The sequence below is a fragment of the Canis lupus genome, chromosome 29, assembly GCF_003254725.2.
Source record: "Canis lupus dingo isolate Sandy chromosome 29, ASM325472v2, whole genome shotgun sequence".
NCBI lineage: Eukaryota > Metazoa > Chordata > Mammalia > Carnivora > Canidae > Canis > Canis lupus.
Genome location: NC_064271.1, coordinates 25,409,529 through 25,481,617, shown reverse-complemented (window position 1 = coordinate 25,481,617; position 72,089 = coordinate 25,409,529). Strand labels below are relative to the sequence as shown.

At 33.7% G+C, this 72,089-nt stretch overlaps 2 long non-coding RNA genes and 1 pseudogene across 3 annotated transcripts; all 3 read left to right on the top strand.

The window, feature by feature from the left end:
• Window positions 1-22,188: 22,188 nt before the first annotated feature.
• Window positions 22,189-32,766, top strand: LOC118352833 (uncharacterized). Its single transcript, XR_004810636.2, has 3 exons — window positions 22,189-22,342; window positions 25,598-25,873; window positions 32,113-32,766. It is a non-coding gene; the product is annotated as an uncharacterized LOC118352833 (long non-coding RNA).
• Window positions 32,767-33,652: 886 nt separating this feature from the next.
• Window positions 33,653-35,354, top strand: LOC112678379 (calcineurin B homologous protein 3-like; annotated as a pseudogene).
• Window positions 35,355-65,651: 30,297 nt separating this feature from the next.
• LOC112678411 (uncharacterized) lies at window positions 65,652-68,393 on the top strand. Of its 2 annotated transcripts, none has more exons than XR_003147557.3 (3): window positions 65,652-65,914; window positions 66,014-66,110; window positions 68,219-68,393. It is a non-coding gene; the product is annotated as an uncharacterized LOC112678411 (long non-coding RNA). The 2 variants fall into 2 exon arrangements; XR_007407162.1 differs by having other exon boundaries at window positions 65,652-65,936.
• Window positions 68,394-72,089: the final 3,696 nt, after the last annotated feature.

Below are 72,089 nucleotides of genomic sequence, written 5' to 3'. Positions count from 1 at the left end.
CCACTTTTTGCTAAAGCAATTTGTATTATGGATTTATTTTAGCAGTCTACAGTGGCAGTTGCTGTTTTTACTATTTAAATGCTTTGATTATCTGACCTTGCTTACTTTATCTTTCTAAGTGCTATGCATGGGCTTTAAAATGATCAATAAGTGGGGATTCCTCTACAGGATTATGTTGAAATCAATCTCAATTCAGACTTTTTGTATTTTATGTTTATTACTTGATCTGTCTTAATTGCATTCCTTATTTTGGCAAAGAAGTTGAAAACACATACTTAATTATGCAAGTAAGAGTCTTCTAAGAGCCCCACATGTGATAAAAATAACCTGCATCCTTTATACATTATTTTATTCATTCTTTTAATGTGAAAAAGGAAAGAATTAATTCCTAGATATTTTCTTCAAATCCCTTTTCATTATAAATAAAGACCTATCCCATCAGAAGAAAAACAATTATGTATAGCAAGTAATTGAAAAATCTTGAAGCACATTAATGTGCCACATTAATCGTGGCACATTAACTATGGGACTTCAAGAAGCACTATTTTTACATATATATCGCACATCAATGTGTTTATAAAACTTGTTGCAGAAGAAATTAAAGCATCATAGAAGAAAAACCAAACAGAATTCTCAATAATTACATCTTTGAAAATCAATAGAAAAAAACTATAAACTTGTTGAATATAATTTAAAAATTTAATATTCAATGTAATAAGAAAAATTTGTCAGTTTCATACACTCAATACTAGTTTTATACAATTTTTAATTTTGGATTAAAACAGCAGTAAATTGGAAGCTTAAAATGCTTTGCATACTTTTAAAATCAAATCTATGAACCTTAGAACCAAGATTCCATAGCAATTATCAGTAATATTAAATGAAAAATAAACTCCTAAAATTAACTGTATAAGGCATCGGTGTCATGGAGTATGATTTATTACACACAACTATTAGCACTCGCTAAACTTTTGGTCTAATTTAATTACATCTTATATCTTCTGGGCTGATGTAGTCACATGAATCTCTTGAATTTTATATTTGGATCAACTTATTCTAACATGATTTTTCAAGATAACAAATAAAAGCAATGCAGATGTGAGCTAAAAAAGGAATTGATGTAAACTTCTTTTTAAAAATCCCATTTTTCAAATCAAATCTAATGTCTAACTATCTCTGTTACATATTTTACACATATGTAAAATAAAGTATAAAATCTGCAGTTTGCTCCAGTGACCAAAAATTCAAGCAGTCAAGAACCTGAGGTAAATAAATATATGATTATATACAGAGTATTTGTCATATGTTCACCTGTACAAATACAACATTTTTCTGCTTAAATGATTTTTAAAAACTCTCACAGGACTAGGGAAAATCATGCATATCCAATAGGTATATATACACATTTTCATACTCTGAAATTATCGGCCAAAATGACTTAATATTTAATAATTTTCATTTCAGACTAGAGAGTATTAGTACATTAATTTTTTTCTGCTGCTCACATTAAATAAGACAGAAAGTGTTAGTGAATAAAAAACAAAATCATCACGAGATAATCCATTTTAATCGTTATAGCATGATGTTAGGACAGGAAAAGTAAGATGCGTAAACATGAAAAGAATGAGGAAAGAAGTTTAATTACCCAGTAGTTGCTCTAATGATTTTCCCCCAAAACTCTTATAACCAGCTCCTTTCTACCGTTTTTGGTAGAATAGCACTTAAGAGAAATCATTTTCCAGAAAGTTTTGCATCTCTGTAGATCACAACCCTGGCAAGGCATGTCCATACGTTTTTCCTCAAGTGGGTAAATGTTAAGAGAGAAGAATCCAAGTTTCATGATGCAGCAACACAAAGCTGGGAAGTGAAAATTATGTTGCAGCGGAGTCTTGAAAATATGACTGTAAAAGTTAATCAATAAAATGTCTATTCCTGTCTATTCACCGGAGGCCCCAGCTGCATAGCTTCACTCAATCGATACTACAAATTATTACGATTTCCAGGTTCCCACTGGACATTCAGAACAAATCTTTCAAGTGTAACAGGCTTATACTGAGTATATGGTGTGTGTTCTTCACATTTAGTTCAAAAAGAGAGGAGAAAAATAAAATCTAAATCCTATATGTTCATTAAAACATTAAGCTTTATGGAACCAATAACTTACAAGGTATATTTTCAAGTTAAAAACAATCTTCCCTTTGATTGCCAAATGTTTTACTACTTTTTTTTAACTGTTTCACATTTAGTTAAGAAATTACTTAACTTAGTAATAGATCTTGGTATTGGAACCTGGCTAGCCCTGAATGACTATTCTAAAGTAAATGAATAGAGGAAATCATTATGAGATATTTACTTATCAAAAAGGCACTTGGATACATTATCACTATAAGGATGAATGTAGAAACCTGACATACATTTCAAATTGTAACAGGTTTCTAAAAATATACATTCTAGTTTTTTTTTTTTTTAAGATTTTATTTATTTACTCATGAGAGACACAGAGAGAGAGAGGCAGAAACACAGGCAGAGGAAGAAGCAGGCTCCATGCAAGGAGCCTGATGTGGGACTCGAACTGAGGAATCCGGGATCATGCCCTGGGCCAAAGGCAGACACTCAACCGCTGAGCCACTCAGGCATCCCTACATTCTAGTTTTTATGACTTAAATTAGCACATTAAAAAAATATGTTTCAGGTTTTTATTTTTTTCTATTTTTATGAGGTTAAAAAAATCATGATTTCAGAATTAAGTTTCCCCATTTGAAGAAGAGAAAAAAAAGGGTCCCAGAATGTTTTGCTCTGGTGAGATCTTCTGTTCTTTATAGCAAAATTCAACTGTAATTGAGAGCTCTAGAAACTATGCAAGTCTTTGAACTTAACTTTCTATACATTTCACCCTACATCACTTAGTCAAATCCAAAGACTTTCAAATAAAGGAATGACTGGGTAAGAGAACTCACTATAATGTTCCCATGCCATATGACACCTGATGTGACTTTTCTTTCTTCTTGCTGGTGAATACAATGGTGTCTGGAACTGCCCAATTCCAAATCAATTGGTAAATCTGATCAATTCATGCCACCTGTCGATTGAGTGGAGCCCCAAAATAAACTATAACATGGTTTTTTTTTTTTTTTTTTTTGGCTAGGCCAAAAAGGCTTTGATTTTATTTTATATTTAAATAGTAGCATGTTTTATTTTTTCATGTCAAGACACATGTCTAGCATGTAGGCATACCCCATGACTATGTATATTGAGTCTATATATATTTTTTAAAGATGAACTTGCTTCTCTTAAGAAATAATCATTGGTTTGATTATGATCATGTGTCAGTCTCTTTAAATTCAACATGTTCTTGTAACATGTCATAATAATATTTATAATTTTTTTGGATTTCTAAGATATTTAATTGCTAAAAAAATTCCAAATAGGCAAAAAAAAAAGTAGTTACAATCTTAAATACTCTCTTAGGTGATATTTGTACACCTTACCAACAATTTCATATTGAGAGAGAATAGTGTACTTAATTTCATGATCAAGCTATATTGGAAAATAAGATAGATAAATACAGATCAAGTATATAGAACTTAAGTTTAGTCTTTCATTGTTATTTAACTGGACGAATCACTGCTTGGTTTATTTACTTATTAAAATTCAAGATTGGAAGCAGATCTTAGCATGCCAGTTTTCTGATCAAAAATGGTATTTTCTATGAGTGCACTGAATAATATGCATTTATCTGGCATGTAACTGTAGAAAAAAATGTTGGCATTATTTTAATAACATTAAGTTCACATGGACCACTATCATTAGCTTTATATTAGTGTTCACAAACATTTTTATATATTTCTTGTTATCTAAATATATCTTAAGTATATTATTCCCCTAATACAATTCAGCTTTTTAAAAGACCATAATATTTACAACAATAGTACATTACTATAGCCATTCCCAAAGAAACTTTGCCCAATGTGCTTTTAATTCTTGGTACCAATTTCTACCTTTCAATATTTGTTAATGTGGCTTTTTTGTTGTCTGAGTTCTGGCAGCTGACTAAAGTTACGTTAATCGCAAACAGGATTTATCTGAGTGTTTAATTTTATTTAGAAGCCTGTAAAATGTCATCCTAGATTGTAAAATTATTTTTAGTATCTTCTGATATTAAACCATAGGACTAAAACACAGAAATAAATTCCTCATGAATAAATTTCAAAAATTTTACTTTTACATTTTAGCATTTTTGGTTAGCTTTATAAACCATAAATCAAAAAAAATGTTTCAGCATTCATCATATGCAATATTTTGAAGTCCTATTGATAGATATATCAAGATATGCAATGAGTAATGAAAGTTTAGAATTTAGCTTACAAAGATTAGTTAATATCAAATGCCTGTTTAGCTCTTGCCTCAGGATTGTGCTCATAGGTATAAGTTACATGAAAAGAAGAAAAAAAAGTTTAGCTATGTGTGCTTTATCTAACTGTGATTACTCAATTTAACCAGTGTTCGGTAAGTAAAGAACAATTTTTGAAAAATAGAGAGAGAGAGAGAGGGGGGGGAGGATAGGGGAGAGGAAAAGAGGGAGAGGGGATTCATCTGGGCTATGCTACTTTTAAAAATTATTCTTGAAAAATGCTAAGAAAATCAAGCAAAAGGCACAGAGGATAGAAAATCTAATTATCAGAACATTCAAAAAAGAAACCAACGTTTATTTGAAAAGTGAATGATAACATTTGAAAACATAGTATTAACCATAATAATTACATAAAGATTTAGATGATGAAAGCGGAAATTAACTACTGGAAGATGTTTCACTAAAACAATGTTCATGAATGTTTCAAAACAGCACAGATCTTTGTTACTTTTCTTCATAGTTCCTTACATGCCTCAATGGTCTGACCAAAAAATTCTAACTCTAAATGTCTCTCAATTTAACAGTGTCTTGCTTAGAGCTGCTACTTTAACAAAAAAGAAAGGCAACAAGAGCCATATGTAACCTTTGGACTCCAAAAGGAGAAAGATGAGAATGCCATTGGCAGATAGGTGCTACAGAAACACAGTGTATTCTTTCTCTTGCATCTTACCTTGCACATTTCTTGGTAGTTAACAAGAAAGTTGACCACCATATCATTATTTAGCACCGGAATAGGACAGTTACAATGCTCTGCATGTGCCATTTCGGTTAAGAAATGATGCAAATTTAAAGTTTATCTCTTTTGGAACCAACAATTTATTGAACAAGCTAGCACATTTACACAGAACCTTTTGCAAGACAGATAGAGTTAAATATTTAGCAACGAAAGTCAAAGGATTGACTGGATTTTAGTATGTAAAGTAAAACTTTCTGAAATACTAAAAAGCAACTCACTTGTAATCATTTTTTTCTTCTTCAGAAGCAATAATCCCTTCTGTCACTGTCTTCAGCTCTGCCTGGGGTTTTCTACTGTTCTGTTCTTGGCGAACTGTTTCTGCTATTTGCTCAGTTAGCTGCTCTTGAGTAGCTTTCAAGCTGGATTCCATTAGAAGAAGTTTTTCATCTTGACTGGCAAGTTCTTGGGCTGAAAGATAAAACAAGAACATTGCCTTTTAAAAAACCAAGTTAATGTGTTTTTTTTCTTTTGTTTTTGGTTTAAATTTTATGCAATGCAACTTTGAGGAAGATTTAAACAGATCCTTCTTGTCAAAATACAAGATCATGCATTCAATTTTCAGATTCCTTTATTTAAAAGCACAAGTAAACAAAGGTATGTATGAAGGAATACAAGATGCATGTCTTTAATCGCAAGTTTATAAAACATTTGAATTCAAAAATTCAATGTCTTAATCAGACAATAATTTGCTGCCTTTAATTGTGACAATTCTATTGCTACATAAGTGTATTATAACAGAATATTCATGCAAAATATTCCTTTTCTTTCTTTTACATAAACCTCAGGAATATTTTTATATATTCACATAGACAAAGACTGATATGTTCTAAATTATGCCAAAATGATAGCTCTTCACTGATTTATTTTCATGTATAATATTTATGAAATTTAAGCACTTTTTCAAGGTCATCCAATAGATGGCACTCTTTCATTAGACCAAAGCAGACTTAGGCAGTATGCTTCAAGCTCTCAAAAAATAAGTGATTTAAGACAAAGACATTTTTCCTTTGTTCTTTGTTGACCGTATTCCTAGAGATATAGATCTGTACACTGTATTAGAATATTCCCCCTTTGTAAAAATATTTATCTGGTTTTTTTTCCTACGTGCCTCAAATGCATGCCATCAAATGTAAATGTAGGATTTTTTACTTTAATTTCTTTAATCATATGTTTGGATATATGTGTATACATATTATGTTATAATGGGCATTTTTGGAGGTATTTTTAAATCTCACTGGATGTATAATCCATTGCATTAAAGATCATGATATTTTATGAAAATCAGTCCAAAATGAAGATAAAGAGAAATACTGTTAAGATCTCCAAATCAATATAAACAGAAATGGAGAAGGCCATATTTTTATAAAAAGAGCATCTTCTCTTTTAATGAGTCTCATTTTATGTCCAAAAAAGTGGTGTTTATACTAAGCTTCAATAAAGTTAGAAACCAAGGTATTACAGTCTTACATCAGAGGTATCTTTTACAGGCAACCTCATAAAGAAGATACTTTATATAAATATTCTGCATTTATCACTCATCTTTGAAGTTGAATGATGTCTCCCTTATAAATTAGATCTAAGAATATCTGATTCTCAGTTTCTCTTTATAGATTTTGAGCAATTAACTGCTTATATTTTAATAAATATGTGCATGCATGTTCACTTTGTTTTCTTGCAAGTGTTCAAAATGACCAGTTTTGCCCCAGAAGAAATTACAGCATCTACTATTTTTATAGCTTAAACCTGCTATATATTAACAGTTTAAATTTTTGCCTCAGGAAACCACAGAGCTAACGCAAACAGCTAAATATTTAACAAGGAAGAATGCATCACCCAGAGCTCATCTTTATTAAATTCCAAGTACATCGAAATCTCTCTGAACAAATGAGTTAAATGTTTAATAATTTCAACACATGTTAAAGTGTGGGGGGAAAATCCAATAACGGACTTACAATGAGTTTGCTTTCAAAATTAAAAAAAAAAATCCTTCAAGCTTAAAAAAATATGTATTGGCACTCTAGCCTTCCCTGCTCTTGACCAATAAAAAATGTAATCAAATGAAAACAATTGATACCTCTGTAATGATATGTTTTTAGCCTCATTCATATAGTTGCAAAACTAATTTGAGTGAAGTATTTCATTTTGCATGCTTTTTCACCTTTCAAAATATATATTTCTTATGAAAAAAGAAAACCACACCAAAACTTTTAAAATGAGTTTTCAGGAGAATTTTCAGACATTGAAATTGAGAGGTTAATAGTCTTGAAGTTAAAAGGACTTCGAGCGATCAAGCCACATACAAATTATGGATATGAGAACGCTTCAGGAAGTTTCTTTTTTGAAGAATCTACTTGTACCAATAGACTGACTTCAAGACTAGTTGAGTCACCTTGTGGCACATACACAGAAAAGACCTTTTGTCAACAATGCATGATGTGAATTTTCTATGAAGTTTGCCGATTTTGAAATGACTAAGAGATTTATGCCTCACGGTTCTCCTAAGAGTCTACTCTAATTCATTATGTGCTGGTTAAAGGGGGTAAATTATTTTAAGTTTACCTATGCCTTGGACTTGAGCCCGAGTTGATCCCAAGCCAGAGGCGCTCGCAGCTGCATGCTTTATTTACAATCCCTTTGTCAGACTTACAACTGCCCCAGGCTATAACATAGTGTACCTAATGTTCAAACTGGCAGGTAATCTTATGTCAAACATACTTCTTTGATTTAAAGTGATCAATAGATTCTTGTAAAGAGGTAATTTCTCTGATGTTTCCACCTTGCCTTTTTTACAGGTGATTCACACAAAAGCCTGCTTATATGATGTACGAACAATAAACAGAAAGCTATAATCATGTTTTTTCAGATGTTTCCGGTGCACAACGATTTTGGATCGATATACTGTGTAATACAATTATCTGCAATGATCTGGTTGTATTGAAAAAGAATTTGCAGGAGACCTCTAGGGGGTTTTATCCAGAAACACGTATCTGGCAATGTTGTGAATAGTGGAAGGAAAAATTAAGGGTTGACAAACACTGTCTATTATGTACCCAGTAACTTCATTAATATTTTATTTCATAAAAGTATTGCATTAAAAAGTTTATACAAACAAGCTCAAAAGTAATAATGAAAATAATGCTCACGGCTTCATATCATTTGTTTCTGTGGAAGAAGCACAAAAAACCTTAATGAACATACGGACGTTAGAGAGATTCAATGTTGTGTGAATATGCCACAGATTATAAGCAATATTGATTATGCTATGAAATAAATTCTTGTATTTCTATCTTATCTAAGTTATATAAATACTTGTGGATATGAAATACTTGGATGCCTCTTCAACTACTTTTTTTTTTTTTACTAGAATGGTAAAATTCTAGACTGAGAATCAACTAGAATTGTTCACGAGCACTGTATATTAAGCCTTTTATTTTAAGTCCTTCCCCTCCCCCCGCCCCAAACGAAGATTTGCAATGTCAGGGAAAGGGCTAAGATGTACAGTCTACATTCAACAGACATTACACATTTTCTGCAAAGATCTCTGTGTGTAGAAACAACTCAGTTTTGTTTTTATGGTTCTCTTGAAGATGCTGACTCTTTGCAGCATCTATCTCAAAGCCTGAAAAGATCCACATTTCCTATTGTGAGTTTCTAATCACATACCTGTAATGTGAAACTCTCTTTTATCAGCCTAGAACAGATTACATTCTGGCAAAGCTCACAATTTGGGGTACACTGGTCTCTCTCACAAAGCCCTGCGCTATGCAGATTCTGCAGGTCCCCATCTGGCTGCTGCAGACCTGATCTAATGACAAAGATTGCTCTTTCGGATGCTTTCCTCCCTGTGTATGTCCTGGATGCTCGCTTTCAGTCTCCTGACCACACTGTCGAGGCTCATCACCCTACCCACTTTGACTTTGATGGCTTCCTGCGCCTGCAGGAGACCAGCTTCTGACTTTCTTAGAAAGTCCTATCTTTTGCGTATTGCCTGTGAAGACAAAAAGCATTCCAATAGTGCCTCTTATGATGTACTTTTTATATTGCATCCTGCTATTTTGAGCTATAGGATACTGGAGATTATACAGCCCCTCATTAGCAACTGGGTCAAGTATCCGCATTTCTTTTAGGATCAAACCTTAAAGGGACTCTCTTAAAAAAAAAGTCAGTTGGAAGGAAGAGTCACTATTAGCTTAAATGCAGTGTTAATCAATACGTAAAGGTTCAAAAGCTAAAGAAAATATTTCCCATAATTCTTAGGGAATTAAAAAGGAGACTAGTTGGATCAAAATGAATTCTTTCTCTTTAAAATCTGAAGCAAAATTTAATGAATACAAAAAGTGTATTTGATCTCTTTGAGTTAATACCTATGTAGCTCTTTCATTTAGCTCTAAAGCAAACTAATGTGACACAGGGAAATCCCTTCACCATAAAGATAATTATGATACCCTCCTAATGACTTCTCCAAACCACTTAAACTAATTAGCTTTATAAGAATACAATGTTTGTCACTTTCTTTTTCAATTTTATTATCTTTTTAACATACCATGTCTCAGCTTTAAATCTGGGTGGGAAAAGACATTACATGTAATCAAAGAACAAAATGATAAACGAATATGCTTCTTAAAGTAAAATGCACTAAACTTTACTGGTGCTGATTTTGTATCCATCAATATGGTATTCCTGGCTGGGTTTTTTTATTGGCTCTCTGCCACACCTTGACTCTCTATCATGCTCCATCATGCTTCTTTTAATCTGAATATTTAGTGTTCTTTCATGTCTTAATTACAGCAAATTGCGGCACAGTTGGCACCATTTCTTGAAATTAATCCCAGAGTACTTTGTTTCTGTCAAGCAGTCAAAGCCTTGGAGAATAATAGTAAATGTTATTGCAGATCTAAATTTAAATGACTGTCTATGTATTTAACTTAAGCCTTTAATTATTCGTGCCGAACTGTTTTTGGTTCAAATGTTAAACATTATTCATTGAGAATGTTGAATTACTTTAGACAGCTTAAAACCTGCAGATATGTTTGGCTATAATTTGAACACAACAATTATTTATATTAACATATTTTCTCAGGTGTACAAAACTTAATAAATGGCATGTGATATCTTCTTATAGATATAGATTTCAACATTCCATCGTTTCTGTCACTATTAATAAAAGGTATGGATTTAGGCCCATTCAATTCTAAATGGCTTTTCCCCCAGTGAATTGTTCAATTGTAAACCGGACTCAAAAAACAACAACAACAAAAAACTCGGTATTATTATTGCTGATGTCTTTAATTCTAGATAATGAAGCACCTCAAAAGTTCTTACTAACTGAAGAGTTACATAGTTTTGTTTGTTTGCTTTCCAGTGGAAAACTTAAAGGTCCTAGAACTCTCAATGGCCTCAATTCTAAACAGGTTCTACAAATATCTGGATTCAAAAGAAAAACACTATTTTATAAAACAATAGGAGTTTAAAAAGTCTAAGGTAGTAGAATTCACTACTCATGTTTTATGAATGTATGTTGGAACAATTAGAAATTGAAAAATTCTGGGACATAAAGAATACATACTTGTTGATTCAATTTCAAATACTTGGCTTTCATGTGAATATTTTAAAAAAGAAAACAATGAATAATAAAAATTACATATTTTATAACAGGAATATACTTTTCAGTGAACCACATAGTAGGAGCCCATGTATCACAGTGGTTCACTCTGTGAGCACCCAGCAGGCTATGAGTTCCATGTAGATATTTATCCACCTATGTGTTGCCAGTATTTAGCACCAAGTCTTATATACCTCTCTATATAATAAGCACCTACTGAATTGAATTGGATAGATGGTGTTAATTTCACCTGTCAAACACATGATTCCTCACTGGGAAAAACGTGTCCTTTGCTTTGCCTCTGAAATACAACGTGAATATGGAAGGATTTACGCTTACAGTTTTGGCAGATTTATCTTCTAGCCATCTACAGGCATAAGTTAACAAATACTAGTTTTATTCAGTTTTAATCTCTACCTAAATGAAACTTGATGGCATTTCTATCACCAACACTTAAGGGATACACTGGATTTAGAGACAAACAATGAGAAAAAGATGGATTCCCAGAATTTAAGGTAAAATAGATATTTCTCAATAATTCACAAAAACATGTACGAAGTGGTATATTTCCAGTTCCCTCTCCTTATCAATAGCAATGAGATCGCTGAACAGATATCTATTTGCCTGTTTCTCACAATCTCAAGGGTGTAGCTGATCTTTCTAACTACAAAGTTTCCTGGCGGCTGCAAAGTCGCTTTCAAGCTGTGTTATCTGCTGTTCTAGCTGAGCAAGTTCCACTTTGTGTTTCTGTTGGGTAGCTATTACATCCAAATGCAATGACTGCAAGCTCTTTTCTAGCATTTCAATTGCAAGAACAGCTTTCTCCCCCACATATCAGTCAAATGTATTAGCTGTTGAGGCTTTTTCTTCCTCTGTGATCTACTCATATTCTTAAACTTCCATCGATGTTTGCATTGCATTTAAGATCATGGTTAAAGTGAGAAATTAATGTTCATGGTACCAGATATATTCTGTTCATTATATTCTCTGGGCATAATTATAGACCAGCTTAGAAAAAAATAAACAAGCATGTCTCTCTGGTAGTACAGCTAGTGTAACTGTAGAAACTGAGGAATAGCAAAGTGAAACCAATTATCTCAGCCCTGGGGTACTTTCACAAACACTGGTTACACATCTTAGGGAATCAAAAAGCTATAATGTTTTTCTAACAAGTCTAAAAGCAGGAATTCTACATACCTGTTTTATGTAATCATAGTATACTCATTCTGATATGCTTTGTCAATTTATATCTTATTTTTACAATTAATTACCAGGTACTTAATTACTTTAAAATTTTTATTGCATTTTACAAAAGAATTTAATATGAAAAAATATTTAAAAAAAGAATTTCATATGAATTTTCTCATTTCACCACTATTGTAAATGTAAAGTATTATCATTCCATTTTATAAATAAACTAAACTCCATATTCTTTGTGCTTTTTACTATACCATGCTATTATTTTTGAGTGATTTGAATTTTATGATCCACACTGATGAATTAATGAAATGACCCTTTTAGCAGATTGATTGATTGATTTTAGAGAAAGAGATCATGAGCTAGGAGGGGGAGAAAGAGACAATCTCAAGCAGACGCCTTGCTGAGCATGGAGCCGACACAGGGCTCAATCGCGTAACAGTGCTATCATGACCTGAGCCAAAATCAAGAGTTGGATGCTTAACCGACTGAGCCACACAGGTGCCCCGTTAACAAACTGACCTTTAAATTAAAAATATGTTTATATTACAATAATCATAATATACACCATGGTAATGATAATACTAATCTCAATGTAAATTGCAAATCAGTATAATGACCTATTGAAGTCATCTCTAAAGTTTTGGCATTGCAATTTGAACTCTTTACATTCCACTTATTTTGAGTAACAAATAATCCTTGCTTTGCAATGGAAAATAAATCTCTCTTTTTTTTTTAATGCAGCTGGATTTTCCCATTTGCATCAAGAGAAGGCAGTTGTGCATAGTGGAGGATTTCCTCAGAAGCACAAATGCAATCATGATTAAAAACCAGATAACACTATTAGCTCTTAGTGTTTAGTTTGCCCATATTGTGATTGTGTTCTTGGTCAGTCAGTAAGTAGGGATGGAAATATGCATAATAGCAGAGATTAATTCAAGGAGACCTGAAGAATTAGGAATACTAAACAATAAGCAGTCAGACCTGTGTGTCATAAAGTAGAATCAGAAAAACTGAACTATAGGCAGTTAGCAAAAAGATTGTAAGATGAAATCTTAGAATATTAGACTGTAGGCAGAAAACACCAAAAATTATAAGTTAAAATCAAGAGCTACTAGATGGTAGGCAGTGAATACCAAGGGTCATAAGTAAAAAGTGGCGCTTCCTCTAAATCTCATGTTGCAAAGGATTCTACTTGAAACTTACTGCTGCTTCATATGTAATAAAATCAGAAAATTATAAATTTAACCAGTCCTATTATCAGGAGTTTAGCTGATCATTATTGATTGTTGAGAGTCAAAAGAACCCCCGTCAATAACTGTTAGTCTACACAATGTAGACTAATTAAGCCATTACTTGATTGAGGCCAGAGACTATATTATTTATTTTTATTCAGTGGCCCTTGCTCTGCTCTAACATATAATACTTGCGCACAAATGCATGTTGGATTGAATTGATGTCTTCAGCAGCAATAATAATAGTGATAACAGCATGTTAAACACACACCAAATTCCTGTATTTGGAGAAATATCCATAAAGAGACTGTATTACAAAACCTGGTTCACAAATTTGGAATTTGTATAGTACAAATCAAATAATAAATTATTCATAGTTTCCAAAATCTGGAAAATAAGAAGGTTAATAATTATAGTTACAGCTATAATGTATAATATCTCTTAAACATGTAATGAATTTTATGGGAATAAATGACTACTTAATTCTGAAAAACAAACATGATGATTGATCATATTTATCTCCAAGAACCTATAAGTCTTTTAAAAACAAAATGAAAAAATTCATAGCCAGGCTTCTTTAGGAGTTTAAAAGTGTTTTCTATGTGTGTTTTCAAATAAAATTCAAGGTGTGTGACTGTAACCTTAAGCAGTACTAATTCTCATTGGAATTTCTGTGTCAGTGTTTTTTTTTTGTTTTTTTTTTTTATTGCTACATAAAATCGTCAGTGTAGTATATATGCCAAAAGCTAACATCTTACCATATTGAACTAGAACCCAGAACAGGGCTTCCAAGCCAACTTGTTTCCATCAAAGCTGCACCACTTATTAGTTATGTAAACTTAAACTACTTAAACCTTCCCAAGTCTTATTTTGCTCACTCTAAAATGAGCATATTATATATATCTCATAGAGATGCTTTTAAGATAAAAAGAAATAATACATTTGGTATATTTCTGACAGAGTGAACACTTAAAAAATCTATTAATATTTTTATACTGGGTGCTTATTTTTTATCTTAAAAGTATATTTAAATTTAGGGAATTATGAAAATTATTATAGTGCCACCATGTATAAAAATTATTATATTTTAAAATCTTATTATTTCTCTGAATTTTGTTTAAATGTCTCCTAAATGAATTTTTCTGATTTATTTATTCATGAGAGACAGAGAGAGAGAGACAGAGACATAGGCTGAGGGAAAAGCAGGCTCCCCACAGGTAGGGACTTGATCCCAGAACTCGCATCATGTCCTGAGCCAAAGGCAGATGCTCAACCTCTGAACCACCCAGGCATCCCCTAAATATATTTTGTAGAATGATGAAACAAATCTGGTAAGGGAAGTCTGTGGAATTTTTATAGAACAAGCTGTCAGATTATCAAGAAATAATCACAATTTAATAAAAAATTACCTTTGACAGAGTGGAAATGCCATCACTATTTTGTGCTTATTTTCAAATGGAAAGCACTGGGGCTTACTCTGGTTACTTGGGAGGTTTAACTCTGGGAAGTAGATGTTAACCCCACACTGATCTCCTTTAGAGTTCAGATATTAAGGAAGAGATAAAGCCCAATAAAACCGTCAGGTCAGAATTTGGTTTTTAAGTCAGATGTGGTAATACAGAGGACAGTATAGTATCTAGAAGGAAGAGAGATTGATTCTCTGTAAATATGTTACTCAGTTGTGATGGAGTCCTGAGAGGATAAGAATCTAGGCCAATGAGAATGATGTCAAGATACAAAAAGGGCAAAATTTCCACAAAAGAAATAAATGTCAACACCTAGGTACTCCTTAATTGTGACTAGTAAATTACACTTGAGTTATCTGTGTGACCTACTTTCTCTATGAAAGGCTCTAGGAAAACACTATCAATAAACAAACAAAATAAACATTCTGTTGTTTTATAGGTTGATTCACGGACTATGTTAATTGGTTTCTATTAAAGTTGAGTTTGCCCATCTGGCATATGGAACTATGTGACATATTCAGAATATAGCATTTTGATCATAATACTCTCCCATTTTAAGCACTGCTGCAGCTTCACATCGCTCATGGATAAAGTTTGATCCTTGAAATGGGTCACATGACTCTCAGGCTCCGTCAATCTCCAAAGTTTCATTTTCCCTATTAAACACCGAGTCCCAGTTGTGCTGGTTTTCTTTTAGTTCTTAGAACGCCCTAAACTTCTTCCTTCCCTTGTCAGGCTCAGGTACATGCTGTCCCTTGACCTTGAATGCTCTTCCTCTACTCTTCCTTGCTCCTGCCACCTACAGCCCTGTTATCACCTTCCTTTTTCAATACCATCTTAAATCACATGTTCTTAGAAAGCCCTCCCTGCTGGATCCAGTAGAAGAGGTAGGCTCCTTTGACATATATCCTCATGAGTCCTGTACCTTTTCATAGGATTTGAAATAATTGTAAATACACATACATTTGTCTCCTTACTTGCTCAATGTGAATTTTTCTCACCAAATTGTATATTCTCTGTACACATGGGCAATTTATCATGTTCAATACTGTATTCCACGTACTTACCTTAGTGCCTGGCGAAGCCTCATAATCATATACCTGGTATATGGTGGTAGGTAAGTGAATGAATGAATAAATACATAATGAACTCCCACAGAAAGAACGAACATTAGGATAGCATTAGGCTGATAAACCTGTAAGTGATTCAGCCATGAAGTACAGACAAAAGGTGAAAATTATTCTTTTCTTTTCTTTTTGGAGAATTTCCTTTAATCATTCTTTAAGGGTAGGTAGGTTGGGGACAAATTCTTAGTTTTCCCTGCATCTGAGACTGAATTCATCTCCAAACTACTATTGAGCTGGTCCGGTGAGAATTTTTTTCATTTTTTTATATTTACTTTTTTTCAAGTTCCCTAGTTTCTCTCTCTCTGTTTTTTAAATACATTACATTTTTTGGCTGAGATTTTCTATTTTTTCACTCATTATATGGGAGTTCATAATAGCTTATTGTCACAAATTTATTATTGCTCTGCTTTTGAAACTTTGCCAAATAATTCAAAAACCTGATTTTGATATCACTGCTGGCATCTACTGATTGTCTTTTCTCATTCAAGCTGTAATTATTTTGGTTCATGGAATGATTTTTGATTTTTGATTGCATTCTAGATATCTAGGATATGTTGTAAGATCCTAGGCTCATTTCATCTTCTTTTTCAGCCACAATTCACTGTGTTTAGCTGTAGCACACAGGTTTGGTGTAATGAAATCACGTCTGCATGTGCATGTTCCTACTGGGCCCCACTGACTCTACTCCTGAAAAAATAGAGCATGCATTGCATTAGCTTCTTCCTGTTGAGTGGGTATAGAAACTCAGCTCCCTTGTGGTCCCTAATACTTCCCTATCAGGAAAAGCAGAGTGCCCACTAGCACTACCTCATACCACCTCATATTGCCTAATTACTGACAGGGTGGAGGACAGTGGGGTAGAGGTTCATGCCTCCACTGGGCCCCACTGACAATGGGAAAGATGAAGCAGTAGAGTGCTGATTGGCACCAACTTGCACTGCCTGATTCTACCCTATTGCTGCCTTGTGGGTGAAAGTTTAACACTTTGCTTGGCCCAACTAAGGACAATCTGATGGGGTAATCAGAGCACTATCTGTTGCTGCCAACGGGTGGAAATTTGACTCTGTATTCAATCCCCCTGATACCAGGGGGGCAGAAGGAACAGTTTTTCCACTAGTATTTAAAAATATTGTCAAAAATTTTCCTGATCTACTGGCTACCCATTTCCTTCTCCTTTGGCTAGATGAAGTAGGCTTTCCTTAGGTCTTTTTTGTCCCTATCTTTTGGTGGCTCTAGGTTTTGAGTCCTGGTTCCTCATACTGCCACATAACAAGGCAAAACAAACATACAAACAAACAAACCAAGGAATTCACTGATTTTTGTTCTTCAAATTCCATGGTTCATGGTCAGTTCATCTTTTTCTTTCCATAATTCCATAATTCAGTCTTCCTGTGTTTACTGGTATTATGCTCAAGTTTTTAAGTGATGAGGAGTAAGACTAGAGAAGAGGCTATTTTGTTTCAGTCCAAACTGGAAGTCTCTTAAAGTTATTATTTTAATATATTCCTTTGTTATTATTATTATATATTTCCATTAGGAAATTTGGTGAAGTTGTAAGATTAAGAACCATGCAAAGTAGTTTTATTGTGACTTAGCTACAGATTTCTGATCATTGATAAAGCCTAGAGAAAAAAGTGATTTCTAAAAAGAAAATAAGTTTAGAAAACTTGCCTCATTTCTAACTTGATTGATTTCATATTCATAAGGTACTTTAGGTAATCATATATTTTTTACTCAACACATATTCAGTCTTACTTTCTGCATGTTATGAAGCACTGTGTTGTTCCAAAGCCTAAGAAGAGAAAGAATTAATAAAACAAAAAATTAAAAGATAAAAATAAAGTAATGTAATTAAACAATGAATTAATACATCAAAAGAACATTATTATGCTGGGGCACCTGGGTGGCTCAATTAGTTAAGTGTCCAACTCTTGATTTTGGTTCAGGTCATGATCTCAGGATTGCAAGATCTAGCCCTGCATCAGGCTCCAGGCTGAGTGTGAAACCTGCTTATGATTCTTTCTACCCTATCTCAAAAAAAAAAAAAAAAAAATTATGCTAGCTCAGTGGTTTAGCTCCGCCTTCAGCCTGGGGTGTGATCCTGGGAGTCTGGGATCGAGTCCCACATTGGGCTCCCTGCGTGGAGCCTACTTCTCCTTCTGCCTGTGTCTCTGCCTCTCTCTGTGTCTATCATGAATAAATAAATAAAATCTTAAAAAAATAAAAAATAAAAAAAATTATGCTAAAATCTTATGTTGTCTTCCAAAAATAAAATAAAATAAAAATAAAATAAAAATAAAAAATAGAATTTCATGCTAATAGATAGGAAAAATAGGTTGCTAAGTAGTTGAGACAAATTTTCAAACTGCTCAACTTTTGGTGACATATATTAGGAAACAATATAATTTTCCAGTCTTATATTTTTCAAGCTGTTTCTATTATAATAATTAACATTCTTTGTCAGAAAAGCATTGTGGAAAGCAGAGTTGCCATTTTCTCCACCATCATGCTGAGTGGGGGGATATATAACCCTATGTCATGTCTTTATCTTTTGAAAATTGCAAATTCTGTACCCTCTGACAAGAGAGAGGTAACTTCTTACCTCCTATCAAGAAGCAAAAGGCATTCCCTTTTTCATATTCCTAGAAAAGGACTTCACTCCTTATCTTTCTACTTATCTACATATATAGTTCTTTAAAAAGATGATTTATTTAACAATATGAGTGGATTCAGTGATAAGCAGGCAGGGAGCAGGACTTTCACTGTAGACATGAAAGATACTCTGAGACTTTTAGATCCAAAAGGAGTACACCAAGCAGCATTTGATGTCACTTCCAGTGTGGTATGATTTTTACAGCACCATCTTCCTGTATGGGTTTGTAACTGCTGAGCCAATAGGTAAAGGTAACTAGCTGAGAGCTCCAAAGAAATAGGGCTAATTATATGTCCCTAAATTTTATCTTCAAGGAAGAGCTATGTACTAATTGTATATGTCTACATATAGATATGCATGCATATATCTTTACATATATTTGCTTACATATAAAGCTACATATATCCATATTTTCTATACATCTTTATATCCATTTATCTTTCTAGAAAGATATAGATAGATCCCTAATATAAAATGCATATAATGGCATTATATAGATTTTATATAATCATATAGAAGGTGTCAGCATCTGTGAGTTATATCCATAAGCAGCTTTTTCTTTTATTCTTTAAAGAATGTGTGTTCTTGCCAAGCTTAAATTAGCAAACTATTAGCTGTTGATGTTTTACAAAATGGAAATAAACTGGAAATTTTATTTAGCAAATTAACTCTTTATTAGCAGAAGGATTCTATATTGCATAATAATGAAACTAAGTTTGTGCTAGGAATCAGCAATGTGAGTATTAATTCTTTCATTACCACTCATGACTGTAGGCAAGTTAGAAAATCTCCCAGAGTGTCACATTTCTCATTTGGAAATGGTTTTTGTGGGTATGTGATGGAATATATTATCTCCACAATCCTTTCTGGCGCTCAAGTTTTTCAAAATATAAACTTTAAAATTTGCATACTAATTCTTTAGAGACACTAGAAATGAAATAGTGCTCAAATCAGTCAAAAACAAGCAAATTATATGTTTAGAAGAGGAAGAAAGGGTGTTTAACACTATCTCACCTAGTACATTTTTATTTTCCTGGAATCACTACGATTTACAATAATTCTGCCTTGGTCCTAGCCTTCTATGACGGCCACAGCTGTGCCTTCTCTGAGCCCTCTCCACTGTGGTGGGTGGCCTGCTGTTTTGCTTTAGGAGGCCTCAGAGAGGCTCTCGCTAATACCTAAGACCTATCTCTCAAACTTGAGCCTTATCTCTCTAATGAATGCCTGTTCACCCTCAGAGCCAAATGCCCAGGGAGAACCAAACCTCTTGATCCTTGCTTTATGAACATCTACTTATTGGATCTCAGGGTCAGGAGCTCTGTGATGTAGTCACTCTGGTATTGTACTCCCTCCAGGAAATCTAGGGTTCAAACAGCCCCTGCAGACACTAACTGCTATGGTGATAGATGGCCTCAAGCTGGGTTGATGGTTCCAGACTTCAGGTATGTGAATTCCTCTAAGTCTGGACTTGCTACTTCACGGCTCTAAAGCCACAGTGCCCTTCTTTTTCTCTAGGCAACCTGTCTTTAATGAGGTGCTTTGCCAACACCTTGGCTTCCATGTGATCTAGGCTTCTTTTTGCTAGTCCAGGCAAGGCCCAGAGAGAACCCCCGTATTTTTAGTGCCCTTTCACAGCACCTATTCTGGTCGCATACTTTCTTTCAGTAAGAACAGAAAATGCATATAAAAACCATACATTATACTCTTTTTATTACACTGTGATATATTGGCATGATGTGGTGGTATTTTTTTCTCTCAAACAGGACAGGCATTTACCTCTATCCATAAGATGATCAAATGCTGTCCATTGACCTCAGAAAGGAATCTGATAGTATAGTTTAACCTGAAGGGTTAATGCAAAACTAACCCTTTATATCTGCTTGGTTAAATAAATTATATACAAAAATAAATACTTAGTATAGAACCAAAGGACCTAACAATTATTTCTGGTCTAGGAAAATATCTATTCTCTCTCACAAGCACAAAACAAAGCTTAGGTGAACTGTAATATAGAAATCATATTGGACGGTCCCAAGATTCTCAAAAGAATCAGAGAATCAGCCATTCACCATGAAGTCATTTACTGAAGACTAACAGTTATTCAAAAAAAATTTTTATTTATTTATGATAGTCACACAGAGAGAGGGAGAGGCAGAGACACAGGCAGAGGGAGAAGCAGGCCCCATGCACCAGGAGCCTGACGTGGGATTCAATCCCGGGTCTCCAGGATCGCGCCCTGGGCCAAAGGCAGGCGCCAAACCACTGCGCCACCCAGGGATCCCCTAACAGTTATTCAAGATGCCTGAGTCACCTGGGTATTTTAGGGTATTTTAAATAGTCTATGACTAGCAGTGAATAAACATCAGATATCAATAACTAGTATGTAAATGCTAGAATGTAGTGGATGTTGGTACTAGAGCCATCATGTTCATGGAGACAGCAGGACAGGTGCGTCTATGGAATAAAACCCAGTCTTGATTAATATGCTTCTGAATAATGTTTGCTAAATTCTATTTAATGTTTTTCTATATTGGTATCCATGGATGAGATTGGTCTGGATTTCACTTTATATTTATTTGTTTGTTTGGCTAGCAGGGAGCTATGTAGCAGATAGAGTGTATCCCTTATCACTGGTTGGTGTTAGTATTTTGTCACCTTCATAAAAACGTTGTAAGTTCTCTTCTTTTTTCTATGCTCTTGAGGATTTTAAATAGCTTTGAAATTAACTATTTCTTAATAAATTACTCTGGGAAACAGTCCATTTTTTGAGTATAGCTCTTTGATATATCTGTTTCTCTGAAGGCTTAGATTATCAACTCAGATTACCTAGCTGTTCTGTGATTGGTAGTGGCAGTTTATATTTTACTAAAAGAGAGCAAAAATTACATATCTTCCAGGTTTTCAAATGTGTTGGCATAGAATGGAGAAAATTAGTCTCACACAATTTAGTTAATATCCCTATATCCGTGATTATTTCTGTTATCAGTGTATATGTCATGTATTTGCATGTTATCAATTTTCACCTGTTTAGTTTAAAATATAATTAATACAATTTATTTTGTCTTGTTTTTTTCTTTCAAAATATATCATTTATTTATTAGGTCTACTAATTTATCTGTTATAACTTCATGTTTTGTTTCTTTTCAGTTTTTCTTATGTTAATTTTGTAATTTCTGATTTATTTAGTTGGATAATTACCTCACCTATTTTCTCTCTTTTCTTTCCATTATCTTAGACCATGAATTCTCTTCCTAAAAACATTTTGGGTTTATTCTATAAATTTAGATAGGGAGATTTTAATTGTTTTCCATTGTCATTTACACACACATATGTACATAATTGTTACACATCTTATTTGTATGTATAATATACTGTATAAGACATGTGATGTATTTTATAATGTATAATACCTAATATATAGGTATATTAGGTATATATAATACCTAATATATATAATATACCTAATATACCATATATATATGTATATATATATATATATATATAAAATCTCAAAATGAGCAAAACATATTCACAAACATACCAAGAAAGATATATTATTAGGTAATGTAATATTGTAATTTATAATAAGAAATATGTATTTTTCTTACTCCTTGTTCCTGGCACAGAGCTCCTAAAATCCTTGGAATTTCCTGAGAAGAGAGCAATAAAAGCATCTTTTGTTATGTTAATGAGGTGACTCTGGAAAGCCAGTAGGTAACCAAGGGATGGGTATTGGTTGCCAGGGGAACCAACCACGTGATTAGTGGGTTGGACTGGCAGGTTCATTCCCTCCAGAGAGGGAAAAGAGGGGCTGGAAATTGAGTTCAATCACCATTGTCAATGATTTAGTCAGCTATGCCTACGTAATGAAGCTATTATAAAAACCCAATAGAAAAGCATTTTCAGAGCTTCCAGGTGGGTGAACATGTAGAGATTAGAGATATGATTAGAGATATGATAGATATGATAGAGATATCTCTTCCAGAGAAGATGGAAGCCAGGGCACAAGGATACAAGAGCACGTGGTTCCAGGTGTACTAAACAGATCAGATTTGGCCACTCAAAACTGGTGAAATCCAAAGGTAGAGAAATGAGTGATGGTGACACAAGAAAGGAATTTATTTCGGTGAGGTCAACACCAGGAAGACAGTGGACTATCATCTCAAAAACCATCTCCCAATATGCTGAATATACCATCGGGTTTATATAGGAAAATGTGGGGCACAAGTGAGTGGGAATGTGCAGATAGGCAGTAAAAGTCAAGTTGACCACTGTCATGGAGTCAGTCAGGGGCAAATCTTGCCGGCTCAGGGCAGTCCTTATTGCTTGAGGGGGTAGTTTCAGTTCCCATCCAGGGATGCTTTGTCCTCAGGGACTTCTGCCTGAGCCAAGAGATCAGCTGAGAGGAGAAATCACCTAGAAAGTTTGACATTAAAATGGAGGCAACTGAAGTCCTCTTTCAACCCTTGTACTGTAACTTGCCCTATGCATCTCTTTCATTTAGCTATTCCTAAATTGTATCTTTCTACAAACTAGTAATCTAGTAAGCAAAGTGTTTCTCTGAGTTCTTTGAGCTTCTCTAGGAAATTAGAACCTGAGGAGGGTATCCTAGGAACCTCTTATTTATAGCAGGTTGGTCAGTGGCACAGGTGACAACATGGACTTGCATTTGGTCTCTGAAATGGGGGCAGAGATCAGACTAATAAGACTGAGCCATTAACTTCTGGCATCTGATGTTATCTCCAGGTAGATGATGTCAGGATGTCAGGATTAAATGCTTGGTAGTGTTGAACAAAAACACATATCAGAACTAATAAGTACATGACAAGATGATAAGCAGAGAAATGTAAATTAAAACTACACTGAGATACCATTTCTTTTTTAAATGTTTTTTAAATTTATTTATGATAGTCACAGAGAGAGAGAGAGAGGCAGAGACACAGGCAGAGGTAGAAGCAGGCTCCATGCACCGGGAGCCCGACATGGGATTCGATCCTGGGTCTCCAGGATCACGCCCTGGGCCAAAGGCAGGCGCTAAATCGCTGCGCCACCCAGGGATCCCTGAGATACCATTTCATACCAATTAGAGGAACTTTATGAAATTGGACTAATAATGACAAACACTGGTGACAATGTGGAGAGATAAAACATTTCATATAGTTCTGGAAGACTGTAAGATAGCTTGGCCACTTTGGAAACTGGCAGTTTCTCAAAAAGTTAAACATAAATAACCAAAGGACCCAGCGTTCCTAGGATATATGAAAATACAAGTCTACAAAAAGACCTGTGCACGAATGTCCACAGCAGCATTATTCATAATGGCTAAAAAGTGAAAACAACCTAAATGTCCATAAGTTGATAGACAAAATGTGGTATATCTGGATAATAGAATACCCACTGAGTATTAAAAAGGAAGGAATTACTAGCTATACTCATTATGGATTAACTTCAGAAAACATTATTCTAAGTGTAAGAAATTAGAGACAAGAGAAGCCCTGGGTGGCACAGTGATTGAGTGTCTGCCTTTGGCTCAGGGGGTGATCCTGGGGTCCAGGGATGGAGTCCTGCATCAGGCTCCCTGCAGGGAGTCTGTTTCTCCCTCTGCCTATGTCTCTGCCTCTCTCTGTGTCTCTCATGAATAAATAAATAAATAAATAATCTTAAAAAAAATTAGACACAAGAGACTATATATTGTATGGTCCCATTTATATAAAATATCCAACAAAATTTTATAGAGATAAAAAGTAGACTAGAAGATACAGAGGCTGGAGATAGGAATGGGGATGGGAATGAGGATGGATTATAAGTGGGCATGAATCTTTTGGGGAGATATAAAAATACTGTGAAAGTAATTCATGGAAGTTATTACATCAGTCTATATTAAGTACTAAAAAGCATAGAAATTGTATACTTGAAATGAGTTAGTTTTATGATATATATCTCAATAAGTTGCTAAATGTATATATAGTTTTTGGTTTGCACTCTCTTACTTTTTATATCTTCCTATATAATTTGTGTTTTCTTTTTTTTTTATTTTTTAATTTGTGTTTTCTTCAGTTAAATAAAAGGATATAGACTTTGTTAGTTTGACCTTTCAAAGCTGATTTAAGTTTTTGTAAAATTATGCAAGGCCAAATTTTGGCACTTTTTTAAAAGGGGTATTTTTTATTATCAGTGTACAAAAACTTAAAAAATATACTATATATTGATAATATTGTTTAGATTGTTTACATATTTATTTTCATTTTATCATTTAATTTAGTATAAAATAAAAATTTAACATTTCTGTTACAAATGTGTTTCTATTTCTCCCTGGGTTTCTTGATGATTTTGCTCTCTGTATTATTTTGTGAATGAATATTCTCTTGAATCTTCATTATAAATTTTATTATTATTATTATTTGTCTTTTAATTATTTTGGCCCTAAATTTAAGTTCTGCTGATTTAAAATTACTAACCCAACTTTCTGGGTTTTGTAATAATATTCCTAGAATAATTATATCTTTTTTATATTTGGCTCTTCCAGGTTATTTTGTGTATATTTTGTGTATGTTTGTATTTTGTGTATTTTGTGTATGTGTGTATTTTGTGTATTTGTGTATATTTTGTGTTTATTTTGTGTATGTGTGTATTCCATATACAATATATTACAATATATTATTAGGTTTTGTTCTTTCTTCTAATAGTATTTTATTTTATTAAAAATATTTTATTTATTTATTTGACAGAGAGCATAGAGCACAAGCAGGAGGGAGTGGCAGGCAGAGAGAAAGGGAGAAATGGGCTCCTCTTGGAGCAGGGAGCCCAATGCAGGGTGTGAGGGTCGATCCCAGGACCCAGGGATCATGCCCTGAGTCAAAGGCAGACATGTAACTGACAGAACCACCCAGATGCCCAAAGAGTCTTTTATTTTAAATGGTTGAATAAGCCCCCATAAACATTTATTTAAATCATATATATGCTTGGTTAATAATATCATTTATTTTTTCCCAGTGCTTCTTTTTAATCTTTCACAATATAAGCAATGCTTGTTTACTTTAAGGGAAGTTTGTGTTGTTTGCCTGATAATTTGGAATGTTAATACATTTTCTGGTGGCTTTGTTTATTACTTCTAGCCCTACACTTATTTAAATCTTCAGACAGGCTCAATAGATTTCTTCTTCTACTTAGGCCCCAACCACTGCTTCTTTTGTGTCAATCAGAAATCGCTAGATTATACAGCATTATTAAAGAACACAACCTTGCAGTGACTCATCACAACGAAGTTTATTTCTTGTTCAACGTGCCCTACAGTCTGGGCACCCCTCCAAAGCAGCTGTTCACTATGTGGCAGCTCAGAATCCCAGGCTGCTTCAGTCTTATGGCACCTACCTCTCAACACAATTCTCCACGGTCCACTCTGAAGGAAATGAAAGCGTGGAAGAGTCTGCATCAGGAATCCAACAGGTCAGCCCAGAAGTGACAGTAGTCATTTCTGTTGACATCCTTTGGCCATTAACTTAGTTTTAGGAAGGAGAGAGAATTACTTGTAGGTATCAAGAAGGAGAAGTGAGCAAAATACCTTTTTAAAGATTTCAACTCTATTATTTTATTTAGTGTCTACCTTTCTATCTTTAATCATTCTCATATATACACTTTTTTCACTCTGATAGTTGATCATAAACTGAGTACTGATTATAACCTACGAGAAACCTAGACTATTTTATCTTTCACTTTCTGTCCCCTTCCAGTCTTAACTTTATGATTTATATGATTTCTACATAATGCGAGATTATAAATTCCTGTCTTTTGAAATGCAAGGTCTAAGTTTAAATCCCACAACTTCTTCACAGATATATTTAATACTTATAATATATGACTTGGTATTACTATTTTGCTCTTCCAATATAGAAGTACAATTAAAACACAATGAAGCTGATTAGATTCTAATCCTTTTGGAATTAGTTTTTTGACTTTATTGTCACTCTCAGTTTTATTTCCATAATCATATTGTAAGCTCTTTGTGGTCAGAAGAAAAGTGACTTATTTTTCTATAACATCTAAGAGACAGTGTGGCACAAAAAATAATTTTTCAGATTTTTTTTTTTTAATTAGCAACATGTTCAGTTCTGAATCTCCTTTCAGAGGGAGTTCCTAAAGTTCTGGAGCAATACAGACTAAATAATAAGTGCAACTATTACGCAAATGTGGTAAATGAGGGAAAATATGATTTCAAATTTAATTAGATTTTATCTTACTATCACTATATAGAATTGGAATGGGAAATGGAATGTAAAATAATACATTTTGTTTTAAATCAATGCTCGCTAAATTTTATTTTCTTCATGCTTTGACTTTTCAAACATAATATTCAAATTGAAAACTTGTTGAAATAAATACATAGGATAAAATGATAGGAAAGTGTTAGATTAGATCAGACCAAGAGTACATAAGTTGCACAATAGCAAATTCTCCTAATAGAACAGAAAGAAAAAGGTTATCCATGGATTCCATTAGCTATTAACATTATAAATCTTCATTATATATATGTGTATATATGCACATGTATACATATATATATACACACACACATATATATATGCACAAATGTGAAGAGATCTTAAAAGTAAATGAGACATATCCACTGAAATTATTATTTTAGGGGATCCCTGGGTGGTTCAGTGGTTTGGCGCCTGCTTCGGCTCAGGGTATGATCCTGGAGTCCCAGGATGGAGTCCCACATTGGGCTCCTTGCATGGAGCCTGCTTCTCCCTCTGCCTGTGTCTCTGCCTCTCTCTCTCTGTGTCTCTCATGAAAGAATGAATAAAATCTTAAAAAAAAAACACAAATTATTATTTTAAAAATATGAAATGTTGCTTATCTAAATTATTAGACTTTCAAATTTAATACACAAAATAGTACTTTTCAATATTATACTATTAGATAACATTAAAATTTACTAAGAGTATTTTACATATCTAGTACCAAACATGCAAAACAGAATACAAAGAATACAAAGAGTATTATAATTTATTCAACAATGTCCAATGTAACATAATTTTGGAGGTTAAAAATACAACTTCTGACTATTGAAATAATGACAATGGAAAGCTTAGAAATGCTAGTGAATTACAGAAAAACTGTTTATATCATTACAACAAACTACCAGATTACCTATGAAAATATCATTTCAAAGCCTTATACTGCCATTTGAATGAATTTTTTTTTCTCATAAGGAAATGAGATATCATTATAGAGCTTATGTTTTAATAAGACTAAAACTTACGTAAAGTTTTAATAAATGTAAAACTTACATAAAGAGAACAGGATCTGTTTTGTCAGTGAGTAAAGAGATTTCAACAAATTTTTAGAAGCTGAAAAGTGCATCATAGTCAATTCCATAGATGGGCTTTAAAACATACTAGACACACTGAAGAAAATATTAGTGGACTAGAAAATAATAGGAGCACAGAGAGGCAAAATGATGGAAAGTAGGCCAATAAATAAATAAATAAATAAATAAATTGATTCATTAATAATCAAGGACCCAGTGAAAATGTCTGGCATGCATGTATTTGGAATCTATGAATGGAAAGAGATATAGAAAAGACAGAAACTTTATGGAAATAAATAATATCTAAAAATGTAGAATCTTAGAATGGAAAGAGATACAGAAAAGACAAACTTTATGGAAATAAATAGTGTCTAAAAATGTGCAACACTGTTTATGATGTCATCCTACATAGTCAAGAACCTCTAATAACAGTAAAACAAGATAAATAAATAGCATCATATTTAGCTTCAATATACCCAAAATTCTATAAATAAATGAAAATATTAAAAACAACTAAAAGGGAAAAAATAAAACATGAACTGTAAAGGAGAAAAATACGACTAAATGCTGATATCTTAACAAAATTAATGGAAGACCAAAGGTCTGTGAAATAACATCAGTAAAGTGCCCATTTTCCTCTCTCTGAATAGGCTTTCTACAATGTCTAAAATGTGAACTCATAAATGTGTCAGATTGGCCTTCTGAATTCATCACATTTTCTTCTTTAATTAAATTCAGGACCATGATTCAGGCATTCTCATTATAGCAATTTTTGAAACTATTTTTACTCTCTTTGATTTAGAAAATTTTGATCTTTGGTTTATAGAACTATTATATTTCTATTTCTCATGTTCGAGAGTATAAACCCACATAATTAAACTAACTTTTAAGTTGGTATTTTAAATTATAGACTGTATTGTGTCTTCCCTGTACTATTTTTCTGAGCTCTTCTTCTCCAGGACAGAATTAAATGTTCTCTCATTTAAGTATCCATCTAGTACAGTATTTATGTTTTAATGTTGATTTTATTATTCTGAAACTTTTTAATCATGAGGTTTTGGATAAATTGCAATTTCTCCGAGAGTACAAATATTTCTTCTTCTATTCATCATCTACTAAAATGCCCAGCACAGAGTAAGTGCTCAATAAATGTATGATTTATAAATAAGTGAATAATGGAGTGTTACTCTAATCTCTATTTATTTTACACTTTTTAAAGATTCAAATGACTGATTAATTCCCAATCCATATGTAGTGAGAGATTCAGTCTTCCCAATATATCACAGGATTCCATGGAAGGGGATGCTACTGAATACCTAGCAGATTAAAGTTAATCTACTAAAATAATACATGAAGAATGTCACTAGATGTTGGCAAACTAAATTTAAATTTAAAAAAGAATGTCATGTGAAATAAGTAAATAAAAAGATGGGTAAATTCTGAAATTCTGTCATCTTTCCATCATAAATTGCTGCTGATATAACATTGTGAACATCAATGCCATATATCAATTTAGAAGGAAAAGAGATTAGTAGTAGAGTTGGTCTCACTTTTGGCCAAAACACTTTCAAACAGACTTCTCAATTTGCTGATCTGTGCTCCCCCCATTTTTCTATTTATCCAGAATGCCTCCATCCCCTACATACAGCCTCATGGAGAAAAAGTTACTCAAATGAGAATACAATGAAAGCAAAATTTATTAAAACTAAAATCAGATCCTTGATATTAGATGTTTGAAAACAGGAGACTAAGGGAATCAGCAGCAGCACCATACTAGCTTCCACTTACCTACATGACAGTTTTATTTTTGGCCTTTATGCCTTGCTGTCATTGACTCCCAGAGGCCTTCTGCAGCAACCATTAGGGCTGGTGTCAAGGGTAATGGCCTCTTGTAGCAATAGCTTTCTTAGCAGCAGCACCTAGCAAAGGATCCCCAGTGTCTCCTGTTTTTCCAGCAGTTCTTGGATGTCTGATACACAAGAAGGCTCAGGATCAGACACAAACATCCATGTTAACAGAGCACTCATAGGAGATTCTCTGAGGAGAGCTCAAGTGCAGTTTTATGCAGCTGGACAGCTCTTAGAGTCCCGTGAGAAAATTGAACTCTAAGGTACTACCATGGCAAATTCTACCTCTCTCCTCTGCCATATGTAAATAGTGTGATTTCTGTTTTACAACCTTGTGACCTGAGGAGCACTTGGATGGCACCTGGGTGGCTCAGTGGTTGAGCATCTGCCTATGGTTCTCCCTCTGCCTATGTCTCTGCCTCTCTCTCTGTCTCTCATGACTAAATAAAATCTAAAGTAAAACAAAACAAAACCAACAAACCCCAAATGTGTGACCTGGAACCTCCCAAGTAAGAGGAGCTAATGATATTTTACCTAAAAAAAATTACCATGAAAATAAAACAACCCATTCAAGAGATGAAAACATTTCCAACAAATGTCAAGCCATCCATAAAGATCACCTATTATATATAAAAACACAAACAATCAATAGATATTCATAAGTAAATGAAAGAAGTTTTCTATCGATGTATTTTTTTCTATTAGAGAAAATGTACAAAAAATACTATACAAAACTATGGTCTTAAACTTTTAAAAATATATAGAAAATGATGAGTATATCAAGATTACTTGAAAATATATGGCATTCTAAACTTAATAAATGTATAAACAAAGTAATTTTGTCATCAGGTGATCATAGATCCCAAAATATGTCACCTGACACACAAAGACTAAGAGTTAAATAGTTGATTTTTAAGCACTAAATAAATAAAGTTTCTCTTTTTTGTTTTTTGGTTTTGTTTTTTAAAATGCAGCCACAAAGGGGCAGCCCAGGTGGCTCAGCGGTTTAGCACCTGCCTTCAGCCCAGGATGTGATCCTGGAGACCCGGAATCGAGTCCCACTTCAGGCTCCCTGCATGGAGCCTGCTTCTTCCTCTGCCTGTGTTTCTCCCTCACTGTGTCTCTCATGAGTAAATAAATAAAATCTTAAAAAAAAAAAAAAGTGCGGCCACAAAGGAACAAAAAGAGAGGTTAACTAGGAGTCAGCCCCGGCACAAAGCTCTGAAGGACCCACTTCTCCATCTCTGGCATAGGCAGTATACTGACAGACCAGACAAATAGTGGCCCCTCTCAGGGAGGGCACTAAGCAGCCCGTGTGGCTAATGGTTTCCTATTTGGGGGCCCCAGCTCCTAGGCATGGCCAGTGGTCACCAATTCAGTCCTTGTCCCCAACCAGTGCTAGGATGCCATCTTCAGGCAAAACTCAGGAAGCTGGCAGAGGGTCCCCATACTTCTACTGGTCCCAAGAGGCTTAGGAATGCAAGAAATTCCCTCTTATAATTTCTCAAACCACTGTCCCCTAAAATCAACCTCTAGACTGTGATTGTGTGGGTTTGCTTGAAGTTTTTATAAGGTTACCCATTCTTTCATGAACACATACAAAAAGAAACATCTCCTACCTCCAGCTCGCCCCTCTAAGAGTTGTTCAGTACCAATCAGCTGGTCTGAGAATGACTGATAACGGACTGCATGGGTAGGGTAGGTATTCCATTCCAATCCATGGAGACACTAATTAACACATCTAAGTTTGCAAAGATAGGAAATCTTAGAACCTAGACGTGAAAGAGACTGATGGCATGGAGAAGTCGGTGCTTTTAGGTTTTTTTTTTTACTGTTTTGCTTCTCTCAGGAGATGAGGCCTAACCATGTTGCCATAAAATATGAAAGGGAGGTAGAAGCAAAATGATTTATAAACAAAAAGCTATAGAGGTCTCCATTCTTAGGGAAACGAGTATCCATAAATAAAAATTTATAAAAGTCTAATTCCAAAATAGCGTTTTTAAGATCTTCCTTTTAAGGGTGAACTATTTCTACGTTTCAACACAGAAATACCTTTGTACTCCATTTGCAATCTGCTTCTATTTCTCATATTTATTTAAAATGTATTATCACTTATAGAAAATTATCAAATAACTTTCTGTGCAGTATTTGTGATTATGAGCTGTTTATCTCTTCATCTTAAAATATGTTATCTATATCATGTCATATAAATTCGGGATCTTGTTTTAGTTTATCAGCTGACAATTGTCAACTGAATATTGTCAACCTGACAAATGTTGTCATCATTGAGACTGGTTCAGTATGTCACATCATCCAGGTTAAATAATCTGAAGGAAATGGTGAATTTACCTATATTGAACAGCGATCATATACCTGGATCTCTACTTTCACATAATTTACCTCTGATTTCTGAGATACTTTGCAGAAGTAATGACCTACCACGATCTAAAAAAGGAAACCTACATGTCCTCATGCTTCAGTATTATGAATGCAAAGCTTTTTGGGTTTTTGTTTTGTTGTTCCAGAGTGACCTCAGAGATCATGTGTTGAGAATGGCAGCCCCACGAGATTAAATGAACCTGGATCTACAAGTCTCTGTTCCTGGAGGAAAGCCGTAGGCCACCTGTATTGGACTTTGTATGAGAGAAAAAAAAAACTTATATGATGCTAAGCTATATAGCTTTGGGATTTTTTGGGATTTGTTTATTGCCCCACTTCACAATCTCAAATATTCTTTACTGAAATATACTTGACATATATTAGTTTCACATGTATGACACAATGATTTGATATTTGTACATATTGTAAAATAACCACAATGACTCCTGTTAAAATTCATCATCACACAAAGTTATAATTTTTTTTCTTAGGATGAGAACTTTTAAGATCTGTTTCTCTTAGTAACTTTCAAGTATACAGTACAGTATTAACTACAGTCACCATGCTGTACATTATATCCGCAGGACTTAGTGATTTTATAACTGGAAAGTTGTACCTTTTGGCCACCTTCTCTCATTTTGCCCACCTGCCACCCTCTGGCTCTGGCAACCACCAATCTGTTCTTTATGTCTGTAATTTTGGATGTTTTTCCAATTTGTTTGTTTTAGATTGCACATATGTGTAAGATCATATGGTATTTGTCTTTCTCTGTCTTAGTTATGCCTTTGGCATAATGCCCTCAAGTGTCATCTGTCTTGTCCCAAATGACAAACTCTCCTTTTTTTATGCTAAATAATATTCCATTATATATATATAATATATATATAATATATATATATTTATATATAATTTTCTTTATCCAGTCATCCATCAATAGACATTTAGGTTGCTTCCAGATCTTGGATGTTGTACAGGATGCTGAAATGAACATGGGGTGCATATATCTTTTTGAGTTAGTGTTTTCATTTATTTTGGATTAAAAAAAACAGAAGCAAAATTCCTGGGTCATATGATAGTTCTAATTTTTTCAGGAACCTCCATACTGTTTTCCATGGTGGCTGCATCAATTTACATTCTTACCTACAATGCACAAGGATTCCCTTTTCTCCACATTCTCAGTTCTTGTTGTTTCTTGTCTTTTTGACAATAGCCTCCTAAGAGGTGTGAAATGGCATCTCACTGTGCTTTTGATTTACATTTCCCTGATGATTAGTGAGGTTGGGTACTTTTTCCTTTATCTGTCAGCTCCCAGCTGACCAGGGAGCCAGACATGGGACTTGATCCCAGGACACTGGGATCATGACTTGAGCCAAAGGCAGATGCTTAACCAACGGCCATCCAGGCACCCCTCTCTGCACATTTTTTAATCAGATTGTTTGGGGCTCTTCCTTTATTCTATTGAGTTGTATGGGTTCTTCATATGTTTTAAATATTAATCCCTTATAAGAGAGATGATTTGTAAATATTTTTTCCCATTCATTAGATTGCCTTCTATTTTGTTGATTTCCTTTGTCATGCACAGACTTTGGTGTGGTCCCACTTGTTTATTTTTGCTTTTGTTGTCTTGCTTTTGATAATAAATCCAAAATATCATTGCCAAGACTGATTTCAAAGAGCTTACCATCTATGTCTTCTTGTAGAAGTTCTATGGTTTTAGGTCTTATGTTCAAGTTTTTAATGCATTTCCAGGTAATTTTTAGTATGGCAAAAGATGGTAAATCTATTTCATGGTTTTGTATATGGCTGTCCAGTTTTCCTAACACCATTTGTTGAAGTGACTTTCCTTTCCCCATTGTGTGTTCTTGGCTCCTTTACTGTAAATTAACTGACCTTACATGAGTGGGTTTATCTCCTGGCTTTCTACTTTTTTTTTCCATTGCTCTTCATGTTTGTTTTTATTCTTATACTGTTTTGATCACTATATCATTTTAGTATAGTTTGAAATTAAGAAGTGTGATGCCTTCAGCTTTGTTCTTGCTCAAGATTGTTTTGACCTTACAAGGTTTTTTGTGGTTTCATACAATTTTTAAGATTGTTTGTTCTATTTCTATAAAAGAAATGTCCTTGGAATTTTGGGACAGATTGCACTGAATCTGTAGATCACTTTGGGTAGTATAGATATTTTAATAATATTAATTTCTCTAATCTATGAGCAAAGGATATTTTTTCCATTGATCTGTGTCTTCTAGAATGTCATCTACCAGTGTCTCAGAGTTTGTGTATAGGTCTTTTGCCTCCTTGATTAAGTTTGTTCCTAGGTCTTTTATACTTTTTGATACAATTGTAAACCAAACTGTTTTTTTTTTAATTTTTCTTTCTGATAGTTCATTATTAGTATTACAGAAATATGACATATTTTATATTAATCTTTCATCTTACAGCTTTACTACATTTGTTTATTAGTTCTAATAGTTTTATTAGTTTTATGGTGGAATCTTCAGGCAATTCATGACATGAAAATGCCATGTCATCAGCAAATAGATAGTTTTACTTTTTCTTTTCTGATTTGGATAACATATTTATTTTTCTTGCCTAAACTGCTTGACCTGCAGCTCAGACCAAGCCCTGGTGTCTGCACATGTTGGGTTCAAGTTCTGACCAGCTTCTGCAGAACCAACGCCATTCCAGGCCCTTTCAAGGGTTTTGTTCCTCAAGGTCCACTCCATAGGGTACCATATTTGCTGCCCACTCAGTCTGAGGAAGTGAGTGGGCTTGTGGGCAATGCAGAATTCTCATTGGACCAGATCCAGTGGCTCAAGTGGAGACTTATGCAGCTAAATGGACTAGCCCTCTATTTCTGAGGAATTCAACAAAGTCCCTGACCTGGAGCTCAATCAGATGTGATCCAAAATTCACCATGACTTCTTTGACAACAGGAACTTTGGCAGAGGGTCCATCTGTCTGGCTCACAAAATCAACTTTGAGCAATTCCTGACCCATCATGTCATACTTCTGACCTACCCAGACCACTATGGAAGAAGAATAGGTACAGCTATGCTAGAAAAAAAAGCTGAGATTTCTGTTCCACATGTATGAGTTAGTCAATAATGCCCAAATAACCCTGGAAGAATATGAAAATGTGGTCAAAGAGGTCTTGAGGATTTTGCCTACAGCATTGCAGATGGGGCCATGATGGAGGTAGCCAGCATCTGCATGGGGCAGATGGAGCATGGTCAAGTGTAAGAGACAGTCACTTTCAATGACTTCCTAAGAATCTTGCAGGGAATAGACATTAAGAGCAAGATGCACATCTGCTTCATTGCCATGGAAACCATTGCTCTTTGTCACTGACCCACCACCCCCCTAACAGAGAAAATGCACTTTGCACCAGGACAACCTTCCTAGATACATGGAGCAGCTGAGGCCCATTAGGCGTCTTTTTGCTACAGCTCTGAAAGTTTTCTTATTGGTATGTTCACGTTCTATTACATACTGGGTTTGTGTGTTGGAGGTGGGTGGGGGAGGGAGAGAGGAAGACATAATTTTTTCTTTTAGTTTAGAGGTTCCTGGCCGCATGATAAATGAAATTCAGACCTAACAGGTTGGACTGCATATTTTCCAGAAATTCTAGACTTTCAGTAGGTTACAGTAACTGGATAGGACATGGAGGTTGATTCCCTGTGGGAGATGCAAGTATTTTCAGTGAATGAGAAAAAGTTGGCAAATGGATGTTTAAGAGAGTAAAGTGTAGGCTGTAGCACGTCTACTAATTGCCCTTAATATCTATGCTTTTTATTCTATACTAATAGAAAAAAAAAATTTTGTTGAGCACATGGCTCTCCAGAAAAGCTATATTTCTCAAGATTACCTGCAGCTAAATGTGGTTATGCATCTAATTTCTATTCATAGTATATGAACAGAGGTTTTATGTACAGCTTCTAGTCAGTGCCCTTAATACAAATTTACCATGTCTTTCAATTTCTTCTCTCTGTAGTTGGAATGGGGATAAAATGACAAAAACTGGAATAAGCATTTCAGACCAGAAGACAAAAACTAGATATTGAGGGTGATTAATAACAAGCTAGATTAAGTCTGGGGCCCCGATGACTTCATGGAGACAAACCTTAATAACAGAGGAATAAATAAAATAAATAAAATAAAATAAATAAAATAAAAAATAAAATAGCAGTAAACTTTTAGAGTGTTTATAAGCTCTTGTGAACTATGGCTATTTGTTTCAATAGCAAAGCCATCATCCTAACTGATGCCATCAGATTTTGGAGATTAAATTGCTTTACTATTTGGGAGGTAATTTATTTAAAAAATAATATCTATGATAAGGAAAAAATTCTTCAAATATATAAGCAAGAAAAAAAAAATATCCACAAAGTGATAGTCAGTTTAGCTTCAAAACCAGATCATTGCGGGAATATCTTCCTAACGTTTTCTTGTCCAAAGGATGATTCAAAAATTTTATAACCAGAAAAATTGTTTTTTGTATATGAAAGAACTAAAAATCATTCTCATCTGGAAAAAGACTAGAAAGGACATATTACCCATACTACTCCACCAATAGTTTTTTTTAATTAAAAATATACTTACCATATGTGAATATGAATTGCATCACCCTCAAAATTTATATGTTGAAATCCTAACCTCCAGTACCTGAGAATGTGATCTTATTTGGAAGTGGGATCATCACAGATGTAGTTAGTTATGACGAGATCATACAGAAGGAGTGCAGACCCCTAATTCGATATGACTGGTGTCCTTATGAAAGAGGAAATTGGGACACAAAACACACATACAGGGAGATACCATGTGAAGATGAGGGCAGAGATTGGAGCAATACATCAGAAACCAAAGAATACCAGAGGGCCAGCAGATAACCAGAAGTTGGGAGAGAGACAAAAAAACAAAAACAAAAAACAACAAAAAAAAAACCCCGAACCTTTCAGCTCTCAGAAGAAACAGACCATGCCAACACCTTGATCTCAAACTCTTAGCCTCCAGAGCTATAAAGCAATACATTTCTGTAAAGACACACAGTTTGTGGTACTTTGTTACAGCCATCATAGCAAACTAATACACTTATTCAATTGACATAGTAAAAAAATAAAGAACTAATGAATGGAAAATCCATCATATTAAAGGATTAATTATGGATATTGAAACTGGTTAAACTTGGAAATAATCTCTAAAATGATTATTGGAAATGTGTTTACAGAACAGAATGCAAATGTCAAAATGATATCTCGAAAGAGAAATAATAATGTGTTGATAAAATATGCATGCCTGCATAGGAATGATAACTTAAATACCTTTATTCACTCCAATTGCCTTTGAAATGTTTGTCTTTAACTCAGAAATCTTCCTTCCATAAATACATAAACAGAGAAATGTAAATATTTCTTTCATGAGACATAAGTGTATCAGTACACAAAACTGAAAAAGGATTTATTCAGTAATAAAGCTCATGGGCACTGGAAGTGCACCTTGATTTTTAAAAAACTGAGAAATTATTTTTTTTAAAGATTTATTTATTTATTCATGATAGAGAGAAAGAGAGAGAGAGGCAGAGATACAGGAGGAGGGAGAAGCAGGCTCCATGCACCGGGAGCCTGATGTGGGATTCGATTCCGGGTCTCCAGGATCGCGCCCTGGGCCAAAGGCAGGCGCCAAACCGCTGCGCCACCCAGGGATCCCAAAAAACTGAGAAATTATAAGTTGGACATGTGACCTTTATGATCTTTGGTTCTACTTCAGAATTTTAAATGTAAAGCCTTAAAATTTAAATGTTGTGCTTTGAAATTATTTGTAAAGGGTAATGTATAACTGAATGTACAAACATTTTATTCATTCTTGATTTATACAGAGGTTTAACATTTATTCAACAAAGCTTTGCATCTAATAATGAGTACACTTGATGCTTTTAAAAGCTTACTAAATACCACCTAATTTTTTTTTCCACCTAATTTTTTTTAAAAGGTGTTGGAATTCAACTCCAGTATTTAGTTCATTCCATACTATGTGTTTCTCTGCTTAAAATAGGCTTTATTTGAACTGAAAAAAACAAAAACATTTTGTGAACTTTATACAAATATTTCATTTCATGTATGTATTTATTATAAAAACATGGTAGCTAAATTATTTCCTCTCACCTATTTATTTCTTTTTCTTGAAGCAACTTATTTATTTATTTTTTTTTTTTATTCAGTTGGTGCTTCAACTCTGGGTTTTGTTTCTTTGATATTCTTTCAAATGTAAGTAGATTCTCCTAGTGGTCCCAAGTGACAGAGTAACTTATTTCTGCAGTAGCAATATTTTGTTATTCTACTAAGCTCATGCAGTAACCTGAAACTGTTCAACTGAGTCTGCTCTAAATATGTCCTACATAACTTTCAACTTTTTATAAGACTAAAAGGTTTAGATTTTTTTTTCCTTTTGTAGTCCCTCAGGAATTCTAAAAACGAAAACTTACAATCACTTTATACTTTAAACAAAAAGCTTGGCAGGTTTTTCACAATGTTGGTTAAACAAAATTTTAAAGTATAGTTTTTGCAAGTTTGGCTCAAGACCAGATGACACCATAAAATAAATTAAAACAAAAGATTTTTAACTAATGAATCATCATTGTCACTTCCAAAAGGATTGTATGACTTCAGTTCATAAAAGATTGAGTTGTGCTCATGTGAATGTTCATTTTCTAAAGATTTGTTACTATACAAGGTAACATTTATTCGGGAACTATGATGAAGTAACCAGGTCACACCTTTGTTCCTATGGTGATTATTCTTATTTAATGAACATAATAATAAGCAATGTTGTCAGGAATATTAAATTTTAAGTGTGAAAGCAATGACGTTACTCTCTGCATGGAGGGAAGATTTTATTATTAAATGAAGACATCTTTTTCAAAGTGACTTTTTTCTTTTCTAAAAGAAATAGTTTTATTTCATATAAACATACAATAGAAAAAGTGGAGTTTTCTGAAAAAAGCATCACCCCCGTTATGAATTTTATTACTCATTCTGTAGTTCCAAGGGTATTTGTTTGAATTGTAAGGTTATTACCCTAATTTATAACTTTTTACGTAATGAGTATGATGTTGACTGGGTCAATGATCAAGGTTAGTATCCCCCTTTGACTGAAAGAAAATTGACAGACAGGATATTCATATTTTGGATGTTAATTAGAATTATATGATATTTTTCATATTTACATCACTCATCCTTCCATTTGTATTATTTTAGTTAAAGTCAATTTGTTAATAGCTTTAATTCCATTTACTCACTAAAGGATAGACTTATGTTTTCCAGTATGAAAAATCATTTGGATCTATTCAAAGACTTTAGGATCATTAATTACTTGACCTGAGATTTAAAAAATAATTATTTAATTTAAAACTCATATTTCTATTCTTTTGTGCCTGTAGAAACTGTCAAAGTAAATTCCCCAAATACGAATGATTCTCAAAGCTTTATTTGAATACATTTATTTTAAATACACACAAAAATGTATGTATTATGCGGAAATAGAAACTATTGATGAGTAAAAGAAAAAAAAAACCTATATGAGTGAATATACATTTTAATTTTTTTTCTGATAAGACAAAACCACTGGCAATATTTTGATATATAAGCTTCATTTTTTTTTTTGCTTCCTGCAAATGAAGAAACCTCTCAAAACTCCCTATATTAGTTGACTGTGTAGTTCATTGTATTAAAGGTAATTTTACATGTTCATGGCTAATAATCCATTAAAAATTAAAGTTCAGTTGATTTTGAATGCTTATTTTAAATCTTATTTCTAATATTAAGAGATACATATGTATATTCATATGTAAATGAGCAAGTGTTTGATTCTTCCTTATTGCAATGCATTTTTTAGATTCTTGGGCATTCCCATACAAATGCACAGGCTCAGATGAATTTAAATTAATGGAATTTCAGAAAAATCAAACATTTTAAGATGAGTTTTCTCCGGCATATTTTCACATCCTCAGCAATTATTTACTCATATTGTTTTATAATCATGAACGTTTTGCGAGAGGACTGCTATTAAGAATTCATCTGTTCTTAATTTACTCCTTACCTAAAGCTACAGCACAATGTTCTATTTGTAATATCAAGGCAATCGGTGTATGTAAAAAAGGACTGATATTAATTACAGAAAATTGTCATCAAATGGAAAAGAAAAATGAAGAGTCTATGGAGGCTTAATCCTGATTACAGCTTAAAATTGCTCTCTCCATTAACACAATCGACACTCCCAACTAGCAAATTTTCTAGAGGAACAAGTAACCAGATATTTTTCATGGAAGATATTTTTCATTTTATGCTTTTCTATTTCTTTTATTTCTGCCTATTGAATAGCAATTACTAACTTTTAAAGTCTGGTGTAAAATTTCATTTCAAAAGTATTAAGAGATAAAACTTAGCTAATTATTAACATTTTTCATGTTTTACTATGCATACGTTCAGTGGTTGTAAAACAGCAGCTACCAAAATGCACTAACACAAATATTTTAAATATAAATTTAACATGAAAAGATGGTATTATCCAATGTAAATAGTCACTAGTTATACAGATTTTAACCATGTGAATTGGATTAACTTCAAAGGATCGGAATGACGTTTGGTAAATAATCACTTCCAGTACATTAGTGCACTGGAACCTTTGCATTTCAGAAAGAGATAATTCACCCCACTTTGGTGAGCAATTTTCTCACTATGGAATTGAATTATTATACAGTCAGATCCAGTACTCTAGATTTATGGGACACCTGGTTTGAGAAATTAAAAGTGTTTAAAAAACATTATCTTAGCTACCTTCTTCACAACTTCATATGCTGCATTGGTCACTGACTAGTCCATTCCATCATCTGTTCACCAATTCAGTAAGTTTATACCAACTTACCTCCCTGAGCAAACTAGGATATGAATTTTCACAAACTAAGTAGTAGAATGCAATCTTTGTCCAATATCATGCACTATCAGCATCTCTCTTTACCCTTATATCCTGAGCTTTCTGCAGGCAACAGATAAAAAAACACAACTATCATACTGATGCTGAGGACAACGAAATTTTTAAAGCTTTTTTCATCAATAAAAAAAGAGAGAAAAGTACAATAATTTAAAAATAGTTTTGTACTTTCTAAGAACACCAGGTAGTTAACTTTTTGTATTAAATATTGGGTTTCACCTTAAAACCTTTGAGATTCAATCTTTTTACTCAATAGCTTCAAGGTGTTCACCTATAATTTCAATGTCACCATTTCCAGCTGAGAATATGATCAAGCATGAATCATGGAGAAGGCCTAAGGTTAGAGAAAATGATATTTAAGTCCTAGTCTTTTTGGCTAGTGCCTTTGTTTTAGAGCTTGGGGGTGGAGGATGAGCAGAGTATGGTATGTCTTTTATTGAGATATAATTAATCAATTATGACTGATCCACTTTAAATGTATAGTTCAATGAATTTTCATATATTTATATAATTGTACAACCATACCATGGTTTAATTTTAGAAACATATCCATCACCCTAAAAAGAAAGTTTATGTCACATCCTATTACCACCCTCAGCACAGGGCAACCAATAATTTGTATCGTCTCTATAGCTTTGCCTTTTCTGGACATTTCACATAAATGAAATCATACAATATGTGTTTCTACATGGCTGACTTCCTTCACTCAGCATAATGTTTATTAGTTTCACACATGTTAACATGTATCAGTGCTTTATTCTTTTTTTTATTTTTTCCTATGGTTTTTACACAATTTAAGTACATTTGTTTCTAACAAAAATAGCTCTGTGTAGAGATATGTGTAATTTTTACCTCTTGGGCTATTTTTTAATGGAACTCTTGACCTAAGACAGATAAAACTTACATTTCTCTTAATTTTAAAAAATAAACATACAAACTATCTTGATGAAGACAATGAAAGGAAAATGTAAACCAAGAAAAAGAAAGTTACAAAGCAGAGTAGTAGTTGCTTGCTTTAAATTTCATTTTAAATAAATATTTTTATGAATGCCTTCTGAGGTTAATTGTAGTATAGTAGTTGTTGATTGTGTATAAGCAGAATTATCTTTTATGAACAGGTTACTATTTATATCTTCAGTAGCAAGATCCATCATCCTCCTCTTAATTTAAAAGTTGACTGTATCCTTTGCTGTGCAAAAGCTTCTTATCTTGATGAAGTCCCAATAGTTCATTTTTGCTTTTGTTTCTTTTGCCTTTGTGGATGTATCTTGCAAGAAGTTACTATGGCCGAGTTCAAAAAGGGTGTTGCCTGTGTTCTTCTCTAGGATTTTGATGGAATCTTGTCTCACATTTAGATCTTTCATCCATTTTGAGTTTATCTTTGTGTATGGTGAAAGAGAGTGGTCTAGTTTCATTCTTCTGCATGTGGATGTCCAATTTTCCCAGCACCATTTATTGAAGAGACTGTCTTTCTTCCAATGGATAGTCTTTCCTCCTTTATCGAATATTAGTTGCCCATAAAGTTCAGGGTCCACTTCTGGATTCTCTATTCTGTTCCACTGATCTATGTGTCTGTTTTTGTGCCAGTACCACACTGTCTTGATGACCACAGCTTTGTAGTACAACCTGAAATCTGGCATTGTGATGCCCCCAGATATGGTTTTCTTTTTTAAAATTCCCCTGGCTATTCGGGGTCTTTTCTGATTCCACACAAATCTTAAAATAATTTGTTCTAACTCTCTGAAGAAAGTCCATGGTATTTTGATAGGGATTGCATTAAACGTGTATATTGCCCTGGGTAACATTGACATTTTCACAATATTAATTCTGCCAATCCATGAGCATGGAATATTTTTCCATCTCTTTGTGTCTTCCTCAATTTCTTTCAGAAGTGTTCTATAGTTTTGAGGGTATAGATCCTTTACATCTTTGGTGAGGTTTATTCCTAGGTATCTTATGCTTTTGGGTGCAATTGTAAATGGGATTGACTCCTTAATTTCTCTTTCTTCAGTCTCATTGTTTGTGTATAGAAATGCCACTGACTTCTGGGCATTGATTTTGTATCCTGCCACGCTACCGAATTGCTGTATGAGTTCTAGCAATCTTGGGGTGGAGACTTTTGGGTTTTCTATGTAGAGTATCATGTCATCGGCATGCAGCAAAGGATACAGTCAACAAAACTCAAAGACAACCTACAGAATGGGAGAAGATATTTGCAAATGACATATCAGATAAAGGGCTAGTTTCCAAGATCTATAAAGAACTTATTAAACTCAACAGCAAAGAAACAAACAATCCAATCATGAAATGGGCAAAAGACATGAACAGAAATCTCACAGAGGAAGACATAGACATGGCCAACATGCATATGAGAAAATGCTCTGCATCACTTGCCATCAGGGAAATACAAATCAAAACCACAATGAGATACCACCTCACACCAGTGAGAATGGGGAAAATTAACAAGGCAGGAAACAACAAATGTTGGAGAGGATGCGGAGAAAAGGGAACCCTCTTACACTGTTGGTGGGAATGTGAACTGGTGCAGCCACTCTGGAAAACTGTGTGGAGGTTCCTCAAACAGTTAAAAATATACCTGCCCTACGACCCAGCAATTGCACTGTTGGGGATTTACCCCAAAGATACAAATGCAATGAAACGCCGGGACACCTGCACCCCGATGTTTCTAGCAGCAATGGCCACTATAGCCAAACTGTGGAAGGAGCCTCGGTGTCCAACGAAAGATGAATGGATAAAGAAGATGTGGTTTATGTATACAATGGAATATTACTCAGCTATTAGAAATGACAAATACCCACCATTTGCTTCAACGTGGATGGAACTGGAGGGTATTATGCTGAGTGAAGTAAGTCAGTCGGAGAAGGACAAACATTATATGTTCTCATTCATTTGGGGAATATAAATAATAGTGAAAGGGAAAATAAGGGAAGGGAGAAGAAATGTGTGGGAAATATCAGAAAGGGAGACAGAACGTAAAGACTGCTAACTCTGGGAAACGAACTAGGGGTGGAAGAAGGGGAGGAGGGCGGGGGGTGGGAGTGAATGGGTGACGGGCACTGGGTATTATTCTGTATGTTAGTAAATTGAACACCAATTAAAAAAAAAAACATAAAAAAATAAAAAATAAAATAAAATAAAATAAAAATACCTGTATGTAAAAAAATAAAAAAATAAAAAATAAAAAAAAAAAAAAAAAAAAGTTGAGTGTTGGGATGCCTGGGTGGCTCAGTGATTGAGCGTCTGCCCTTGGCTCAGGGCGTGATCCTGGAGTCCCGGGACCAAGTCCTGCATCAGGCTCCCTGAGTAGAGCCTGCTTCTCACTCTGCCTGTGTCTCTGCCTCTCTTTCTCTGTGTCTCTCATGAATAAATAAATAAAATTTAAAAAAAATAAAAATTGAGTGTCTGTAGCCTCTCATATAAAATAATTGTGTGATCTAAAAATATATATGGTGCTACCAGGACAAATATTTGAAATATGCACAAATCTGGAGCAAATTTGCACACCTCAAAAAGGATATATTTACTTTACAAATATATAAATATTTATATATTCAAAAAGTAAATTTTATGAATGCTGTACTTGAAGGTTTATGATGATTAAAGACTGGTGTCTCAGGTCCTGGAAAAAATTGGGGTCAGAGTAAATAATTGTCTGTTAGTTCAAACATCTTTGTAGGCATATCTCTTTTTTCTTTTCTTTCCTTTTTAAAGATTTTAAAATTTATTTATTCATGAGAGACAGAGAGATAGGCAGAGGCATAAGCAGAGGGAGAAGCAAGCTCCCTGCAGGGATCCTGATGTGGGATTCAATCCCAGGGCCCCGGGATCGTGACCTGAGCCCAAGGCAGACACTTAATCACTGAGCCACCCAGGTATCCCTACAGTAGCCAAGGTATTGACGCAACCATAGATGAATGATAAAGGCATGGTATATATACACAATGGCATATTGCCCAGCCATAAAAAAGAATCAGATCTTGCCATTTTAAACAAAGATAATAGATAGAAGATAGGTAGGATAGGTAGAAGATAATAGATAGAAGATAGGATAATAGGTAGAAGATAATGTTAAGTAAAATAACTCAGAGAAAAACAAATACTATAATGATTTCACTCATATTTGGATTTTAAGAAAAATTAACATACACACAAAGAAAAAAGAGACAGACAAAAAGAAATTATTAAATACAGAGAACTGGTGGTTGCCAGAGGGAGTGGGTGTGAGAGTGAGTGAAATAGACAAAGGGGATTCTGAGTACATTTATCCTGATGATCACTGAGTAATGTATAGAATTATTGAATCATCATATTGTATACCTGAAACTAATACAGCAATGTGTCAATTACTTTCAGAAATTTTTTTAGTTGGAAAAAAATACATACTAGAAAAATAGACATCTGGTAGCAGAATTTCCCACCTTGGAGGACACACACACACACACACAAAACCTTTGAAAACCACTTACAGGATGAAAGATTTCTATTATTTTCCCCTATAATAGCAATATATATTTTTAAAAATATATTTCATATATTTAAACTTGATATCACATAATCCATCTAGATAGCATTAGACTAAAACATTTCATAATAATAAATCCATTCCATTTTACCTTTCAATTAGGTGAATCTTATACATCTATAAGATGCTATAAAGAATATCTGAAGTTATTCGTACAGAAATTCCACATCATTCCTACTATGAAAAATGAGTTTGTATTCCTGGTATTTGCTATTATAACAGACTTCACCTTAGATTAAGCATCTTGTTCCAACAAATTATTTGAACACCTTATCTGTGTCAGATAGTATGATAGGGTCTATATTTACTTTGGAAAATAATATAAAGTATCTTCCCTGAGGGAGGAAACATAGTGTAATAAGTTAAAGCATCACTTCTAAAGAGAGATTCCCTGGGTTCAAATCCTGTCTGCTACCTATTAATCTATAACCAAATATTGTTTTTTTAACAACTCTAAGCCTCAGTTTCCACAGCCATGAAGAGTGATTTTCTTCTTCTTATGGATGTTGTATGAATTTATTTTTATTTATTTTTGTTGTATGAATTTAAAGAAGCAATTTATGCAAAATAATTAGCACATTGTCTGACATAAACAAAAACCACAGAAATATGTTTAAAAAAATAAAAACAGCTTCCACTTATTTACTAATGGTTTCTCTGAGTCTAACCAAATCTGATATAATGTTTATTCCAGAAGAAACTTTAAACAGTGAGAATGATATCCATAGTTTTCATAAAGACTCGATGGACAACTTCTAATATAAATCTTCTTCATAGTAAGTAGGCTGAGTTTATTTGAATACAGTAATTCAAATGTAGAGACTACAATCAATAGAAACTAAATCAGTGAAGATTTAATCAGAATATAATCTGCTGAATATCACTAAAAGCCAGATTATGTCTTTGACAATGTGAAGACTAAAAGCCTCAAAAGGAGGCCTGAGACATCATTTTTTTCAAAATTTGAATCATCCACATATTTATGAATCTTATTCATGTTTATATATTGCCTATTATGCAATAGGTATTTTCTCAGGCATTGGTATACAAAGGTGAATGTATAGAAAATAAGAAAGCACACCATTTTTAGTAATATTAAGTGTAGCTAGAGATCACTTGGCAAAATAATTTTTTTTTCCTCCAGAATTTACTTTATACTTCTTTGAAAGACCTGATTCTTTTCAATGAAGTATGAGTCAAATGAAATATACAAAAAGGATGTTATTAAAATGATTTTGTTTATAATTATGTATTAGATAACATGTAAATTGTTTGTTTTCCATGTATTGTAAATATTTTGTAAACACACTTAAATATTCTATGCAAATGCTTAGTGTACTTTGTTATTACTACCGAGTCTAGTCTTATTTCCATCAACAACTCTAAACATTTCATAAGGAATAGGGTGATAAAATCTTAGATTTGAGCATCATGGATTGTAAACATCTCCCTGAATATAAACTAAGCGTAGCCAGAGACTTCATATCAGTGATGATTGAGGTAGCTTGGAAAGATAATATACTTTGAGGAGTATATCATTTGTACTTTTATGTAAGTAACTTATTTAAGAAGCTCTGGTCCAAAAGCTTTGTAACATACCAACATTTAGAGGGATTCAGGAAAATATGCACAAAAGCACAAAGGCAAAATAAGAGCAGCAGATCCTATATCCATAGCAATGTATTTGACTGCTCAGAAAGGGAAAAAGGGGAAGAAAGAAGAAAGCTAACCATTGCCACTTCATGGGTGGAAAGAGAAAAAGAATAAAGTCTGAAAAGGTAGAATAACATAAGCCATGAAGGGTCGTATATGTCATGCTAAGAATTTTAGACATTCTATTCAATATGTTGATATTTGTAGACATTCTTCAGAAGGAGAGTTACAGTACATGTGATCTTGAGTTTTAAAATATGTACTTTGTTAATAGTGAGGAAGAAGAATCCACAGAGTACAATACTAAAGATGAGAAAACATTGAAAAGACTTGTAAAATAAAATGATCCATATACAAAACAAAAGTAGTCAGAACTTTATCAAAAGTATTGTGTCATTGGCTATTAATTTTGAGTTATGTGGATAAGATGAAAAATGTACCTGTGGAATACTTATGTGTAAGGTCATTTGTACTTGGAAAAGAAGTAAGTAACAAATTTTGTTTATTTCTAGCAGAATTTCCCTGAGCTTTTAAAAAGTAGTGATGAACAAGTGGAATTTGAAATTAATAACACAATACTTTTTACATCTGTACCCCCCAAAATGAAATACTTAGATATAAATCTAAAAACCTGTATAAGATCTATATGAGGAAAAGTACAAAACTATTGTTAAAGAATTCAAAGAACTAAAGAAATGAGATATATTCCATGTTCTTAGATAGGAAGTTTCAATATTTTCAAAATGTCAGTTTTTTCCAACTTTATCTAAAGATTCAGAGCAATCTCAACCAACATCCCAGCAAGTTAGTTTGTAGACATAAATGACTAGATTCTAGAGTTTATACAGAGAAGCAAAAGACTCAGAATAGTCAGCACAATAAGGGTGGGGGGTGACAAAAATGGAGTATCAACACAACCTGACTTCAAGACTTACAATAAAGCTACAATAATCAAGACAGCCTGGTATTGGTAAAACATAGACAAATAGATCAATGGAACAGAAAAGAGAGCCAAGAAATAGATCCCCATAAATAGAATAAACTGATCTTTGATAAAGGAGCACAGGCAATACAATGGATTCAAGACAGTTTTTTCAAAAGATGGTGTTGAAACAACTGGACACATACATCAAAAATAGGAATCTAGACACAGACCTTACACTTGTCACAAAAATTAACTTAAGATGGATCAAAGACCTAATGCAAAACAAAAATATAAAATCCCTGGAAGATAATATTGGAGAAAGCCTAGATGATCTCAGGAAAGGTGATGTCTTTTTAGATACAATACCAAAAAGCATTATACCTATGGCAAATGCCAAATGCATAACCTATGAAAGAAATAATGGATAAGCTGGACTTCATTAAAATTAAAAACTTCCAAAAACCATAAAATAAAAATGTTTTTTGAAAAGCAATGTCTAGAGAATAAGAAGAGAAGCCACAGATTGGGAGAAATATTTACAAAAGACATTTCATAGAAGACTGTTATCAAAAACATACCAAAAACTCTTAAAATTCAATAGCAAGAAAACAATCCTTTAGAAAATGGGCTCAAATCTTAACAGACTCTCACCAGAGAAGATACACAGATCACAAATCACCATGTGAATAGATGCTGCATATCATATGTCATCAGGGAAAGGCAAGTTAAAACAACCAGATACTACTATACCTATTAAAATGGCCAATATCTGGAACACTGACAATACCAAATGTTGCCAAGGACATGGAGCAACAGTGAGCAACATTCATTATTGGTGAGAATGCAAAATGATACTGCTTATTTGGAAGACACTTTGACAGTTTCTTGTAAAACTAAACATACTCTTACCATATGATCCAGTAATCACTCTCCTTGCTATTTACCCAAACTAGTTGAAAACTTATGTCCACACAAAACCTACACACAGATGTTTTTAACAGCTTGATTTATAACTGCCATTACTTAGAAGTAACCAAGGTATCTTTCAGGAGGTGAATGGTTAAATAAACTGATAATTTAGACAAAGGAATATTATCCAGCCCTAAAATGAAATGAGCTATCAAGCCACAAAAAGACATGGAGGAGACTTAAATGCATATCATCAAGGGAAAAAAGTCAATCTGAAAAGGCTGCATACCATATGATTTCAATTAAATGATATTCTGGGAAAAGCAAAACTATAAAGACAATTAAAAAAATCAGAGTTTGGGAGCTAAAAGAGGGAAGGATGAATAGAAAGATCCCAGAGAATTTTCAGAGAAGTGAAAATATTCTGTAAAACACTATAATGATGGATACATGTCATTATACGTTTGTCTAAACCCACAGAATTTATAAAACCAAGTGAGCTCTAATGTAAACTGTTGACTTTGGGTGATTATAATGCATCAGTGTAGCTTCATCAATTATATCGAATACATCACTCTGGTGGGGGAATATTGATAAAGGAGAAGGATTTTCATGTGTGGAGGCAAGGGGTATATGGGAAATCTCTGTACTTTCCTCTCACATTTTTTGTGAATCTAAAACTGTTCTAAAAGTATAAATTATTAAGAAGTGTAGTCAGGCATATTGGCTTGTGTTATACTTAGCCAGAACTTCAATCATCCAGCTACATGGAAACAAATTCCATTAACAACCTGAATAAATTGAAACTCAGATTCTTCCCCTGTCAAGTCTCCAGACAGGAACACAGCCCAGCTGATCATTTGTTTGTAGCCTTTTGAGAACATGAGGAGAGAACCCGGCTAAGATTTGCCTGGACTCTTGATTCACAGAAACTGATATAAGTGTGTGTTGCAGGAGCTATGTGTGTAGTAATTTGTTAGTAGCAATTAACTACACATACACACACATATGCACATATATTTGTATATATACATATGAAATGTTCTTTTTTTCTTCCAGAGACTGAAAAATAGAACTAACTTTTTGGAAGAGTTAAGGTGTCATTGATTAAGCTCTTTGTTCATTTCCTTAAAATGCTAACCTAATATAATTTTAAAAAATAAAATAAAATATCAAAATGTAATTGTCAACATTAAAAATATAATATATTAACCCTAGAGTGATTGGTGCTATATTTATTATTTATTATTGAGCTATGTCTCTTGGATGTACTATAGAAATGGAATTTCCTAACAATATCAGTGTCATAAATAAATGTTTATATGCTATCCATTTTACACAGTAGCATGTGGATTTTCTATAAGATGCATATTTCAGAATGGAAAAGCAAAATCTTGAACTTTCTGGAAGCTAAAAAATATTCTCTTACTAGCTGTGACTGGAATTTCATCCATATCTAATTCATTGACTTTACTATTTCTTTTAACGTTAAAAAGCTCCATTGGTACTTTCCAAATGTTCTGTGTGGAGGATAATTTAAAGATTTCATTGGGACAGATGTTTTCAGTGATTGCCACTTCATTGAACTGATTCAAGTGCCTTTCCCACTCTGCATCATGACTCCAAAGTTAAACGCAAGTATTAATAATTATTCACACTTCTACTGAAATTAAAAAACAAAACAAAACAGAAAACCACAAAAATCTCTTAGACTAAGGCTTTTCAGTCGAAAAAGGACAAAATGTCATTCTCTCACATACTACATTTTTCTCCCAGATATTTTGGCAAATTGCCAAGAGAGGTTAGTCTTCACATGAGTAGAGTCACAACCTTTGGGTGGATCTGTCACTCCCTCCACTCCATAGGCAGTTCTTTTCTGCTTTCTGTGCCACTGGTGTTGTGCATTGCACAACAATGTTACTTGGGAAGGATTTTGCCAATAACCAGAGAATATTGGTCATGTTTGCCATCCACTTGACACTAGCTTTATGAGCTCCTCTGAATTACTATATGTCTTTTTTGCTCCAAGGAATGCAACTTTAAATGATGTTGCTATTGTTTTATTCTCTTCTTTACCTTTTGGACAACATCCATTTCATGAAAAAAAAAAAAAGCATTATTTTGAAAGTATTCTGGGCTGCCTCAGACCTCTAGGAAATATACTTTGAAGGTGAAGATGCAACTAATTAATATTTTATGACAAAAAAACACCCTGAACCTTGAGGGTAGACAGATTATTAGTTTGATTTAAAAAAACGGCATTTTGATACTAATTTTGTATTTGTTATTTGTGTTTCTAGGGTCTTTCAGCTGCTTGTGAAAGATAAAATTACAGTTTATATATGTTAATTGTACAATCCTTACAAAAATTCACAATCCATAGTTTTACTGGAGTCTGTTCTTATTTGAGCTCACAATACTGTTTGATGTTTATATTAGTATTTTCATCATTAGTATTATGTTTCAATCAAAGATATTAGAGTCATTAACCCATTATGGTTAATAAGAACTATACATTAGCACAACAACCACATAAAAAAACACATTTAAGAAACATAAACAATAGCATGCAAATGATGTGAGAATAGTTAACTGAGAATAATTGTGTCTCCAAAATTGTCTGTTAAAATCAGGAAACTGAATAATACAAGTCTTTTATTCCCCAATATTTGTTTATTTATTTTAATGAGAGAAAGAGTTCACGAGCAGAGGGAAGGATAGAGAGAGAGGGAGAAAGAGAATCTCAAGCAGACTCCCTGTTGAGTGTGAAGCACAACGTGGGCTCGATCCTATGACCATGGGATCATGACCTGAGCGGAGATCAAGAGTGAGAGGCTTAACCAACTAAGTCATCCAAGCTCCCTTGAATAATACAACCCTTACAGCACAATCAAAACTCAGAAAACTGCCTATACTATTGTGCTATTTCTGACAATAGCTGCTTCTAAAAGCCCTCCACATATTATTTAACTCTTACAATATTATGTATAAAATAAAATTATAATCCTCATTTTGTAATTGGAGGAATGAAGGCAAATAGAGATTGCATAACTATTCTAAAATCACATTGTTTAAGGGGTAAAACCAGATTTTAATCCAGACAGTGTGACTGCAGAGTTAGATCCTTAACCAATACACAACCTGTCTCTCAGGTTCTATTCAGCTACACAGAAATGTTAACTGGATGCAATTATTTTCTTCATATCACCTTACATTAATTTCATGCTGGATACATAGGGGTAGTAATGAGATAATAGTTTTATGAATTATATCAGTGATTTCATTACAATGATTTATAGGCAATGATCTTTATGATTTGGAGATGAAACTAGAGTTTTCCCTTAATGAGAAAAAAGAAACAAAGCTTCTATCACCTTCTCATTGTTGCCTGCCAGTGGAACTACTCCTCATTATACCATTAAATGTGGTTCCTCTACCAATGTATATATATATGAATACTTTGAAATGAGTATAGCAGTCTGCTTAGGCGAAATAAGTGGTTCAAAGAAAGCTCGGTTTTACATTTTCTTCCTGATTGAAGAGGAGGTAAAGATGATGCCCTGAGGATAGAAGAATTCAACACAGTGAAATCTTCTTTTAAACAGGCAAATGATAGATCTCTTGGTAAAAGAAAATTTGGTATTTGTTAACAGGAGAACCCCTATCTATGAATCCTTGTCTATAAATCAGAACATACCTGCTTGGCTAGGATTGCTAATGGTAAGTCAACCCAAAATCTGCAAATCCATGGGGCATACTTTTGCATGGATCCCTAAAGAATATCATATAAGCCATGTAACTAAGTATAAAATGGAGAGATTTCATGGCCAAGATGCCTCTGAGTAAATGATGTGACTGTAGGCATTAGTAAAGATCTCACAAGTTAATATGGGTTAAGTGCCTTCTAATGCAGCAGGATAGAACCTGGGGACAGGCATTGGAAATCTCAGTGCCCTGTGATTTTTATCCTTGAATTTGTTAGGAAAGTTTGATACTGTATAAGATTTCTGATTCACATGAGTCTGAGTTGGCAATAGAATATTTTCTATTTTGGGCAGCCCCAGTGGCTCAGGGGTTTAGCACCTGCCTTCGGCCCAGGGTGTGATCCTGGAGTCCCGGGATCAAATCCCATGTCAGGCTCCCTGAATGGAGCCTGCTCCTCCCTCTGCCTGTGTCTCTACCTCTCTGTCTCTGTCTCTGTCTCTCTCTCTCTCTCATTAATGGATAAATAAAAAAATCTTAAAAAAAAAAGAAACTAAGTATACTCTAAGTGGAACCCATCACAACTTATCCTACAGTAAACTTATTTTCAAAACTATTTTTAACCTTTTAAGAATATCAACCATCATCAATCATTTTTTTACTTTTATTTTTGCTTTGTCAATTCTCTTTGGGTTGTCTTTAGTTCTCTGTGTCTGTTTACCGGCTAACACAAATTGTCCCTGCCCCTCAGAAATAAGCCTTAATTCATAATTTACAGAAAACACAAAGACAGAACTTAGAAAATGAAAACATTCTTGTTATATTAACTTCTTCCATCATTAAACTTAGAGAGTTCCCATGAAAAATATTAACGTTTTACAACTGTATTGCAAAAAAATATAACAATAAATATGTGTACTGTGATCTTCTATAAGATTAGTCAGTGATCAAAAACTACCTTTCCTTTTTAGAATAAATAATGAGAATAGCTAAAAATCAGTCTGCTGGAGAAATGGCTTTGGGAAGAATGCAAGGAGTAACCAAAACCTCAATCAATTACTCATTAAATGACATATATTTGTTTCTCAATTCTGATAGCCTCACAGGCAAGAGTATATACCTTATTCAAAGATTCCCTAATCACACTGTGGAAAATGTGCTCCTTTGCTCCAAGTTCATATTATCTATATATTACTCTGTTTTATTTTCTCCAAAGAACTTAGCAGTGTTTGGAATGATATTATCTATGTTTCATTTGCTTTTATGTTTCATCTCTCCACAATAGCATCTCCACAAGGACGTGTATACCTTGTCTTGATGATCCCTGGCTATAGTCCACAGGGCCTAGAGCAATCTCTAGCTCATAAGAGAGAACCAGCACCTCTGTGTTAAAGAAACAATTAAGTAAATAAATAAATAAAATGCCTCATTCTTTGAACTGGTGTCATGTGCATTTTTAATGCTTATAACTTTTTAATTATGTGTCACAATGCACTTATTCATACTATAGTATAAGTCTTGTGTTATCTTAAGGTACCTCTAAATGTAATTTTAGCCAGTAGCTGTATGGTTATATATTTCATAAGTTGATGACAGCTTGATTACTGTGACCTTTTATATGGAAAACTAAGAAAAAGTAAGTATTTTAAAAATCTGAATTCATTAGAGCAAGAGGAGTCTTAGTTCTGAACTGAAATTTTTTAAATATATTTTAATTGTTACTCAAAAATAATTTCTTCTAAGAATATCAGATAGGGAAAAAAATCAGGAATAAAATCTTGTTTCCATCTCCATTACCAGCTTTCTAATGTAAATGCAAAATTCATGGACTACTTCTCTAAAGTTAAAACTCACTCAAGTATTTTAAAAGAGGTATTATCATTCTCTATTAGGCCCATGTTGGGTTTTTTCAAAGCTTGAGCAAAAATTATTCAGCAAGTGGAACAATTTCAGATACACAATATAAAATTGACGCTTTTCTCTAGATTAGATAGTTAATGCAAATGAGATCATAGCTTGAACAAGCTCTGGGAATGAACAGGCTGTCCAAGAGAGTCAACAAAAGTGTGCCTCCTGCAATAGGAAAGGTTTCAATTTTGCCATTTTCTAAACACAGAAAAATGTATCCCTCCAATTCAGAATATTGAATGTCTTATGGAAAGCGAAAGGTCATTTGTAACTGTCCAAAGGATTGATGGAGTTGAGATACCTCCTTGACCTTCACCCTGCACTCATAAAGAATAGTTTCAGATGACAGAGCATCAGGCAAGTTTTCAGAAAATGTCTTTTCTCCCTTTGTATTGTATAGCAAGATTGTTACCTGATATTTTCTTTCATAATTGTATGTCAAGATTTAATTACCTCGTGTCGTCCCTCATTAAAAGTTAACTGTCATTTAATGCTGCTGAGCAATGTCTGTGATTTGGACTAATTTGAGCAGTTCTATCTGCTTTTTGCCATTGTTTTCCATCTCAGTTTCCACAGTAATTGCTTTGGAGGCCTCACAAACCATGTCAAGGTCATCCTTTACAAATACTAACCACTAGCCCCCCAACACATACATAGCCCAATTAATTATTGTCTATTAAGGATACATATTATTAAAAGCACTTACTTCATTATAATTCAGGGATTTTGTAATCTCTATAATTTAATTTAAAAAACTAATAAAAATTTTAGTGCAGCTATTAAAAATACAATAAAAGTATGATACACCACTACTAATGACTATTGCATTAGTGTGTGTGTGTGTGTGTGTGTGTGTGTGAGTGTGTGTGTGTTTACCACAGTTGTCAATTGTGAAATCTCTATGACCTAGAGTGGCTTTATGATCTCTAATCTTAGGACTTGCATGGTAGGAAAATATAATGATATTGTGCAATACTTTCTATGCAAAATGATGCTACTGACACACTATGGAGAGTGTGTGCTTCTAGCTATTTTACTCATAATAATGATGGATTTGAGCTGATCCTACTGCCACTATTGTCATTTAAGCTCCCTTTATATTTCAGCTGTTCCAGGGCAGCAGCCTCCTAACTGTTCTTGTTTCCAGTGTTATCCAACTCAAATTTGCAATCCATATTTCTCAGAGAATGATAAAAGAAAGATCCTAAAGTGTGTCAGAAATAATGAGAGAATGCAAAAATAGGTAGCAGCAAATGAAAATGAAATGAAAAAAATAAACAAACATACTAAAATAAAGGAAATGAATTGTAATATTTGGCTTTGAAGCATCAAATAGCTGTAATAATGCAAACAGATTGTTATCTATTCAAATGTACCTACAGATTAATCAAGTACAGTAACAAAACAGATATTGAAAATGTAAAAGTAAAGGCAAGTATACTCAAATGTAGTTGCTTTAGCAAAGGGAGAGAGTGAGAGAGATCACCATCTTCCTATTCCAAAGGTGAGAATTGAAAGATAATGTTAATGGTTGAAGAACAATACAGATAGACTGTGTATATGTGTATTATTTAAATTGCAGTGTTTCCCAACTGAGAGAGGAAAAGGTGCAAAAACTGTGTCAGAAGGAGTGTGAAGAGAAAGAGGAATTGGTGAAAATAAGCTAAATCTTTATCTTATCAGGGGACTGACTGGTTACGATCTAAAGTTGTTAATTTAAAAATAACTCCAAAGAAACTTAATTTAGAAGAATTAAAATATTAACAGTTAAAAGTAATTGCCTTAGGAGACGGACACATATTTCTTGAATGAAGGAAGACTTACAATTTGTTTTTTCTCTACCCAGCAAAGTGTCATTTTTTTTTTTATTATGGGCCCTGCTATATTTTCTAAAAACAACACAAATTACTTTTATAAGCATGACACAAAATGGATATAGTTTCTCATAATAAAAAATAATAGTGAGATGAATTATTTTAGAACAGAGCAACAATACAACTAAGAAACAACCAATAGTTGTAGTGGACAGTGGTCTGCATTAGAGGATTGAAAAGTATAGAAAAAAGGATGTAGAGCTGAGGAACTTTTTTTTTTTTTTTTTTTTTGAGCTGAGGAACTTTGAGACAGAGATAAACTCTTGAAATGAGGTGACAAAGTATGTGTCTTCAATCCAAAATTGTGATGCATAGAGTTTTAATTGGAAGTTATAAACAATTTGACCACATTTTACTATTTACTGAAATGCATATTTTATATGAAAAAAATGGTAACACAAAAGATATCAATGATAATTCCTAGTTAATGTACCCTTGTTTGAGGATAATTTCAAAAGAAATTGGCAAATCTTTTCATTTTAAGCAAATCTCCATAGTCTGAAATGTTTAATAACGTGAATGCTTGATTTATTTCCCATTCTCTACAGTTTACAAGAGCACGTTGACTCACTATTATGAATTGAATTGTGTCTCCTATCTGCAAATTTGTATGCTGAAGTACCAACCATCGGTTCCTCTGAATGTAACCTTATTTGGGGCTAGAGTCTTTACAAAAGTAATCAAGATAAAGTGAGATAATTAAGTTGGGTCCAATTTAGTATGACTGGTGTCCTTATAAAAATGGAAAATTTGGACACAAAGATATTGACAGAGAGAAAAGAATATAAAGATCCACAAGGAAAATATGGCCATCTACAAGCCAAGAAAAGAGGTCTAGAACATATTTTTCCTTCACAGCCCTCAGAAGAAACCAACTCTGCCAGTAGTTTGAGTTTGGACTTACAGTCTTCAGAACTTTGAGATGATACATTTCTGCTGTTTAAGCCATTCAGACTGTGGCGCTTTGTTGCAGTAGCTCTAGAAAATTAATACACATACTTGTATTTGATGATTTCCTGTCCATCATGTCTTTCATTGCACTACAAAAAGAAAATATCTACTAGTAATTTTCTAAACAAGCCCAGCGTTTGCTAATTTGATTCCTTCTGTCAGTCGCTCCTTTTCTTATTTTTTCCTCTGATTTAACTCCTATTTATCCTTCAATACTTTTTTTTTTTTTCCAGGAAAGGGATTTCTGGTTTTCTACAAATAATAAGGAGGAGCAGAAGACTGACAGGCGTGGTATGAGAAAGGTCTCTAGTTTCTTAGCATCTTTATGAAAGTCTTTTTAGTAATGCTTTGACTTCAAAAAACATTACCAATGTACAGCAGTCTCTGCTCCCTCAAAGGAAAGAAAAAAAGATTAAAAACAATAAAGAAGAAACAAGACAAACTTTAAAAAAATTGTGAGGTAATTATGTTATTAGAGTGGAAAATTGAAGAAAACTATTTAGACTGTATGCAATAGTATATGATGAAAGGGGGAGGTAGGATGTCCACATTAGATTCTCCTGAGGGATCCATTATTAGTAATAGAATTATCTGTAGGCATTGAAATTCAAAGAGCCTCACACCTCTCTCCTCCCTTACTGTCCCACTCATACTGCTCAACTCTGCTTACCCTTTCATCTCACTATAGATAAGTCTTCCTCCAGAAAACCTTCCTGGCACTAAATATGAATTCTCTGCCTTTGCATAACCGCAGGGAGACCCAGGGTTACCTCTATGGCAGCACTATAGGATCTCATCTAATGATCCCTTTGGACTCATCTTGGGTTGCTCTTCACCTTTCCGTTTCTGCTACCTAGCCTTGCTCAGCTTCCATTTTAACAATGTGAGTTTTGACAAGTGCCTAAAACTTTCATGCTTCTTTTCAATTAGGCAACCCCTATAACAACCTTTAGTTTTCAATTTAAACATTACTCTTCATGAAACTCTCCTCAATCTCTCCTCCTATTATGCATTTTCATCAACTCCTGTGCTTCTCCTTTATAACATATCTCAAATAGAATTATCTGATTCTATATATTTTTAATATATTGTTTTTTAATTGGGGCTCAAAACCCATACAACATAAAACTTACCATCTTATCCATTTTAAGTTTATACCAATATAGTTTTTAAATTATTTCCTTCCTTATGTCAATTCCTTATGGCTAGAATTATGTTTTATTCACAACTAGGGTCCTGGTATCTAGCATAGGACAATACCTTACATGTATTTGGTGTTTAAAAATATTTGTTGCATGAATAAATCTGACATATGTGTTACTTTTTGATCTTGATAGCAAAAAAAGCGTACTCAGCAACCATCAATAACTGACTCAAAACACTTCTCAAAAATATTGTGAAATTGTTCATTCATTCAATATATATGTTGAATGTTCATAATATGCTAGATATGAGGCTCAGCCACAGGGAGATTTCTATGAATGAGACAAAATTCTTGCCTCTTGAAGACTAAAACTTTGTGGACTGATAGGATAAATAAGTAAACAAATATATTAAAAAGACAAGCAATAATTATCTTAAGACTATATAAAAAAATAGCTCACTGATGTGATATAGAATAACTGGCCTACCAGGCCAATTCAAACTAGGTTTGTAAGTACCATATTGGTCACTTTGAGCTATAACAAAAATACCAGAGACCGAGTAGCTTAAGTAACAAAACCTTATTTCTAGCAGTTCTGGAAGTTGAGAAGTAGGAGATGAAGGTGTCAGCACATCCAGTGTCTGATGAGGACCTGCTTCCTATCTTAGACACAGCCACCTTCTCACTGCATGCTCATATGACTGAAAGAGACAGACAGACAGACAGACACACACACACACACACACACACACAGAAAGAACTATCTCTCTTCCTTTACTTATAAGGTCATTAACCTTATCATGGAGGCTCACCGTCATGACTTGATTCCCTCTCAAAGACCTCACCTCTAAATACCATCACATTAGGACTTCAATATATGAATTTGGGGAGAAAGACATTCAGCCCATAGCAGGCATGAGGTTAATATTTGCTGAAAAGTGAAGAATGACCACATGCAATGTGATAAAGAAAGGGTCCTCTGAGGAGACAAAATTTAAGTACAGAACTGAGAAATTAACCCCAAATATGAAGTCAGCCATGCAGAGCATTAGTAAAACAGCATTCTGGCAGAGATAAGTGCAAGTTTATAGGTGCTAAAATAGAAAATAATTGGATCTGTTCAAGCAATAAAAAGGAAGCCAGTGAAGCTGAATTCAGGTGGTATAATATAAATTTGGAGAATTAGGTAGCAACTAGATCATCTGTAGCTCTATAGGCCACTGCAGAAGGGCCAGGAGTCATTGTCTGTAATCTGACTTATTTATTTGAAAGATTACTCTGACTTCTTTGTGCTGAATGGTGTGTGAGGGGCCAGAAGGTGAAGCCTAGACTATTTTATTTTAGAGGTTGTTGTGTAGTGTCTTGATTAAAGAGGGTGGTACTTATTTTAGGTGGTAGAGTTTTGGAGAAAAGGGAGACTGATTAATTGGGCGTTTAGAGCCAGCAGGACTTGGTCAAGGATTACCTGTGTGGCTTAAGCAAAAAGCAGGAATCAAATTTGACTTCTGCCTAAAATCTCTGCTCATTCTATATCTTCTTTATCCAATTATAAGGCATTGACTATACTACAAGTATAATCTGTGGCTATGAAATTTAGCTAAAACAGTGGAACTTGAACACATCTTAGCCAAGTAAAATAAACTATGAATGAGACTAGTTTATATTTTTTTTCAATTTATATTTTTCAACTTACATTTCCTGTATAGACTACTGTGTTTGGTATATAGTTTGTGTCCAGTGTTTGCCTATGAATGACTGAATGCTAAAAAAGAGAAATGTCCAAGTAGAAAATGATGATTATAATTAGATTTGCTTTGGGAACTCATTTTTTAGTAATAAGTATACACTCAAATGTATTTGCATTTAAAAGTATTGTCTGGAGTTTGTTCCCTCTCATAGAGAGTATGTCATTTGATGACTGCATCTGCTCTACCATTCCAGGATAGATAAAATAATTCTAATTTTGTACCTTAGAAAACTGAAGCTGAGCAGAACTGTGTTACTTGTTAGTCAATGATAAAGGTAGTATTAGTCTAAGTTCTTCAATTTTAATTAATTGTTTATTCCACTCTATGATGGTCCTTTTTTTTTTTTTTTTTTTTATGATGGTCCTTCTATATATACTCAGGTTACTAGCAACATGAAAGACCATTGAACTGGTTTGTGGGAAATCCTTCTAGACATGGCACTCACAACTAACTTAGTAACTAGTTAGGTACAGACAGTTAAATGAGAACATCATTTAATGTCTCTGAGGTTTTGTTGTCTGACCTGCAATATTATAAAGTTAGAACTAATGAGCTTTGAAATCACATACAAAGCAAACAATTTAATGTTCAAAGTTCCAGTTGGGAGAAACCATGAAATGGCTGTCTATTTCACATTGTGCTTCCTCCATACACATTATTATACTTTTCTCACTTCCCATTATTCAATATTTTTATTAATATAGATTTATTCAGAATCTACTGATGCCCCAAAAGTACCAAAATACTTCTGACAAAATAAATAAAATTATTCCATAATAATTTTTGTACAATTGACGTATGTCCCAAAAACTTAGTGCAAAGAATATTACTTGAAGTTGAAAGAAGTAGATATAATTTCTGCCTATATTTTTCCAGTTTAGTGAGGTAAATATATCTTCAAGCTCTTTAGAAACAGCAAGCTATGACACACTGGGAATTTTTATCATGCCCACTCCCACGTTTCAGACAATGCAGCTCAATATACAGACTAAATCCAATTATCCCCATTACTTTTGCCTTAATTTTCACCACTCCTGTATTCATCAGAAGGCTCAGAATAGATGGAGTGGATATGTAGGTGTGTGCATTTCCCCAAATGTAAGACACTATGATTTTAAAATAGTTTCTGGCAGGTGAATTCAGGCTAGGGAAGGGATATTTATGGCTTTAGTTCAGAAAGAGATCACAGAGGATATGAACTGCATGAGGACTAACTCTATAGTAAGTGAAGAAACCAGCAAGCACTTAGAATTTTTTATGGCCTGAAAAATGAATAATCTAATTGAAGCCAACCTACCCATTATTTTCTTTAAAACACACACTCTGTGTGTTTAATATAGAATTTGAAAGACAAAATAACTGTGTATATATTTCTAAACTTATGAAAACCACATTCAAAGATACAGGTGCTCTAGATTTAGAATTTAATGGCAGAACTACATGGACACATGCTATGTTTGAAATTCTAATGAGAATGAGCTTGAAGATTGCAAAAAAAAAAAAAAAAGGAGAAAGGACTGTAAAAGGAAAGAGAGGAATGAAAAGGAGAGGCTGCAGTTTTTGAAGGACGAAAGGCATGCAGTCACAGAGACTGCAGAAGTGCCTCTATCCCTGTGCACTAAAAACTGTTTGCTACAGTTTGCAGATGTTTCAACCAAGTGCAAATTTATACAAGCTCTATTGAATCAAATTTCATCAGTTTATAACAGTTGTTAATGAGAGCCGTGATGATTCTGTAATTATTTAACAAGTTTAACTAATTAGGTATCAGTAGTTCATTTGAAAGTGTTCTTGTTATCTATGCATTGATAATAATTTATTTGCAATTACCTAATTTTGATCATTTTTATCCTGTGCAAAGCTGTAAGTTACATTGATAGTATATACACACTTAAAGTCATAGAGATGTATGCCTAAACTGAATTCTATATTAATGTGATATAAATGAATATGAAACCAACTACCTATACCATAGTGGCCAAAACTTGTTTACTTCAGAAAATACTGTTGGATTGATCTACATGGGTCAATGGTGGAATGCGTATTTGTTAATTCCAAGAAAATAATTTAATTAAACATGAAATGGAAATGAAGAGATTGTAAACATTGATGGTGACAGGAAATAGCAGGCCCCTCTTATAAAAAACAATAATAAATAAATAAATGAACAAACAAATAAATAATTGGATTTGGAAAAATGGAGTCAACATAAAGAATGGCCAAGTTATTGCTCCTTTGAACTGATAGCCTGCTATCTGGATTACTAGCATCTGGTATAGGTAAGGTGTACTGCTTTATACATTCTTTTGTAAACATTGTGATTTAACTTGTAAATTTATCTACGCTGGTTCTAAAATTACCGCAATTCCCACATTGTTTAGAATGTTCAATCCTTGAGATAAACAAACCTGAAGCACAAAATCAGTCCACACCAAAGTTTTTTTTTTTGTTTTTTTTTTGTTTTTTCCTTTTTGAATGAAAGCAGTTAGGTTTGTTTTCCAGCCCCACTCCAACCCCTGTTCATCACGGAGAATTTCCCATAGCCATAGCCAAATGTTTTAATTTATAGAACATTCTGTGTTTTGCCACTGGCAATGAAATCATAACTAATAAGTTCCACAGACTGCAATAAAGCCCTAGAGAGAACTATATGCTATCTGTCAAGCATATAATTTTAAGGTTTAATAGCGCATAATATGTTTATACAGTTTATCAAAGCACATCTCTTTTACAAAAGAAAGAGAAAGAAAAAAAAGAAAGATGCTTAAAGATAGTTCTTAAAGACACTGCTTTTTAAATGAACTATTATTAATTGTTTAATAATTAAAAATATTACTATTTAAAACAACTGATTATGTGTTCATTTCATTGAGGTCTGTGTTATCAAAAACATCAGTAACGCTATGGTTTTAATAATCGCAAAGGGATTGTATCTACCTCAGAAGAGAAATTAACCAAATAGATTTAATTTGGCATGTGTCCTTATTTACAAAATACTGAAAATTTTGGTATTTTGAATAATCAGTTTTAAAAACTACAAAAATCTGGGTTTTTAAAATTTTCATGACATTTTTCTCAAAATGTAACCATGCTCTGCTTTATGGTGTTGTTCAGACAGAGACAGAAGATAGTATGCTAAACAGCACACCATTATGATCTTGAATGAGAACCAAGAATGTTTTTCTCCCAGTTATTAATACTGCCATGCTCACATATCCTTCACTGCCAAAAAAATCTGTGTAGATGATATGATTTGACAGGGCAACGGAGAATTCTTATTCTACATAAAATCCATTGGGAAGTAGCTAGACAGTAACTACAGGACCTGTATTCCCCAGATATCTGCATTAGTAAGATAATTCTGACTATTGAATTCATATCTTGTACTGATTTGTAAATCACATAAATTTCTACATGCAAATATTTTTTTCCATGATCTTACCTAGGACTACTTGGGCCTTCAGGCTCATCATCTTCTGGAAAGCTAAGTGGGAAAGTAATATAGTATTTTAGATTATATGGGATTTCGAAAAAAGGGACATGATAAAATGAAAAACAAGACAGGGACATATGTGTTGAGATTTTCCCAATAAGGCCATTAGTATGAGATAAGAGAAAGGAAAAAGAATATCATAAGAAATACATGGATATGAAAACTGGAACTTGGAAAGCATGGAATTAGAAAATGAATTATCTCAACTTGGCAATAAAAGAATAAATGCACATGTGTAAGGCATAGAGTTTCATAATTTGGATTTATTAAGTCTAGCTCTCATGTGGATGATGAAATCCTTTGGATATTTTCATTTTATGATGTAAAATCTCTTTATTCTCTATGAAAGAAAACTAAAGGATGTCAAACACACACACAATGAATACAAGTATCACTTTGTTTTTAATAGGAAGAACGCAAAACTAAGTCAGAAGGATAAAACATGTAACTGTATATAAATAAATGAAGATATTCACAGTGAGATATTATGGAATGAATTATAACATGAAAGCAGTGCATCATTGGAACTAAACTGTGTTTCTACTGTGTGTGCATCATTTTGAGGTACTAATTTTTATGTATACTTGGCACACTTAAATACAGTTCTAGATCATGTTTGTTAGTTGAAGTTTCTTAAATATAACACAAAAATAAATGAGGCAGGGGCAAGTGGTCAGTGATGAAATACTCTAACATAGCAATTGTTATTTTAGAGCTTAATTGATTCTTCCAGGATTGGAAGCACCAGGCCCAGTAGATATAGAGTCTTGCCTAAATGTTGCCTAAAGGGATAAAAAAAAAAATACCTAGAGAAAGTCACATGAAAATTTCAATGTGTGGTAATGAGCAAATGAATAATAAGTACGATGGAGTAGATGGGACTCTGAGAAATCCTGGCAAAACCATTTATTAGCTGTGTAGCTTTGGATGCGTTACTTAAAGTCTGCATGTTAGTGTCCTCATTTTAAAATGAAGATAAGTATCCACACTTCAGAGAGTTGTGGAAATTAAAAGTAATGTTTACAAAATAATGTATCTAGCCGAAGTATATTTAGCTTAAAGTCAAACTCCTTTGAAGCAGTTATTATTGTTGCTAACATAGTGTCATAAACATATTTTTCTTTGTTTCCCTCAGCAATGTCCAACAGTTATCATCATCATGACCTAGGACTCCACTTCAGGGTGGACCATTTGGCCTGTCTTATTCAAGTAGGGCTCATATTCCTGATTCGTAGACTCCTAGAAAACTTAATGTCCTATGCCCCATTACCTCATGGCTTTGCCCTACTAGCTTATGTTGGCTACCTAGTTTTATAGCCTGTGATACTGTTAATGAGCTACAAGATTTATTTAGGTCTTGCTAAGAGTTTATAATAAATATATGTCAATTGATGTGCAATTTTCCCAGGAAATTTGAATTTGAATTGGTCTTAGAAATTTGAAACAGCCAGAAGAGATATTCACGGTCAGTCGAGTCTTGCTGGTACTCTTCGTATATGAGCGATGCAGCATAATTGCTTGTCAGCATAAGGGAATCTTGCTTGCAGAGATCCTGTGTATCAGAGTTAACAACACATTCAGAATAAAATAGATGCTGGGAGCTCATATGGGATCTAGCAATGTGATGGCAGGAGTAGGGGGTGGGTGTGTATTGAATCTCAATTACACACACACACAACATGTAATAATAATATTAAAGAAAATATTATGAAAAGAAAAATATGCTACCAGAAATCCTCACCCTAAAACACTTCTTTTATTTTTTATTTTTTATTTTTAGATTTTATTTACTTTTTTTAAGAGAGAGTGAGAGAGAGAGTGCGTGCGAGTGCACAAGCAGGGAAGGGCAGAGGGAGAAGCAGCAGACTCCCCACTGAACAGAGAGCCTGACTCGGGGCTTAGGGGCTCAAAGGACTCAGGGAGCCCAGGGGCTCAATCCCAGAACCCTAGGATCATGACCTGAGCTGGAGGCAGACGCTTAACCGACTGAGCCACCCAAGTGCCCCAAAACAAGACTTATTTTCATCTCTTGCCTATTCTCTCCAACATTCAGTTGACTGCAACTGCCATCAGGAGACAGCCTTCTGCGAACGGTCTTACCGAGTCTTACGGGGTAAAGATGATCAGTAGGGAAGGTAAATGAATCAAACATTGGCCCATCAAGATCCCAGACTTTCTTATGTACCACCCTTTGCTGCATATTTTGTTCCAGGTGGGCAAAACTGCCTGAAAACTGACCCTTAAATACATACATTGATACCAACTGATGGCAGAACGAGGTACAAGAGAAGTTCATTTCTCTGAAACAGGTAGGCACTGACTTGTTCTGGATTCATAATACTTATGTTTGGATATCATAATACCAAAAAAGGAGAGGAACGTTAGCATACCAGAACTTAAGGTATGATAAAAAATAATTTTAAATTAAATGAAATATACAGATTTATAAATGCAAATGTGTATAATGTACAATGCATAAAATATTTTAAAACACCTTAAATGTTTTATAAAATAATTGAACACTTCAGGGAACATATTAATTCAATCAAAATAGGAAATAGAACCTTGTTTTTTTAACTTATATGTTATTTACATTTAATAAATGCATTTTACTTGTTGATTCTTTTGCAGAAAATAGGTTTGCAATTTGCTCTCATTTCCTTAAAAATGACCAAAAAATTTTATAATGACTGAAAAATAAACAGTCATTTTTGATGTATGGAAAATCTTTTTAACCAGCATATAGCTGATTAAAGTGACTTATTATGAGAAAATACAGATGCCAAAGTGCTGAATATATCCATTGGAATCATTTGATGATGCTTTTCCTCTGCAAACTGTCCCCTCAATCTGGAATCTTCAGTATTTTTTTTTTTTTTTTTTGCTCAGTAGGATATTAACTACCATGCTATTAACTGCTTTCAGTAAATTTGAAATTTTTACAACACAAAGATGTTCCCAATAGCTGCATGGTAATTTGCCACATGCCACCTAGCCAGTCCTCCATCTCGTGGCTTGTACTCCTTCAACAGCATGGTCTGTTTAATTTGCATCACGCATGCCATGCCTTCATGAGAAACCATTTATTATTCATAGGTCACAATGACATGTTTTTAAAATATTGATATATAATTTTTAAATTTTTCTATTATTAGCCTATTTTGTGTGTCCATACTCCTACATGCATATATTCTTCAGTTGCATAGCACAAAAAGCATACTAAGCATTGGTTCTGGAGTCAGGTATAACTGGAATCCTGTTCTGGTGCTATCATTTATTAACAGAGGGGTCTTGAGCATGTTATATATTGCCTCAAAGCTTCAGTTTCCTTATGTGTCAACTGGGATTTTAGTCACCATCCACGTGATTGTTGAGAAGGCTAATTGAGATAATGTATATAAAGCAATCAGCAAATATCCAAGTTCTTAATAATTTAGGTCATGTATTGATTTCTCCATTAAATTAATAAGAAAAATAGAACATTCTAGAACAATTTTCAAAATTTTTGGCTCTCAGAGTTTGTAAAAGACTTCATAGGTGGGCTCAACTGAGTGCAATTTTCCTTTGAATTTTGCTCTAATTGTCAAATCGTGCCTCAAAATCTTTCAAAGGAAACATGATTGTTGCCAATTTATGGACTTCTGCCATCCATTCTTAATACTAATCCAGACATGATTTCACCTCAATATATACGCTCTGAGTTTAAGGGGGGATTTTGCACATTGTGTAGAATCTGGTTTCTGTGCATTTTTTACTTTGCACTAGCACAAAAGGAAAAATAGATACTGAAACTCATTCAGTGATATTACATTACAAAAATATATTTTATGAAGAAGCTTGCAGTATTAAAATAATTACTGTTGCAGATCCTGTCTCCTTAAAGTCCATAAACAGCAAACGCCCAGTAAGCACAGGATGGTGTATTTTTCTTTTAATTTTACTCTAATGATATTTATTTTATAAGAATCTCAATAGAAATACGGAGTTGGATTTGTTTATACCCAACTAAATTTAAAGAATGATAAAAATTATTCCACTAAGAAGTAAAAATATGAAACCTTGTGCTCAATTTCTCAATTTGGCAATTGCTTCAAAAAAGCATATGGTCTAATGTGCCATGAATTATAATTGCATAGGATCTTAGTAAGGCTTACTTTGAAAGAATAGTCAATGAAAATAAAATTTATTATTTTTATGTAAATTACTACTATTAGCTTACTATCATTGATGGTAATGTTCTGCTGGTAAAAGGACACAACTTCATTTTATTAGCAAGTTTTACTGTTCTATTCAACATTTGTATGTATTCATAATGTGATGACAACTTAAGATTTTATAAAAATGTCACATAATACTGACTTTGTTGTGGAATGCTTGGACGTTTTATATCATTATGGTTTCTATGTTTATATTGCAGAACTACATGATGAAGATGCAATCAGTCTTGAGGAAAGTCAAGTGTATTCTATTACTTTGAGGATATATTTGCTGAATTCTATCATGGGAATAAATTTAAACTTCCTTAATCATTTTGGTCAGTTCTAACCTTCACTATTTTCAGAGATGCCTGGTATTTTAAAATAAAACTTCACAAAGATAAACATTTAAATATCAGGTCTTATTTTTAGAACTGAATTTTAGTTACCAGATGTATAAATAATGGCACTCTTGAATTTATTTGGGAAATGAGTATGGTTTCCAGAAAAAATGATGTAGAGGATACAAACATGCACATACTTTACTCTCTCTCCCCCCATCTCTCTCATGTAGATATAGCTATACAAGCTTAAAAAAGAATTTGGATAATATCACAAATAATAGAGCACAGAAAAAGCAACCATAATCTAATCATGCAGGAAAATCAACGTTTTAAGATTTTTTGTGTGTGTGTGATTTTCTCCAGTTTTTGTTTATATACATGCATCATCTTGGTTGGCTTCAACTTTTCACCGGTAGAAAAATAATGCTGCAATATATTTTTGAGTAGAGTATTTATTAATTTTTTAGTGTTTTTCTGAAATAAAAATTTCAGAAATTAGATTGCTATATCTTGGTTCATGAATATTTCCACAATTTAAAACACTGACGGTGTTATTCATATATATAATTGTAAACCAGTTTATTTTGCCTTAAACAATATAATTACATATATGGAGGCTATCGTGATCCACAGCATAATTGTCAAAAAGAACAAATAATAATACTCTCCCCCCAATTTGACATTTTTTTAATAGTAAAGGAGTAAATATGGTGAACAAATTTTGCAATCTCAGCAGGACATTTGAATGGGCACTGTTGGAAAACAAGCAAATAACATGGATGTTGAAAACACATGCAGGGGCAATGATTTCTTCTCTGTGCCAAATTAACAATTTAGAAAAATAGTGCAACCAATTCTCATTGCTAATTTAGTATTTGACCTATCAGGAATGCCATTCAGAGTTTTTAAGCACTTCCAACATGGAATCCAGTGAACCAAATATTTAGGGTCCAATTTTTTCCTTCACTACCACTGGATATTCAAGCTACAGACTCTGTAGATATCCAAATCCAGAGTGATGCTAACTCTTTCAAGAAAAAGGAAAAAACAAAAAACAAAAAAACACCCTATCAAACAAAAACTAATACCCTAGAGGCATTTATTAATATCAACCTGGCAAGATTAATGAATCCTATAACACAATCAGTCCACTAGTGTTTAAACATTACTTGATATAAAATAGGTCCACTGAGCTAGATTTATGAAGAAAATTGATGATAGAAGAATGCCTAATAAGATCTGGATAGCAAGCTGAAGCCAAAGGAAGCAGGGCAGTCAGAAAAAAATGAGAACTTGCTAAAATACAACTTAAAGCAATACATCATTCCTGGAGGGCACTGGGTAGCACTGGCATTGGGGACATGCAGGTGGCTCCAGGAATAAGAGACCTATTAGATTTCTGGAGTCTTTTGGGTAAAGCATAAGCGAAGAAAATTGGCGGGGAGGGGAGCTGTTCTCACAACCCGCAGAACTTTGAAGAGAAGCAGTGATAATTAGTACTGCTGATAATCCTTCTCCAGGTCTTCCACATTTGTGTTCAAGTGAGAAGTTCCGAACCATCTAGGAAAATGTGGAAAAGAACTATTATTTGTTGATTTTCAGGCACTATGAGGCACTCTAAATTATGTGATTTAGTGCCAATTAAAAAATATTTTATTTATTTATTCATGAGAGACACAGACAGAGAGACAGAGAGACACAGGCAGAGGGAAAAGCAGATGCAGGACTCAATCCCATGACCAGGATCACGCCTTGAGCCAAAGGCAAACACTCAACCACTGAGCCACCCAGGCATCCCTGATTTAGTCCCATTTTAATTCTTGCAATATTACCTACATTTCATAAATGAGGAAATTTTGGCTTATAGAATGTTCACAAGGGCATGTAACTAATGTGAGAGAACAGTCCAATTAGCCCTGAAGCCCAAGATGTTAGCCATAAAATCTTAGCTCTAGACTATGTTCATATAAGATTAATATTAAGTGAAGTTCATATAATATTAATATTAAGCACTGAAACATGGTTTAATATTATATACTATTGTTACCCAGGGTTCAATATCTGCTTTTTCCTGTTGGTGCTTCTATGTAATTCCTACATGAGTGTTTAATCAAGCATCTTGCTTCCTCCCTTACTGAGACTTCCAGTTTTCGTGATCTATCATTTGAAAGACAGTTGAGGAAAAAGAAGGATAAATCATATAACCAAATTCTCACCTAACTAGGAATGCATTAACATAACATGAAATTTACATTAAGTTGCATTTAAATTCAGGTAAGGCGTTCTATAGGAAGAAATGCACTAAATGAGGTTGAGTAACTTTCAACTTTTACAAAATGTCTATGTCTCTAAGACTAAATGCATTGTTCACCATATGAATGCATTCTGAGGAAGTTACCCCTGGAAATCAGAATCACTAGAGCTCTCTTCATGCCACTTACTGAAAAGAAAAATATACTAGTCACTACATAGGAAGGTTGGAAGATTTCAAGCTAGAGCTGTAATGTGGGCCTCATTTTTAGACAACTGGATGCAACTGCATAAATGTCCATCAGTTAGGCTCTATTGATCCAATATTTTAGGGAGTATTTTTTTCTTTAAAAGTAGGCTGAAATACACTTTTAAAATACAATGAAAGGTCTAGCATCTAACAATGATTTGACATTTAAAAATGGTACCTTAGAAATGAAATGAAATAATTTAATCAACTCTTTACTCAACCTGACACTAAAGCTCAAAATCTAAATCAAAGTCAGAGCTTCCTGACAATACTGCTCAAGAAAACCATCACTGACTGGAAGGCTGACTGAAACTTAAGGAGAATCTATTTTAATAGGGATAATCAGTTCAAGAAAAGAACAAGAGTAGCAAATCTGTTTTGTCCTGTGAAATCTACATTGTTCTATCTGCCTCAGGAAAAGTAAAGGTGCAGATGTCTAGCTTTTACGACAAAATTAATGTTTCAAATAAATCAAATTTCCTGAAAATTTGGTCACTGCTATTATGCTTTGCAAAACAGCTTTGCAGGAAATCCTCAAATTCAGATGGCCTGTATTCCAAAAATGTATTTGGAAATTGATTACAGGAATTGAGACAGGGGCTTATCTATCTCTCTTTCCTTCCTTCCTTCCTTCCTTCCTTCCTTCCTTCCTTCCTTCCTTCCTTCCTTCCTCTCTCCTCTCTCCTTCCCTCGCTTCCTCCCTCTTTCCATCCCTCACTTCCTTTCTTTTTTTTGTTCTCCTAAACACAGTGTAATATACTATTGATATATGAAGTGGTCAGGGGAAGGAACACTTTTTTTTCCCCCAGAGAAATACTTTTGATAGTTTTTCTAGATTTACCTACTAAATACTGTTTCAATCCCAATATTTGACAGGGAAGGAAGGATAGGAAAGGGGAGAAGGATTTTGAAAGAAAGAAAATCTTTCTTAAGTGTGTCATAAAATGTTGCATTTTTATAGTTTTGTGTGATTATGTATAAATTATTACGAATCTAGATTATAACCTCAGCAAGGGCATAGCTCATGTCTGCAATAATTTATTGATGACATTCCAATATTTATCAGAGAACTTTACATACACTAAGTGTTCAATGAATATTTCTTATATGAATAAATGAACTATTGATAGGGCTGGAAATTAGAGAAACTGAATTCAGCTCCCTTATCATATGCTTCTGAGGACCCTAGGTAGATTTTGGAATATCCAATTCCTACAGAAGGGAGTTTGCACACCAGTAGATTGACCC